The 56,300-nt window shown below is 45.9% G+C and overlaps 1 protein-coding gene, 1 long non-coding RNA gene and 2 pseudogenes across 6 annotated transcripts; 2 read left to right on the top strand and 2 right to left on the bottom strand.

The window, feature by feature from the left end:
• The first annotated feature begins 23,461 nt into the window (after positions 1 to 23,461).
• Positions 23,462 to 26,583, top strand: LOC309665197 (putative serine protease 47 pseudogene; annotated as a pseudogene). Its single transcript has 3 exons — positions 23,462 to 23,666; positions 24,668 to 24,851; positions 26,292 to 26,583. The product of its transcript is annotated as a putative serine protease 47 pseudogene (transcript).
• A 2,967-nt stretch (positions 26,584 to 29,550) lies between these two features.
• Positions 29,551 to 40,979, top strand: LOC309664485. Of its 3 annotated transcripts, none has more exons than XR_014265809.1 (4): positions 29,551 to 29,679; positions 34,987 to 35,106; positions 35,250 to 35,355; positions 39,393 to 40,979. It is a non-coding gene; the product is annotated as an uncharacterized lncRNA (long non-coding RNA). The 3 variants fall into 3 exon arrangements; XR_014265810.1 differs by having other exon boundaries at positions 35,188 to 35,355; XR_014265811.1 differs by lacking the exon at positions 35,250 to 35,355 and having other exon boundaries at positions 39,393 to 39,429.
• Positions 35,540 to 40,978, bottom strand: LOC309664478 (putative serine protease 47). The gene is made up of 3 exons (XM_082469994.1): positions 40,947 to 40,978; positions 36,617 to 36,700; positions 35,540 to 35,907 (listed from the first exon to the last, which is right to left on the bottom strand). Exons 2-3 carry the CDS (start codon positions 36,638 to 36,640, stop codon positions 35,590 to 35,592), a joined length of 342 nt encoding a protein of 113 aa, XP_082326120.1. The 5' UTR covers positions 36,641 to 36,700; positions 40,947 to 40,978; the 3' UTR covers positions 35,540 to 35,589.
• Positions 40,980 to 44,737: 3,758 nt separating the features above from the next.
• LOC309665196 (putative serine protease 47 pseudogene) lies at positions 44,738 to 47,859 on the bottom strand (annotated as a pseudogene). The gene is made up of 3 exons: positions 47,655 to 47,859; positions 46,470 to 46,653; positions 44,738 to 45,029 (listed from the first exon to the last, which is right to left on the bottom strand). The product of its transcript is annotated as a putative serine protease 47 pseudogene (transcript).
• Positions 47,860 to 56,300: the final 8,441 nt, after the last annotated feature.

Genomic DNA, 56,300 nt, shown 5'->3' with positions numbered 1-56,300 from the left:
GCAAGAGGGTTCCCTTTTCTCCACACCCCCTCCAGCATTTATTGTTTCTAGATTTTTTGATGATGGCCATTCTGACTGGTGTGAAATGATATCTCCTTGTAGTTTTGATATGCATTTCTCTAATGATTAATGATGTTGAGCATTCTTTCATGTGTCTGTTGGCAATCTGTATATCTTCTTTGGAGAAATGTCTCTTTAGGTCTTCTGCCCATTTTTGGATTGGGTTGTTTGTTTTTTTGTTATTGAGCTGCATGAGCTGCTTGTAAATTTTGCAGATTAATCCTTTGTCAGTTGCTTCATTTGCAAATATTTTCTCCCATTCTGAGGGTTGTCTTTTGGTCTTGTTTATGGTTTCCTTTGCTGTGCAAAAGCTTTTAACTTTCATTAGGTCCCATTTGTTTATTTGTGTTTTTATTTCCATTTCTCTAGGGGCTGGGTCAAAAAAGGATCTTGTTGTGATTTATGTCATAGAGTGTTCTGCCTATGTTTTCCTCTAAGAGTTTGATAGTGTCTGGCCTTACATTTAGGTCTTTAATCCATTTTGAGTTTCTTTTTGTGTATGGTGTTAGGGAGTGTTGGAATTTCATACTTTTACATGTACCTGTCCAGTTTTCCCAGCACCACTTATTGAAGAGGCTGTCTTTTCTCCACTGTATATGCTTGCCTCCTTTATCAAAGATAAGGTGACCATATGTGCATGGGTTTATCTCTGGGCTTTCTATCCTGTTCCATTGATCTATGTTTCTGTTTTTGTTCCAGTACCATACTGTCTTGATTACTGTAGCTTTGTAGTATAGTCTGAAGTCAGGGAGCCTGATTCCTCCAGCTTCGTTTTTCGTTCTCAAGATTGCTTTGGCTATTCGGGGTCTTTTGTGTTTCCATACAAATTGTGAAATTTTTTGGTCTAGTTCTGTGAAAAATGCCAGTGGTAGTTTGATAGGGATTGCACTGAATCTGTAGATTGCTTTGGGTAGTAGAGTCATTTTCACAATGTTGATTCTTCCAATCCAAGAACATGGTATATCTCTCCATCTATTTGTATCATCTTTAATTTCTTTCAGCAGTGTCTTATAATTTTCTGCATACAGGTCTTTTGTCTCCTTAGGTAGGTTTATTCCTAGATACTTTATTCTTTTTGTTGCGATGGTAAATGGGAGTGTTTTCTTAATTTCACTTTCAGATTTTTCATCACTAGTGTATAAGAATGCCAGAGATTTCTGTGCATTAATTTTGTATCCTGCTACTTTACCAAATTCATTGATTAGCTCTAGTAGTTTTCTGGTAGCATCTTTAGGATTCTCTCTGTATATTATCATGTCATCTGCAAACAGTGACAACTTTACTTCTTCTTTTCTGTTTTGGATTTCTTTTTCTTCTCTGATTGCTGTGGCTAAAACTTCCAAAGCTATGTTGAATAATAGTGGTGAGAGTGGGCAACCTTGTCTTGTTCCTGATCTTAGTGGAAATGGTTTCAGTTTTTCACCATTGAGGACGATGTTGGCTGTGGGTTTGTCATATATGGCCTTTATTATGTTGAGAAAAGTTCCCTCTATGGCTACTTTCTGCAGGGTTTTTATCATAAATGGGTGTTGAATTTTGTCAAAAGCTTTCTCTGCATCTATTGAGATGATCATATGATTTTTCTCCTTCAATTTGTTAGTATGGTGTATCACGTCGATTGATTTGTGTATATTGAGGAATCCTTGCATTCCTGAAATAAACCCCACTTGATCATGGTGTATGATCCTTTTAATGTGCTGTTGGATTCTGTTTGCTAGTATTTTGCTGAGGATTTTGCATCTATGTTCATCACTGATATTGGCCTGTAGTTTTCTTTCTTTGTGACATCTTTGTCTGGTTTTGGTATTAGGGTGATGGTGGCCTCGTAGAATGAGTTTGGCAATGTTCCTCCCTATGCTATATTTTGGAAGAATTTGAGAAGGATAGGTGTGAACTCTTCTCTAAATGTTTGATAGAATTTGCCTGTGAAGCCATCTGGTCGTGGGCTTTTGTTTGTTGGAAGATTTTTAATCACAGTTTCAATTTCAGTGCCTGTGATTGGTCTGTTCATATTTTCTATTTCTTCCTGGTTCAGTCTCGGTAGGGTGTGCATTTCTAAGAATTTGTCCATTTCTTCCAGGTTGTCCATTTTATTGGCATAGAGTTGCTTGTAGTAATCTCTCATGATCCTTTGTATTTCTGCAGTGTCAGTTGTTACTTCTCCTTTTTCATTTCTAATTCTATTGATTTGAGTCTTCTCCCTTTTTCTCTTGATGCGTCTGGCTAATGGTTTATCAATTTTGTTTATCTTCTCAAAGAACCAGCTTTTTGTTTTATTGATCTTTGCTATCGTTTCCTTCATTTCTTTTTCATTTATTTCTGATCTGATCTTTATGATTTCTTTCCTTCTGCTAACTTGGGTTTTTTTTTTGTTGTTGTTCTTCTTTCTCTAATTGCTTTAGGTGCAAGGTTAGGTTGTTCATTTGGGACGTTTCCTGTTTCTTAAGGTACGATTGTATTGGTATAAACTTCCCATTAGAACTGCTTTTGCTGCATCCCATAGGTTTTGGGTCGTCGTGTCTCCATTGTCATTTGTTTCTAGGTATTTTTTGATTTCCTCTTTGATTTCTTCAGTGATCACTTCGTTATTAAGTAGTGTATTGTTTATCCTCCATTTGTTTGTATTTTTTCCAGATCTTTTCCTGTAAGTGATATCTAGTCTCATAGCGTTGTGGTCAGAAAAGATACTTGATACGATTTCAATTTTCTTAAATTTACCAAGGCTTGATTTGTGACCCAAGATATGATCTATCCTGGAGAATGTTCCATGAGCACTTGTGAAAAATGTGTATTTTGTTGTTTTTGGATGGAATGTCCTATAAATATCCATCAAGTCCATCTTGTTTAATGTATGATTTAAAGCTTGTGTTTCCTTATTTATTTTCATTTTGGATGACCTTTCCATTGGTGAAAGTGAGGTGTAAAAGTCCCCTACTATGATTTTGTTACTGTCGATTTCCCCTTTCATGGCTGTTAGTATTTGTCTTATGTATTGAGGTGCTCCTATGTTGGGTGCATAAATATTTACAATTATTATATCTTCTTCTTGGATCAATCCCTTGATCATTATGTAGTGTCCTTATTTGTCTCTTGTAATAATCTTTATTTTAAAGTCTATTTTGTCTGATATGAGAATTGCTACTCCAGCTTTCTTCTGATTTCCATTTGCATGGGATATCTTTTTCCATCCCCTCACTTTCAGTCTGTATGTGTCCCTAGGTCTGAAGTGGGTCTCTTGTAGACAGCATATATATGGGTTTTGTTTTTGTATCCATTCAGCCAGTCTGTGCCTTTTGGTGGGAGCATTTAATCCATTTACATTTAAGATAATTATCGATATGTATGTTCCTATTCCCATTTTCTTAAGTGTTTTGGGTTTGTTATTGTAGGTGTTTTCCTTCTCTTGTGTTTCTTGCCTAGAGAGGTTCCTTTAACATTTGTTGTAAAGCTGGTTTGGTGGTGCTGAACTCTCTCAGCTTTTGCTTGTCTGTAAAGGTTTTAATTTCTCCATCAAATCTGAAGGAGATACTTGCTGGGTAATCTTGGTTGTAGGTTTTTCTCCTTCATCACTTTAAATATGTCCTGCCACTCCCTTCTGACTTGCAGAGTTTCTGCTGAAAAATCAGCTGTTAACCTTATGGGGATTCCCTTGTGTGTTATTTGTTGTTTTTCCCTTGCTGCTTTTAATATGTTTTCTTTGTATTTAATTTTTGATAGTTTGATTAATATGTGTCTTGGCGTGTTTCTCCTTGGATTTATCCTGTTTGGGACTCTCTGTGCTTCCTGGACGTGATTAACTATTTCCTTTCCCATATTAGGGAAGTTTTCAAATATAATCTCTTCAAATATTTTCTCAGTGCCTTTCTTTTTCTCTTCTTCTTCTGGGACCCCTATAATTCGAATGTTGGTGCGTTTAATGTTGTCCCAGTGGTCTCTGAGACTGTCCTCAGTTCTTTTCATTCTTTTTTCTTTATTCTGCTCTGCAGTAGTTATTTCCACTATTTTATCTTCCAGGTCACTTATTTGTTCTTCTGCCTCAGCTATTCTGCTATTGATCCCTTCTAGAGTATTTTTAATTTCATTTATTGTGTTGTTCATCATTGCTTGTTTCCTCTTTAGTTCTTCTAGGTCCTTGTTAAATGTTTCTTACATTTTCTGTATTCTATTTCCAAGATTCTGGATCATCTTTACTATCATTATTCTGAATTCCTTTTCAGGTAGCCTGCCTATGTCCTCTTCATTTGTTAAGTCTGGTGTGTTTTTACCTTGCTCCTTCATTTGCTGTGTGTTTTTCTGTCTTTTCATTTTGCTGATCTTACTGTGTTTGGGGTCTCCTTTTCACAGGTTGCAGGTTCCTAGTTCCCGTTGTTTTTGGTGTCTGTCCCCAGTGGCTAAGGTTGATTCAGTGGGTTGTGTAGGTTTCCTGGTGGAGGGGAGTAGTGCCTGTGTTCTGGTGGATGAGGCTGGATCTTGTCTTTCTGGTGGGCAGGTCCACATCTGGTGGTGTTTTGGGGTGTCTGTGGCCTTATTATGGTTTTAGACAGCCTCTCTGCTAATGGATGGGGCTGTGTTCCTGTCTTGCTAGTATTTTGGCATAGGGTGTCCAGCACTGTAGCTTGCTGGTCGTTGAGTGAAGCTGGGTCTTGGTGTTGAGATGGAGATCTCTGGGAGATTTTCGTCGTTTGTTATTATGTGGAGCTGGAAGGTCTCTTGTGGATCAGTGTCCTGAAGTTGGCTTTCCCACCTCAGTGGCACAGCCCTGATGCCTGGCTGGAGCACCAAGAGCCTGTCCTCCACACGGCTCAGAATAAAAGGGAGAAAAAATAGAAAGAAAGAAAGAAAGATGGTAAAATAAAAGAAAGTTATTAAAATAAAAAAAATTATTAAAAAAATTTTTAAAAAGTAAAAAAAAAAAAAAAACAAAAAACAAAAAACAAAACCGGATGGACAGAACCCTAGGACAAATGGTTAAAGCAAAGCTATACAGACAAAATCTAACACAGAAGCATACACATACACACTCACATAAAGAGGAAAAGGGGAGAAAATAATGTATCTTGTTCCCAAAGTCCACCACCTCAATTTGGGATGATTCGTTGTCTATTCAGGTATTCCACAGATGCAGGGTACATCAAGTTGACTGTGGAGATTTCATCCGCTTCTCCTGAGGCTGCTGGGAGAAATTTCCCTTTCTCTTCTTTGTTCGCACAGCTCCTGGGATTCAGCTTTGGATTTGAACCCGCCTCTGTGTGTAGGTCGCCTGAGGACGTCTGTTCTTCGCTCAGACCGGACAAGGTTAAAGGAGCAGCTGATTTGGTGGCTCTGGCTCACTCAGGGCCAGGGGGAGGGAGGGGTACAGATGCGGGCGAACCTGCGGCAGCAGAGGCTGGCGTGACGTTGCTCCAGCCTGAGGCGCGCCGTGCGTTCTCCCGGGGAAGTTGTTGCTGGATAACGGGACCCTGGCAGTGGCGGGCTGCACAGGCTCCCGGGAGGGGAGGTGGGGATAGTGACCTGTGCTCACACACAGCCTTCTTGGTGGCGGCAGCAGCAGCCTTGGCGTCTCATGCCCATCTCTGGGGTCCGCGCTGATAGCCGCAGCTCGCGCCCGTCTCTGGAGCTCCTTTAAGCAGCGCTCTTAATCCCCTCTCCTCGCACACCAGGAAACAAAGGGGCAAGTAAAAGTCTCTTGTCTCTTCGGCATCTCCAGACTTTTCCCGGACTCCCTCCAGGCTAGCTGTGGTGCGCTAACCCCTTCAGGCTGTGTTCACGCTACCAACCCCAGTCCTCTCCCTGGGATCCGACTGAAGCCCGAGCCTCAGCTCCCAGCCCCCGCCCGCCCCGGCGGGTGAGCAGACAAGCCTCTCCTCCAGGAGAGTGCTGGTCGGCACCGATCCTCTGTGCGGGAATCTCTCTGCTTTGCCCTCCGCACCCCTGTTGCTGCGCTCTCCTCCGTGGCTCTAAAGCTTCCCCCCTCCGCCATCCGCAGTCTTCGCCTGCGAAGGGGCTTCTAGTGTGTGGAAACCTTTCCTCCTTCACAGCTCCCTCCCACTGGTGCAGGTCCCGTCCCTATTCTTTTGTCTCTGTTTTTTCTTTTTTTCTTTTGCCCTACCCAAGTACGTGGGGAGTTTCTTGCCTTTGGGGAGGTCTGAGGTCTTCTGCCAGCGTTCAGTGGGTGTTCAATAGGAGCACTTCCACGTGTGGATGTATTTCTGATGTATCTGTGGGGAGGAAGGTGATATCCGCATCTTACTCTTCCGCCATCTTCTCAAAAATCTCCAGTCTTTTGTTGATGGGCACTTGAGTTGCTTCTATGTCTTGGTTATTGTAAATAGTGCTGCTATGAACATTGGGGTGCATGTGTCTTTTTGAATTAGAATTTTCATTTTTTCTGGATATATACCTAGGAGTTGAATTGCTGGATCGTTTGTAGTTCTATTTTTAGTTTTTAAGGACACTCCATACTCTTTTCTATAGTGGCTGCCCCAATTTACATTCCCATCTACAGTGTACAATTCCCTTTTCTCCCCATCCTCTCTAGCATTTATTATTTATAGACTTTTTGATGATATCCATTATCTTTGGCCACTTCTTAAAAAGGCATCAGGTAATATATCCTTATGCTTCTTGGAGTAATGAGATTACTCAGCCAATTTCCTGCACATAGGTGGTTGGGGCACAAGGATTGTTTTATGTCTCAAAATAAATGCTTTTTTTTTTTTTAGCACAGGTTGATGACCTCTTTTAATAATTTGACTCTGACAAAAATCTTACTCACTTTAACTTTCTTTCCAACTTGATTCCAGTCAGCTCCATGTGTCAACAGACATGCCCATGGTAACTAGAAATAAATTTCCTCCCATACACTTACCTTTCTCTCATCTTATGTCATTCGGAATATAATCAGGAGACAAAACCACACCATTAATTTAAACATATATATATATGTTGTTGTTATGTAAGAAAAAGAGAGTTAAATACTGAAAGGGTAAAAGAGTGCTAGAGCAAGGAGTGTGGTGCACAAAAATAGGACTGTGCTGTAGTGATCAGATGGTGTCCTCCCCAGAGCATCTTACTTTCAATGAACTTATTCAGACAAATAATTGGTTATGGTTGCAGTGCTTTCTTTTTGTGTTGGCGGAGGTAAACTGGCCAGATCATGCCCACACAAGTTACATTTAAAGGATGGAAATTAATTGGAATTCCGTACAGAAGACTAATTATTCCAGGAAGTAAAAAGCACTGTATTTGGGTATTTAAACATATTCACTCTTGATAGTTTTTTATACTGTTTATTGGAAAGAAATATTGGTGATATTTCTAGAATAATGGCATGAGGAGCTTATCAAATCCTCTTCCTGAAAAGCAATGATAAAACTGGACAAAATTATCAAAAGCAACAATTCCAGGACTCTAAAAACTGACTATGGTATCAGTAAATTGAGAAGTACTTATTGAAGTAAAAACAAAAATAACAAAAAAACCCCTATTAAACCTTGAGCAATAACAGTGGGAGGCTGTGGCATTATTGCCTATGTCAGTTCTTACCAACACCCCCTTCCCTGGTTCCATGAGCAACAGTAGTTCTGCCAGGGTGGGGCAAGCTGTGAAAATCAGAAGTTTACTGCTGAAGAGGTCTGACTTGATTTGGAACAGAACTCTAGATACCCAATACCTTTGGTCATTGTCAGAAAGCAATTTTGGTGGAAACCAAGGAGGAATGGCAACATTGCAGGTAGTATGAAGTCATGATGTTAGTTGAGGTTAACAGCAGACTGGCAGACTAACCAAAAATTTCACAGAAAAATCCCCAAAATGAGACCACTAGAGTGGGCCATAATAAACTCCCACATGTCCTTGGTGGTCTGGATGTGTGAACACATGTGTAAGGCTGCATACATGCTGGGAAAAAATTGGAGACAACCTTAGCTATCTACACATTCCTGACTGAATGTAAGCTTATGTGCAGGCATGGGGGAGACAGGGTGGTGTCCAATAGAAAATAAAAGCTAGAAAGACTAGCAAAAGCTAGCAAACTTGAATTCTTAATACATTCCCCAACCCACATACAGATACATTGGGAAAGGGTGGAAACCTTACTGACGGAAAGTGTTTTAGTGTAAACATTTTCAATTGACTACTAAGCTATGCTGACACAGGGTTAACCCCTAAAAAGATAGGGTTACATAAAAATAAGAATTTTAAAAACTAAAAATCCGAACAGAGACATCAGCAGGGAGACAGATATCATATAATTGATTTAGGCATATTTTTGAAAAGAAGAGACAGCCACAAATCTGAGAGGTAGGAGGAGGCATATCAGAATACAGAATTGCTGTAATATTGTTTCTAAAATGCTTAATTTTCAACAAAAAACATTAAGAGACAAGAAATTGAAACCCATAAAATAGAAACTGCATGGGCTCTAGATATTGGATTTAGTAGACTAAAACTTGAAAACATCTATTATAAATATGTCTAAAAAAAAAGAGAAGGGAACCATGTTTAAAGAATTTAAGAAAAGTATGATGGTAATGACCCACTGAATAGAAAATATTAATAAAGGGATAGAAATTAGTTTTAAAAAGAACCAAGTAGAAAGTCTGTAGTTGAAGGCTTCCAAAATGAAAATTTGTAAATTCAGTAATTTCAACAGAAGATTCAAGATGACAGAAGGAAGAATAAATGAACTTGAAGATAGATTAATAGGAATTATCCAATCTGAAAAATAGAAAGAGAAATAAATGAAGAAAAATGAACAGACTCTCAGAGAGTCATCAGACATATTAATATATGCATAATGGGAATCCCAGAAGGAAAGCAGAGGAAGAAATGGGTAAAAAAAATTTTAAGAAACAACAGCCAAATTTTTTTCAAATTTGATGAAAAATAATAATATAACAAAACCACAATGAGGCATCACCTCACACTGGTCAGAATGGCCATCATCAAAAAATCTACAAACAATAAATGCTGGAGAGGGTGTGGAGAAAAGGGAACCCTCTTGCACTGTTGGTGGGAATGTAAATTGATACAGCCACTATGGACAACAGTATGGAGATTCCTTAAAAAACTAAAAATAGAACTACCACATGACCCAGCAATCCCACTACTGGGCACATACCCTGAGAAAACTGTAATTCAAAAAGAGACATGTACTACAGTGTTCATTGTAGCACTATTTACAATAGCCAGGACATGGAAGCAACCTAATTGTCCATCGACAGATGAATGCATAAAGAAGATGTGGCACATATACACAATGGGATATTACTCAGCTATAAAAAAGAAATGAAATTGAGTTATTTCTGAGAGGTGAATGGACCTAGAGTCTGTCATACAGAGTGAAGTAAGTCAGAAAGAGAAAAACAAATATTGTATGCTAACACATATATATGGAATCCAAAAAAAAAAATGGTTCTGATGAACTTATGAGCAGGACAGGAATAATGAAACAGACATAGAGTGTGGACTTGAGGACACGGGGTGGGAAGGGTACGCTGGGATGAAGTGAGAGAGTAGCACGGACATATATACACTACCAAATGTAAAATAGATAGCTAGTGGGAAGCAGCTGCATAGCACAGGGAGATCAGCTAGGTGCTTTGTGACCACCTGGAGGGGTGAGATAGGGAGAGTGAGAAGGAGGCACAAGAGGGAGGGGATATGGGGATATATGTATACATATAGCTGATTCAATTTTTTATATAGCAGAAACTAACAAAACATTGTAAAGCAATTATACTCCAATAAAGATGTTAAAAAATTTAATCTAAAATTCAAGAGACCCAACATACACCAAGTAGGATCAAAGAAATCTGTATCTGGACATATCAAATCAAAGATAAAGACCAAGAGAGAATCTTGAAAGCAGCAGGAGAAAAAAGACTTATCTTACATAAAGGAACAACATTCCAATTAATAGCTGGCTTCTCATTAGAAAAAAAAAACAAAAACTGGAGGACAGTGAGATAAAATACTCAAAGTGCTAAAAGGAAAAATCTGTCAACCAAGAATTCCATACCCAGTCAAACTATCCTTCAAAATGAAGTTGAAATAAGGGTATTTTCAGATTAACAAAGACTGAGATAATTCATTGCTAGCAATCTTGCCTTATAAGAAATACTAAAGAAAGTCTTTCCATATGAAAGAAAAGGATATAGGATGTTAAATCAAATTTACAGGAGGAAATAAAGAGCAAGGAAATGCTAAATATAAGGGTAACTGTAAAAGACTGCATAAATATATTTCCCTATCCTCTACTAACTGAATTAAAAAGGTTAAAGAATGTATAAAGTTTAAATTAAAATATTGTATTGATGATATATCATAGAGATGTAATAAAAATGACAATAACAGCACAAAGGAGGGAAAGTTAATGGAACTATATTGGATGAGTTTCTCTATTACCAAACTTAATAATCTAAAGTAGATTCGGGTAAATTAAGATGCACAGTGTAATGATTATAGCAACTATGATGGTTAATCTTTGTGTCAATTTTACTGCACTACAGGGTGCCCAGATTAAACATTATTTCTGGGTGTGTCTGTGAGGGTGTTTCTGGATGAAATCAGAATTTGAATCGGTGGACTCAGTAGACTGCCCTCCCCAGGGTGGGTGAGCATCATCCAACCTGTTGAGGGCCTGAATAGAACAAAAGGCAGAAGAAGGAAGAATTTGCCTTTTTTTCTTTCTTATTTGCCTGGTTGAGTTGGGACATTGGTCTTCTTCTGCCCCTAGACTGGGATTTACACCATTGCCTCCCCTGGTTCTTAGACCTTCAGACTCAGGCTGAAATTATACCACCGGTTTTCCTGGGTCTCCAGCTTGCAGATGGCAGATCATGGGACTTCTCAGTCTCCATAATCATGTGAGTCAACCCCTCATAATAAAAATCACTCTCTCTCTCTCCCTCTTCTCTCCCTCTCTCCTGATTCCTATTGGTTCGGTTTCTCTGGAGAACCCCAACTAATACAGCAACCACTATGTAAGTAACTGAAAATACAGCTACAAAATCAACAAAGGAATTAGTAGGGCACAATAAAAAAATGTATATAGTGGAAAAGAAAGAAGTAGAGAAGTGAAAGTGTTACCGACCAGGGTTCTTGCCCTCCTTAATCAATAGAAAACGATAAGAGGCCAGACAAGAAATTCAAGCAAGGCTTTATTGGAGCCCCTGCTGCAGCAAGGGGGGAGCCAGAACAAACAACAGTTTCCCTTGTTAACCTGCTCCCTGAGGCGGGGGGGGGGGTGAGCTGGTTCCTTATATGGGGGTGAGGGTAAGGGTGTGTCCAGGGGTTGGGCCAGAGGGGTGGCTTAGGTGGTTTGCCCACCCCTTTGTGATGTTGTGTGCAGGGGGCATGCACAGTACCCTGTTTTTGCTCCCAACCCCCTGTTTTTTCTCCTGGCTCTTCAGAAGTGGCATTTGGGCTTTTTTGGTCTTTTTGTATTTTTTGTCCATAATTTGTCCCAACTGAGCATGCACGCAGTTATTTTTAGTCCCTTATAGTTTCTTTGTATTTTTTGGCTTGAGGAAATGTTTGTCCAGATGCAAGCATTGCGGCACTGCTGCAAAGGGTCCCAGGTCCCAGCCTGTCTCATTTCCCCCTGAGAGACTCTACACCCTTATTCTTAAGGGGTGAGGGGCCAAAAGTCTCTTCTTTTGAAACTTCTTCTTGCTGGACAGGGTCTGCAGACCCTAGCCTACCCTAGAGGTATAGAAATCCCTTGCTGACTGTTCCAACGACCTGTAGGGAGCTGGGCCACTCTCCACTGGAATGGGCTGAATTCCTTGAGCCCTCATGAGTCTTACTTCAAACTGTTAGAGCCTAGAAGACACAAACTTAACCAAAAAGTTAAACAAACAAGGGCTAGAAAGAACAACAATAGCCACTAAAGGGTCTGGAAAGGGAAGGAACCAGGTTAACTTTGGGAGGGCTTCTTTTTTTCTTCTTCTTCTGTTTTAACTGTTGACCAGACAGTGGAGGCAATATCGCCCCTGTTGAAATTGTGAAGCCACTCTGCCTGGGTGTATATTTCCTTAATATTAACCGTTACCTGTCCTGTCACATTGATCCATGTGTAGCAGGAAGTATTAGTTAACCAAGTGCAGCAGGAAGTATTAGTTATCGCACAAGCTGCATCTTGTTCTGCAAGACAAAAGCCAGACAATTGTCAAGAACCGCATCAGCCAAGGAAAAAAGAGAGGTTCCAAGTCTTGTTAAGGCTTCAAATAGGAGTCCAACCCACTACATCATTTTACTTACCTGTCGATGGTGCCTATCTTTTGAATAGGTATCGCAGATTTTCCACTGACTCAGAGGTGTATTGTTCTTCGGTTGTGACCTGTGGGGTTTCTGGAGGTAAAACTTTAGTCTGGACAAATATACGCAACTAGATATATATCCCTTGAAGTTTGACAGCAGTAGGGGTGGCTAAAATTACTTTAGAAGGGCCCTTTCATCTTGGCAATTGTTGGTCTTTGGGGCACCCCTCTTTCCATGTTTTAAGAAGAACTTAGTCCCCAGGGTTTATTTGTGAAGGAACTGCTCCTTCCTCTATATCTTTAGTGGGAGCTGACAGTGCCTTGTGAGCATAATCCTGGATTGCCTTCTGAACTTGCTCTAGATTAATAATATATCTCAGGGTCTGGTTCACTTCCTCATCTGATAGAACATCAGTAGTAAGAAAAGGCCTCCCATAGGTCATTTCAAATGGGCTAAGCTTCAGACCACTCCTGGGGGCTACACAGACCCTGAAGAGTACAATAGGAAGCAAGTTGGTCCAGGGTTCATGAGTTTCTTGGCAGACCTTTGCTAAGGTTTTCTTTATTTTTTAAAAAATATTTATTTATTTACTTATTTGTTTATTTATTTATTTGGCTGTGCTGGGTCTTAGTTGCTGCCTACGGGATCTTTGCTGTGGCATGCAGGATCTTTAGTTTTGCAGCATGCGGGAATCTCTTAGATGTGGCATGCGGGATCTAGTTCCCCAACCAGGGATTGAACCCAGGCCTGCTGCATTGGGAGCAAGGAGTCTCAACCACTGGACCACCAGGGAAATGCCACTAAAGTTTTCTTTAAAGTATTCTTCATTTTCTGTACCTTCCCTGAAGACTGAGGGTGCCAAGAAGTGGCTTGTAGTCTTTCCCTAGGGCCGTTGTGAGCCCCTGTGTGATTTTGGCTATAAAAGAGGGCCCGTTATCACTCTGGAGGGACTTTGGAAATCCAAACTGAGGAATTATTTCTTCTAAAAGGGACTTACACACTTCCATGGCCTTTTCAGGTCGGGTGGGGAGGGCTTCAACCCATCCTGTGAAAGTATCAACAGACACCAGAAGATATTTATATCCTGATCGTGAGGGCATTTGCGTGAAATCTAACTGCCAGTCTTCCCTCAGGCATGTCCCCCGGCATTGAATTGGCCTGAGTAACGAAGTGGGGAGTAGATAGGTCTGTGGGTTATTAGGGGCACATAAATTCCAGGCAAGCATTACTTGTTTTATTGTTCTTTTAAGCTCCTTCCCTGAAAAAGCCTTTTGCATCAAGTCCCATAGTGCACCCCTCCCATAGTGGGTGGCATCATGTAAGCTCTTAGTGAGTTTCCATTGTTGGGCCTCAGGGATTAGCACCCTATCCTCCTTTCTATACCAGCCTGTGCTGCCTTGCTCATAGCTCCATTTCTCAGAATTTTCTCGTTCCTGTGGGGAATAGTGGGGGAGCTAGGGAGTTCAGGGGGCCAATCACTAGGGCCATAACTTGTTCAGGCTCCTGCAATCGAGCTGTCTGTTTTGCAATTTGATCAGCTTTGCTCTTCCCTTGGCTAACAAAAGGCCCCTCCCTGTGATGGCCCCTACAGTGGACTACTGCTACCTAGGTCAGGAGCTGTGCTGTTTCTAAAAGAGTCAAAATCAAATCTTTATGTTTTAGGGGGGAACTTCTAGCGATTACCATTCCTCTTTCTTTCCAAATGGCAGCATAAGCATGGAGAACATGGAACCCATACTTAAAGTCAGTAAAAATATTTAATTTCTTATCCTTCCCTAATTGCAAACTCTCGTTAAGGCAATTAGTTCAGCCTTTTGGGCTGATGTCTGGGGTGGCAGGGCCTTGGCTTCTATGACTTCATCTAGGCTAACTATGGCATACACCACCTTTCAGTTTACCATTTCTACAAAACTGCTCCCATCAGTAAACCATTCGACCTCAGGGCTGTCTAGAGGCTCATCTAGAAGATCAGACCTACTGGAGTAAGTTTGTTCTATGGTCTCTATACACTGATGCAATAAGTCTCCACTCTTGACCACTGGAAGCAGAGTTTATGGGTTTGGGGTTTGACACACCTTTAAGGTAATGTTGGGGGCGTCCATTAGGAGGGCCTGTTATTTTGTTAACCTTCCTCCAGTCAATCAATGTCCTTTGACTTCCAGCACAGATTGTACCTGATGAGAGGTTAACACATCTAAATGTTGTCCCAGGGTGAGCTTGGAAGACCCATTAACTAACAGGGCTGTGGCTGCTACTGCCCGCAGGCAGCTTGGCCATCCCAGGGCCACTGAGTCCAGTTGTTTTGAAAAGTAAGCCCCCTGTTCTCTGATCTGGTCCCAGCTTTTGGGTCAGGACTCCTAGTGCTATCCCTGACTTCTCGTGAATGTATAGGGTAAAGGGTTGCTCCAAATTTGGAAGCTCCAGTGCTGGTGCTCTACTTAATTCAGTCCTTAGAGTCTCAAAGGCCCACTGGTGGTCCTTATTCCATTAAAGGGGTTCTCTTTCTTCTCCCTTTAGAGCCTCATATAGGGGTTTTGCTATAAGGCCATAATTTGGAATCCAGACACAACAGAACACAGCCATCCTGAGAAAGCCTCGAAGTTGCCTCTTTGCGGTTGGAGATGGTAATGCACTAATTGCTGTTTTTTGATCTATGGCCAGGGCTTGTGCCCCTGGGGTCAAAACAAATCCTAAATATTGAACCCACTGCTGTGAGATCTGAGCCTTTGTTGGAGAGACTTTATATCGCCTTTCTGCCAGAAAATTTAGGACCCTAGTGGTATTTTGATCTGAATCTTGTTCGGTCTCACTACTTATCAATAAATCATCAACATAATGCAGCAGAGTTCCCTTCTCAAGGCTCAGTTCCCTCAGTTCCCTTGCTAACGTGTTTCCAAAAGATGGGGGTGTCCCAAATCGCTGAGGAAGCACTGTTCACGTATATTGGGTGGCCTCCAGGGGGTCAGGGTCCCTCCGTTCAAAGGCGAAAAGGTATTGAGACTCAGGATGTAGAGGAATACAGAGAAGTGCATCTCTGAGGTCCAAAACAGAGAAGTACTGGGTGCTCCCTGGCACTTGGGTGAGGAAGGTGTGTGTGTTTGGCACCAATGGGTGAATAGGGATGAGTGCCTCATTCACTGCTTGTAAGTCTTGCACAAACCAAAACTCCCCATTAGGCTTCTGAATGGGGAGGATCGGGGTGTTGCAAGGGGATTGGCAGGGCCTAATGAGTCTGTGTTTTAGGAACTTGCTGAGCAGCAGTTGGATTCCCCTCATGGCCTCAGGCTTTAAAAGATCTTTTCCAGGGGTATTTTTCCCCAGGCTTTAACTTTATGTTTATTGGGGGAACAGGTTTTGCCCTTCCTGGCGCTGAGGTATCCCAAACTGCAGGATCTACTTGTTCCCTAATTTCTTGGGGAATGTCTTGGGGAATATTTTGATGACCAGCAGGTGGGTCATCTGGGGCTACTAACAGATGCATTCTCTGCTTGAATTCTCTACCTCCTAAGAATATACTAGCTCTTAACTTATTTAGCAAATCTCTTCTGAGGAGGAGGACAGGGCATTCTGGCATATACAAAAAGGAGTGAATAATAGTAATGGACCTGACTCTGTGGGCAAGGGGAGATGTAAATCACCTTACCTTTGGCTGTCTATCAACTCCTGTCACAGTACAGTCTCTGTTGGAGAGGGGGGCAGCTGGCCAAGTCAGAACAGAGCAGGTGGCTCCAGTGTCTACAAGAAATTCAGTTCTCCTACCTGCCACATCGAGGTTGACCCGAGGCTCTGCTGGAGTGATGAGGATGGATCGAGTGGGATCTGGAGCTGGGAAGGCACTCAGGCCCCATCAGTTGGTGTGCAAGAATCTCTCATTGGAGAGAATTGTAAGGACCTGGGGCCAGTCAAGTTTGCCCCTTGGGAGTCTCACAGGAAAGTGCTCAGGACATTCCCCCTTCCAGTGCCCCGCCTTCCAACAAAAGGCATACTTGGGGGCTTCCCTGGTGGCGCAGTGGTTGGGAGTCTGCCTGCCGGTGCAGGGGACACGGGTTCGAGCCCTGGTCTGGGAAGATCCCACATGCCGCGGAGCGGCTGGGCCCGTGAGCCACAATTACTGAGCCTGTGCGTCTGGAGCCTGTGCTCCGCAACAAGAGAGGCCGCGATGGAGAGAGGCCCGCGCACCGCGATGAAGAGTGGTACCCACTTGCCGCAACTAGAGAAAGCCCTCGCACAGAAACGAAGACTCAACACAGTCATAAATAAATAAATAAAAGAACGTGAATTTCTTTAAAAAAAAAAAAAAAAAAAAAAGGCATACTTGTTCGAGCCCAGGCAGCTTCTTGGCAGTCTGTCCAGGCTTCTTGGCCCTCCAGCGTCCCTTCGAGATGGTGGGTGGATCAGAGGAGCCAAAAGTTGTGTTTTCTTTTTTAGCCTCTTATCCTTATTGGACTCCTCCATTAAGTCGCGGTTGTTATAGACCTTGAAAGCCTCCTCTACCAAGGTTGACAGTGGGGTTTGGGGCCCAGACTCAAGCTTTTGTAATTTTCTCCTGATAATCAGGAGTAGCCTGGGTGATAAAATTCATGGCCAATAGTGTCCTCCCTTCTGCGGACTCAGGGTCTGTACTGGTGCACTTCCTGAATGCCTCTGTCACTCGGCTCAGGAAGACGGTTGGGTTTTCATCTTTTTCCTTTGCAACTTCTCGGACCTTATCATAATTTACAGGCTTCACCATACACCTTTTCAGTCCTTCTGATAGACAAGTAATGTAATGTCTCATCCTAGCCTGGCCTACATGATCTTCATAGTCCCAGTGTGGGTCATGTTCTGGGACTGGATCCCCACCCACCTGAAAAATTTGGCGGTGTGGATTGGTGGCCAATAGGCCATCTGAGTGTTACCTGGCCTTTCTCAGTATACGCTCCCTTTCATCTGGGGTGCAACAGTAGGCCAGAATAACCATGATGTCCTGCCAGGTGAGAGAGAATGTCAACCCCAGCCTGATAAATTCATCCCTAAACTTGTCAGGGTTCTCTGAGAACCTGTCAAAATTCTCCTTACAAATTCCTAAGTCTCTCATTGAGAAGGAGACATGCACTCCAGTAGTGCTTCAGTTTCCATCAGCTGATTCCTGAAGGGGTAAAGGCCTTGTGGGGCAGAGGTGAGGGCTAACTTTGAACCTGATCCTGGGCGACAGGAAGTTCCACTACGAGTTACCCTGGAGGGACTAGTCTCTCCCTCCTGGGGCGACGGAGGATATAAAGGGACATAAGGAGGCAGAGATTGGGATTGGTCAGAGGGACCCGGAGAAATAGGTGGCTCCGGAGGAGTAGGTGGTTCCGGGGAAGCAGGTGAAGCTTGGTTTCCCCCCTGAGAGTCGGAGAAAGCTAGAAGGGGATCATTTAAAATGTCGGGAGTGTTTCTGATTCCCCAGGCTTTTGATTACAGGAGACCCATAGAGCGGGGTTTTGGTAAAGGACCATGAAGGTTTATTTTGGGGGGTGGGGGCAGCCCCATGTGGTTTGTGGGATTTTAGTTCCCCGACCAGGGATCGAACACATGCCCTCAGCAGTGACAGCTCAGAATTCTAACCACTGGACCGCCAGGGAATTCCCAGGACCATGAAGGCTTGAACATAGGGAGCCTCAGTCCATTTTCCTGTCCTGCAACAGCAGAGATCCAATTGCAACACGGTATTATAGAGACCCATTTTCAGACCATTTTTCTCCATTCCCCGACTTATACAAGGGCCAGGCAATGTTACAATAGAGTTTAAACGTTTCCCTTTTCAGCCCGTCTATTTTGAAAGTTTCCAATTTTTAAGGATACTCTCCAGAGGTGTTTCTTCTGGCTTAGAAGAGGATCATCCCATGTTGAATAACATGCAACCGAGAAAAAGTGCTCCTAGAAATGAAGTCCAGTGTCCCAGAGACATTTACCAGGAGGCTTTTGTCCAATAACGTTTCCCTATGCTGGGGGTATTCCTCGAGTTTGAGCATCTATAAAACCTAGGATGTGGGCTGCTTGGAAGTGGCCACCCAATAGGTGATCTGTAACAAGGTATGGGCTGCCAAGGCCTTGAGTGAAAGGGGTCCTAGAGGTGCAAAAAAGGAACTCCTGGAGGAATTGGACTTGGGTGCAATGGAAAATGCCATTGGGGTCAGGACCTAAGGGCCTACGTTGGGAGTATTCCCACAGGGGATTTTTTTTGGACATAGAATAAGGTGAGAGACTAGACAGCAGAAAAACCTAAAACCCTTTCCCCTCTCTGTTTGACAGCTATGATAAAACTGGGGAGAGCCTGATGATTCCATCTGACACAGGCAACAATGAGTTTAGACAATGTTTCCCATATAATTTAACACACCAAATGAACCCAGTTAGTTTAGGATCTCTCTTTGGGAGGCTCCAGGGGCCCCATGAAGCATCCCAAAGTTAACTGGAAGTCAAAAGAATTTCAATTAGAATTTGATATTTGGGAAATCTGTCAAAAATTTCCAAAAGTTTTAAAACATCCAGTCAAATAGAATCATAGGCTGCTGTGAAACAATTATTCCTTGAGCTAAGGTGAAAAAAAAAAAAAAAGGGATTCGAAAAGTAAATGCAGATCACTTAAAGGCACAGAAACTCACACAATCTGTTATCAAAAGGAGCATTCGAGGAAATCTTTGTTCTCTTATGAGAGAAAGAAACCAAATCCAGTCTTATATCAGCCTACTCTTGATAAAATCCGGTTACCTAATTAAATTTAATCCAACCTTAGAAAATTCCAACCACATAAAACATTCTCTTCTCAGTGTTCCTTTTCTGCAAATCTTCTGTAACTTTCTGTAGCCATATTTTGTCCCTTCTTTTTTCCATTCAGAAATAACCAGCTGTAGGACAAAAGCACATTTTTCCATTTAACGAAATACATTTCCATTCCACATACCTTCTTTTCTGAAAGCACACATCTTACCTTCCTTCTGTCACAATGAAATGTCTTTTACATTAGCATTCCCTGATTGGAATAGCCCATAAACGCTTGGGAAGATCCCATGTATCTTCCCAAAGCACAATTTCTTTCCTTAATGTGATGTAAGATATGTGTCTAATAAACCCAAACATCCTTACTTTCCCTCTCACAAGAAAACAAAAGTAGGTAAATTTAGACCTGTTTAGCAATTGATGTTCCAATATTTCATCTTATTTGAAATGGCCTGGATACTCAATGGATTCCTATCATTTAACGTAATTTAGTTTCAAGTTACCAAAATTTGGAGGGACTGTTCTAGATGGACATTTGGAAAACATGATTATTCCCATTGAGTTTACTAAAAAGCTCTTATCCAGTCATATTTACTTAAAAGTTTAATCATATCAGGTTATTTTCCTTGCTAACAGATTTTATCACAGAAACAATATGCACTTATTGACTTCCAGTAACCCTAGGTAGGATAGAAGTATTATACTTAATGTTGATAATACAGACTGGTCTGTATTAATTAAACCCACAAGCTTAAGCCACACAAGTTAATTTTTACAAAATCAGGGATCTCTTAGTTTTCCTGCTTGAATTTAAAAAGGTCTCTTTTTTTCCCTCAGTCTGGGGGACTACAGATGGATCACGGAGTCCCTGAGAGTCCAGGCAGAACAGTTACATTGCAAAGGCAGAGGAGAGAGGTGCAAGCCCCTCTCTTCTTTTTTTGTTCTTTAAAATCCCACTAAGTAACCCAAGGCTGGAGTCGAGTCTGAGACAATGTGGGATCCGTTTGTATTTCAGGGTTTAAGAGCTTCACCATGCCCACAATGTTAGCAGAGACTTGTAGGAGCAGTTGGACAGACAAAACTCATAAAACAAAGATACCAATGACAAAAACTTAGACACAAACAAGAAGTTTTCAGGATAAAGGGGATGGGAGTGCAGGTATAAGGACCAAGGGAGAGGTAAAGGGAGGAGGGACAGAAAAGACTGTAAAAGAGAAAGAGAAAGAGAAAGAGAGAGATTGCCGTTTCAACCTGACCCTGCAGTTGTCTCTTCAGGCACCAACCTGCAAGCTTTCAGAAAGGGCCACTGAAGGAGGGTGCACCCTGTCCACTGCCCACCGGGGTGATCGAGCCTGGAAACCAGACAGTTGTATTTCATCTGTAGGAACCTAACCCACAGGTGGGACTCTCACCCATGCATACACCAGTTTATAGAAATCTGCTGTAGCACTGCAGCAAAGGGTCCCAGGTCCCAGCCTGTCTCAAAAGTGGGGGGAAAGATAAGAGACATACAGAAAACAAATACCAAAGTGGAAAATGTAATTCCAACCATATCAATAATCACATTGAATGTGAATAGATGAAACAAAGTTAAAGACAAAGATTGATAGACCATATTTGAAAAGCAAGGTCCTTAAAATATAGTCTCTAAGAAGTGGAGGAAAGAAAGGTGGGAAGGAAGGAAGGAAGGAAAGAAGGGAAAAAGAAATAAAAGAAGGTAGGAGAGAAAGAAGAAATTAAAGGCATCCAACTTTAAATGGCAGAATTAGAACTTTTATTACAGAGGACATGATCCTATGTGTTAGAAAACACCAATGATCCCACCAAAACAAAATACAACAAAACAAAACAGACTAGAATGAATAAACAAGTTTAAGAAGGTCACAGGAAACATTTCTTATAAAAATAAATTTCATTTCTATATACTAAGTACAAAAATATGAAAAGGAAATTAAAAAAATGATTTCATTCACAGTAGCATGGAAAAGAATAAAATACTTAGAAATAAATTTAATAAAGAGCTGCAAGATCTGTACACTGAAAACTACAAAACATTGCTGAGAGAAATTAAAGATCTATATAAACAGAAACATTTCTTGTTCATAGATCAGGAGACTTCATATTATCAAGAAAGCAATTCTCGGACTTCCCTGGTGGTGCAGTGGTTAAGAATCCTCCTGCCAATGCAGGGGACACAGGTTCGAGCTCTGGTCCAGGAAGATCCCACATGTCGCGGAGCAACTAAGCCCATGAGGCACAACTACAAGCCAGCACTCTAAAGACGGTGAGCCACAGCTACTGAGCCGTGTGCCACAACTACTAAAGCCCACGTGCCTAGAGCCCACGCTCCACAACAAGAGAAGCCACCACAATGAGAAGCCTGCACGTTGCAACCAAGAGTAGCCCCCACTCACCACAACTAGAGAAAGCCCACACGCAGCAACGAAGACACAAAGCAACCAAAAATGGATAAATAAATAAATAAATAAATTTTTAAGTAAAAAAAAGAAAGCAATTCTCCTCAAATTGATCTATAAATTCAATGCAGTGCCTATGAATATTCTAGCAGGCTCTTTTTGTGTAGAATTTGACAGCTGATCCTAAAATTCATATGGAAATGCAAAAGATGCAGAATAGCCTAAACAGTTTGGCAAAAGAATAAAGCTGGAGAACTTTCACCACCTGACGTCAAATTCTACTACAATACGTATTAATCTAGACAGTGGGTTTCAGGCACAAGGAAAGGAATACAGTTCAATGGCACAGAATTAAGAGTCCAGAAATAAAACAATTTTTATTATGAATTGATTTTCAACAGAGGTCCCAAGACAATTCAATACAAGAAAGACTAACCTTTCTTTTTTTAACCAAGGAAAGGTGCAGGGATAAATGGATATCCACAGGAAAAACCCAAAGCAAACAAACAGAAACTTACATCACACTAGACAAAAATGAACTAAAACTTGATCACAGATCCACATGTAAGAAACAACGTCTAAGATTTCTCAAAGAAAACATAGAAGAAACTCTTCATGATCTATTAGATATAACATCAAAAACATGATCCATACAAGAAAAGATTAGTAAATTAGACTTCATCAAAATTAAAAACTTTTGCTCTTTGAGCACCACTGTTGAAAGAATGAATAAACAAGCTACAGACCTGGAGAAAATCTTGCAAATCACATATCTGATAAAGAACGGGATCTTGCCGTTTGCAACAACATGGATGGACCATGAGGGTATTATGTTAAGTGAAGTAAGTCAGACAAAGGCAAGTACTGTATGATTACACTTATATATGCAATCTAACAAATAAAACAAATGAAGAAACCTAACAAAACAGAGACAGAGTTATAGATACAGAGAACAAACAGGTGCTTGCCAGACGGGAGAGTGTTGGGGGAAAGAAAGCAATAGGTGAGGGAGATGAAGAGGTACAAAATTTCAGTTGCAAAATAAAGGAGTATGAAATGTACACTGTGGGGAATATAGTCAATAATTATGTGATATATTTGTGTGGTGACATATCATAACTATACTTATCATTTTGAAATGTACAGAAATAACCAATCACTATGTTGTGTAACAGGAACTAACATAGCATTTCATTGTACATCAATTATACTTCAAAAACAAACAAATTCATAGGAAAGGAGATCGGATTTGTGGTTACCAGAGGCCGGAGATTGGGGGAGGGAGAACTGGTTAGCTGCAGTCAAAGGTACAAACTCCCAGTTATGCAATAAATAAGTACTAGGGATGTAATGGACAACATGATAAATATAATGAACACTGCCGTATGTTATACATGACAGTTGATAGAGTAAATCCTAAGAGTTCTCATCACAAGGAAAAATTTTTTTTTCCATTTCTTTAATTTTGTATCTATGTGGGATGATGGATGTTCACTAAATTTATTCTGATGATCATTTCATGATGCATGGAAGTCAAATCATTATGCTATACACCTTAAGCTTAAAAAAATTTAAAAAAAGAAAGAATGGACCTCAGTTAATATTAATGTCTCAATATTGGCTCACTAGTTGTGATAAGTGTGCCATAGTAATATAAGATCTTAATATTAGGGGAAAGTGGGTGAGGGGGATCTTGGAACTCCTTGTACTGTCGTTGCAACTTTTTCATAAATCTAAAACAAAAAGTTTATTTAAATATAAATAAATAAATAAATTTTTTAAAATGTACAGAAAATCATTGAATTGTCCCTTGTATAATAATAAGTGAACTTCATGGTATATAAATTATATCTTAGTAGAGTTGTTTAAAAGGTTCTGAAGAAGGTCAGGGTGGGCTGAGGGCTGGGCTGAGGCGGGGTCAGGGCAAGGTCAGGCAGGGCCAGGCTGGGGTCAGGCGGGAGTCAGCAACCAGGGCAATGGGCACGGAGGCGTGGATCGCCCAAGGCCGAGGCCAGCCTGTGGCCCTTCTCTGGCTCCTGCTGCTGCCCGTGGCCACCCTGGAGCTGCGAGGGTCCCCGGCCACGGCCACGGCCGCCCCCGGCTGGGCTCCAGGCGCGGGCGGAGCGGTGGAGGGCAGCGCTCCGACTCCGGAAGCGCAGCGGCTGGCCCCGGGAGCCACAGGTGCGTTGGGGCCTCTGTTGAGGGCTGAAACGGCCTAAACTGCAGGGCCTGAGGGGGCCGGCTGTGACCAGGGCCTGGGTGCCCTGAGTCACTGAATTTCATCTTTTCTCTGCCCTGGCCAACAACCGGGCAGCCCAGAGACCCCCTCAACACAGGTGGGTCACCGACTCCCCACTGTGGAGCCTCTGGGTGGGAAGTGCCTCTGTGGGACTGTGGGACCTCTGTGGGACTGTGGAAGTGGGGACATAGCAGGGTCTGACCCTGAGGCTGGGTGGCTGGGTGGAGGAAAGCACCAGGACTGATGAACGAGTGGCCCTGAGTCCAGGGCCGCGGGTCTCATTCCCCTCCGTGAGGCCCTGGGAGCGCAGGCCCTAGACCAAGATGCCCGCTCTCAGGGGGCCTGGGCACACCCCCTGCCCTCCCAGGTGTGAGTCCTAGAGCCAGGGCTGTCTTCATTAGCCCACTCCCTCTTCTTTTAGAAATGTAGAATCCTGAGTCAGAGAGGGGGAATGACTTTCCCCAGCTCACACAGCACCACAGACTGCAAATCTCCCTCCCTAAGACACCGGGGTGACATGGAGGAGGCACAGGCCCTTAGAAGCCATGATCTTGAGCAAGTAATGTTGGCAACTTCTGAGACCTTTAGCTCTTTGATCTACAAGAGTAGGCATTGAGGTGTGCTAGTTGAGGGAAATAAGGTCTGTGACGCGCCCAGCCCTTGGCAGCCTCACTCGGGGATGTCCTTCTCCCTGCAGATGCTGCTGTGAGCTGCTGTGGCTACCCTGGGTCCCCCCTTGCCCCATCCCACCAGACCTCTGGGTCCTCATCCCCACAGGGCTTGCTCTGTCCAATTCTCAGGGGCAGCCAGTGAAAGTAGAGTCCAGGTAGCGCTGTCATTTTGGCTAGGCCACTGGACGCTTGGCCTTGGTTTTCCCATCTATGAAGTGGACAGGGCCTTCCTGGTAGTGGCATTTGGGGTACTACTAGTGTCTCTATCGTAGGTGGCAGGGGAGTCTCCACAGTGTGCGGGAAACCCAAGGTGATGGGGAAGATCTACGGTGGCCAGGACGTGGTGGCTGGCCAGTGGCCATGGCAGGCCAGCTTGCAGTACCAGGGCTCACACGTCTGTGGAGCTGTCCTCATTAACTCTCGCTGGGTCGTTTCCACTGCCCACTGCTTTCTGAAGTAAGTCCTCCTTCCAGGGTGCCAGCACAGGCACTGGCAGGGGAGGGGGATATGGGGGAAGAGGAGAAGAGGGGTGATGGGCATCCCACGTCAGCTCCTCTGGGCTTTTCTCTGGGGCAGTCTGTGGCCTTCAGATGCATGTCATTCCTGCCTTTGGCCTGTGTACCCTCCACCTGGACTGTCCTCCCTGCTCACCTGCTCAGATCCGCCTCATGCTCTGCCATCAGCCCCTGTGCCTGTGCTTCAACACAGATGTGCCTCAGGAGAGTGGCAGTGTCCGTCCTGGCTGCCATGCAGTGTGGACCAATCTCAGATCACAGCTTCTTCTTAACGTCCCCACATTTCCAGGTGTCAGATTCCAGGCAGGGACCTGGGACCGCATGTCTGGCCAGCAGCTGGGCAATTCTTCTTATTACTCCTGCACAACTGTGTGCCCAGGAGTAGTCATGGCCGCTGGTGTGCGTTGTGGGGAGCCATGGTGCCAGGCTGCATAGGTGGGAACTGGGGCTCCCTGGGAGAGTGACATGGCTGCTCAGGAGTCTAATTCCCCTGGCCGTCCTCGGCCTGGCTCAGTGCCTGGGTCTGAACACATGAGGAGGGGTCCCCAGGGAGTTGGGGCATCACAGCCCAGGTCTGGGAGCTGGAACTTTCGGAGCTTAGAGTCCTATTGGCGCCTACTCCATACGACGATCCACGCAAGCCCCTTTGTGACATCAGGGGTGGCAAGTCCCCACCTCACCCTGTCTCCATCCTGTCACACGAGAAGGCCCAACATGGGTGAGAAGGGCAGATGCCTGGGCTGGGGGTTCCGGAGAAGGGCTATGCAGAGCGAGGGGCTTGCTGGAGGGGAAGGGTTTGGGCAAGGGGAGCATGAGTGGGTCTCCAGGTGGACGAGCCGTGCAAACAGTCAGGGAGGTGGGAAGTTTCAGCACCTGTGTTCAGGGAACAAGGCAAGGTTCTGTTTCCTGCACTCATTTGCTCATTTATTTAACAAGTCTTTTGTGAGTCCTTATAACTGAGTGGAGAAGCAGCCCTTGGGCAGGAAGGTGTTTAAAGAAAGGAGAGGTCAGGAAGAGTGTGGGGCCAGAAGGTGGACTGTAGGGAGTCTTGGGAAGGGTAAAGTTAGAGCTGGGATTGAGCCAGAACTCCTCCTGTGTACAATCAAAGACCTTCATTTGATACGCCACCAAGGATCTTTCCAGCACAAGGATTCAGTGCTCCTCTGATTCTAGTGTGTGATGGAGAAGCCGTGTGTCTGAGGTTGTAAGTAGAATAGCAATTAGCCCCAAGAAAGAAGGACTCCTGAACGCTAGAAATGGGGAGATAAAAGCTGTCTAGCATCATGTGGGGTAGAGGCCTGTGGGCAGTTAGATGAGGATGCAGGGAAAGAGCTAGCCCACACGCAGAGATGATGGTGACAATGTGCCCTTCTTCCTCCAGAAAATCTCACGCCCCGGAGAACTACCGGGTTCTGTCAGGAAGCACCCAGCTGCACCAGCACACCCAGCACACCCGAGAGATGTCACTGAGCCGGATTATCATGCACCCAGACTTTGAGAAGTTACATCCCTTCGGGAGTGACATAGCCATGTTGCAGCTGCTCTTTCCTGTGAATTTCACCTCCTACATCATCCCCGCCTGCCTCCCAGTCCCTGGCATGCAGCTACCCAGTAACTCATCCTGCTGGATAACTGGCTGGGGGATGCTCAACGAGGAAAGTGAGAGGGTGTAGGAGAGTCGGGTTGGGGGCAGATGAGGGTGGGGAGGAGGAAGGGGAGAAGGACAAAGGAGGGAAGAAGGGAGGTGTGGCTCCTCCTGAGGGGTCCCCAAGCAAAGAGGCACTGGACCTTGGCCCACTAAGCGTCATTTCTAGAGGAGTGGACCATTCTAGTTCTAGTTCTGAAAGTGTGTGACTGTAAAGCTTCAGTGTTCCCTAAGTGCAAAGGTTTACACTGAAAGTCTGGGAATCTTTGACTTTTGGAATCAAGATTCTGGGTTCTTGAAGTCTTTCTGGTTCTGGATTCCAAGGTTTTAATCAACCATGGATCTGAGATGACTTGATTCAACTCAAAGGTCATGCTTGGGGCCTGGTCCATTGCAGGCCACTGACAAACAAACACCCTGATTTCCCATTGCCATAAGAGGAGCTTGGGAAAAGTGGAAGGAAAACACACGTACGACTTCTGACCTCTGAGCCTGCCTGATGAAGTTAGAATGATTATGACTTAAGAGTGTTTCACTCTCTGAACCTCACTTTGCTCTTCTCCCAACGCAGCTCAGCTATCTACTTTGAAAGCTTGTTAGGTGCACTGCATAACGCAGGAAAAAAATTATGTTTTTTAAGATTGGAAGAGGAGAAATGTAGGCAAAGACTTATGAGCCAGAGTCTTTATTAAAGAAAGGAGTATTTATGGTTGGGGGAAATGCTTATGGTGCAAAATTAAGGGGAAAAAGAATATATATTTTAATTATTTGTAGGGTCATAATTTGGTACCGTGTTTCTCAACAGAGGTGCTACAGGCATTTTGAACAGACCCTGTCTTCATTGGGTGGGAAGTGCCAGCATCCCTGGCCCTTGCCTACTAGTATGTCATGAACACTCCCTAATCATAGGACAAACAACCAGGTTCCCAGCATTCTCACACCACATACACAACACATACACACCACACATACACCACATTTCTCACACACACACACACACACACACACACACACACACACACACACACACACAGACTGTTCCTCCTTGAGGACAGAAACCCTGTCTTTCTTGTTTTAATATCCCAGCCTGTGGCCCGGGCAGGGCCAGGCACCTTGTAGGTACCCCACTGCTGCCACCCTGGTCCTATAGACCATAATTGCTTGCCTGTACCTCCAGACTGGTCTCTGAGATCCCACCCTGTGTGCTATACTTTAGTCTCCACATAGCTGTCTGAGTGTTTTCTTTAAAGCAGGAGTCATGCCAGTTCCCTGCTCATTATCCTCAGTGCCTTCTCATTTATACCTAGAAAAAAGTCGTAACTCCCTGCCTTGGCTCTCAGGCCCTGTGTAATGTTGGCCCCAGTTCCTCTCTGCTCATCTCCTACTACATCCCTCACCCACACCATCCCAGCCAGCAGGCCTCCTTCCTGCTTGAAAACGCCAAGGCCATCGCCACCTCAGGGCCTTCACCTTGGCTGCCTCCCTGGCCTCACTTGCTCTCCCTGCTAACCTTGGCATGACTCACTTCTTTACATGTACAACTCAGCTGCTCCTCTGAGGAGTTTTACTTGATCATATGAGCTAAAACAGGCAACCTCTAATAGCATATGTCCCTGTTTTATTTCCTTTACACCACTTATTAGATCTAAAACAATTCTACTTATTTACTTCATTTACTCTGTTGATACAAAAAGCTCAGCTTCTCTGTGCACCAGTGCTAAATAGAATCTTGGAGATAGAGTTTTGGGTGAAGTAGAAAAGGATAGCTTTATTACTTTGCCAGGCAAACGGGGACACAGTGGGCTCCTGCCTCGAAAAACTGTGTCTCTACTTGGAGAGGATAGTGAGAAGTTTCACAGTAATGGTTCAAAGAGGGCGTGATCAGCTCTTGGACGTCCTGCTGATGAGGTGGGGGTGAGGTAGGTAAGAGTCAGCATCATCAACCTTCAGGTTCCAACTGGTCTGGGCTCTACATGCTTGTGGGCAGCATACCATTGTTAACCATTAACTTCTCCCACCTGGAGGGGGTTTCAGTATCTGCAAAACAGCTCTAAGAAATTGTTTTGTATATCCATTGTTGGGGAGCCAGGACCTTGCCCCAAGGCTACACTGTGTTTCTCTTGACTGTTTCTCACTGGTCTCGCATCCCCTCCCTTCCCTGATTAACAACTGCTTGAATCTGCCCTTTGGAACTCAGAGAAGGTCATGGAGGCTGAATGAAGTCTATTTCCTGTAATCAAAGAAATGGGGGACACAGAAAGCCTTTGTGCCCAGGAGCCCCTCAGGGCCCTGCTCGGTATCCCTGTCTCCCCCAACTAAGAATGTTCCTGTGTATCATTAGTGTCTAAAAGATACTGAACACAAGGACAGAGGAAAAAATGAGTGATTGGATGAGAGGGTGGATGGGTGAAGGGTAGGTGGGAGGATGAGTGGGTGGAAGGAAAGATGGGTGGGTGGGTGAAAGGATGGTAGGCAGAGATAGTTGGAGTGAGTGGAGATGGATCAAAAGATGGGTAAATGGGCAAATGGATGGAAGCGTGAGGGGATGAATGGGACATGAGGAAAGACGAAAGATAGGTAGATGGATAGAGGAATTGGTGGATGGATGGAAAGGTTAATGATAGACAAATGGAGAGCGGATGGGATGGTCTGTGAAAGGGTAGGTAGGTTGGTGAATGGTTGCTAAGCACCACTGAGTGGCATGTGTTGGTGGGATTTGCCTTTTTCCTTTGTAGACTAGGAGAGGTGTGGTCTATTGCTATGAGGGAGGTGGAGGGAATAGGATGAGTTTGGAAAAGTTTGAGAAAAGGGGGAGGGCTTACTAGGCATAGGTAGAAGACTGAAACAGTGCTGAAGGCTCAACTGTGCTGAGAAAAGTCCATGTTGAAGTGGTGAACAGTAAGGCAGAGTAGCCTGTAGCTAAGCCACAGCACCCTTCGCTGATTTCCTCCTTATCCTCGCAGCACCTCTGCCCGAACCCTTCCATCTCCAGGAGGGTAAGGCGGGCTTCACTGAGAACAAGTTTTGTAATATATTTTACGGACTTAGAAAAGGCAAGAACTTCTCCGTGCATGAGGACGTGCTGTGTGCTGGGGACTTCTCGACAGGAAAGGCCATCTGCCAAGTGAGTAAGGTCATTTCTGTTCTTCCCTTGCCTGTTCTCAGGGCCTCAGTTTCCCTAGGGGAGGGGCTGTGTTGCCTCTACTGTCTTTGTGGAGACCCCTGGGACTTCCCATTTCCTCCCTCCACATGTCTTCCTGGGCTCAATTCCTTGGCAGTGTCCCCCAGGATAGCCCCTTCCTAAGCCCCTTGCACATAAGGGCATCTACTGGCAGCACCCTCAAACAGCATCTTTTTATGAGGCATACCTTAAAGTTTTAATTTAAGTATAACATACATACAAAAGAATCTATTCATGCTGTTTTCATAAGTTGGATGAACTTTCACATAGTTACGCAACAGATGACCAATACCCCAGAGGTCCCACTCACACCTCCTTCCTATCACCAACACCCAACAGAAACCGCCATCTTCACTTTTGACAACTTAGATTAGATTCTGAATATTCCATAAATAGAATTTATTTCCAGTTGTCAATCTTTCGTGTCTTTATATTTGTGAGATTCATCCAAACTGTTAAATGTAGTTATAGTTTGTTGAGTCTCATTGCTCTACAGGACTCTATTATGTGAATTGAATTCTATGATCAGTTCTACTCTTGATGGGCATTTTAGAGGTTTCCAAGTTTTTCATTTCGTTTCACTTCCAAATATTTTATCTTCTGTTTCACAGAAACCCTTGAGTAGAATTGTTGAATTAAAAGGTATGTGTATATTCAGCTTTGGCAGATATTTCCTAACAACATCTCCAAAGTGGTTGCACTTCATTCCAGCAGTGGATGTGAGTTTAATATTTATTTATTTTATTTATTTATTTTCCTTATTTTTTTTTTGGCTGTGTCGTGTCTTAGTTGCACCACAAGTGATCTTTGCTGAGGCATGCGAGATCTTTCGTTATGGTGAGCAGTCTCCTCCGGTTTCTCTCTGGTTGTGGTTCTCAGGCTTCTCTCTAGTTGTCGTGTGTGGGTTTTCTCTCTCTAGCTGTTGTGCGTGGGGCTCCGGAGTGCATGGGCTCTGTAGTTGTGGCATGCAGGTTCTCTTGAGGCGCACGAGCTCATTAGTTGCGGCACGCTGGCTTAGTTGCCCCGCGGCATTTGGGATCTTAGTTCCTCAACCAGGGATTGAACCCGCGTCCCCTGCATTGGAAGGCAGATTTTTTACCACTGGATCACCAGGGAAGTCCTGGATGAGAGTTTATATCCTCGCCAACACTTTGCACTTTCCATCTTTTCTCATTTTGATAGCTTATGGTGGTTTGCATGTCCCTGATGACAAGTTAAATGTACTTTCATATGTTTATTGTCATTGGATATCTTCTCTAAAGTTTCCCTTCCAGATTTTCCCCCCTCTCACTTTTCTGTTGGGTTGTCTTCTTTTCCTTTAGGGGCTCCTTGTGTATTTTTACATATTACAGGTATGAGTCCACTGTTGGATATTTGAATTGTAAACATTTCTTTCCTCTCTCTTTAATGCCCAATTTTAGAGGTGGGCAAACAGGTCCGGAGAGGGAAAGTAGCTACCCTAAAATAAGGCAGCACAACCTGGTCCCCCGTATTCTGACTCCAAGCCTAACCTGACCTCCACCATATCCGCCTCAGGGCCCAGCCTCCCAAGCTGGCATCATGTGCGGAGCTCTTACATAGATGGCATTGTGGAGTGGAGGGGAGAGTATTAGGGTTCTGGAGTTAGAGACACTGCTCTGCCCTGAAGGTCTTTTCACTTTCTGAGCCCATGTCCTCATTTATACTGTAGGATTCTGAGGCCTCCTTCATGGGATTGTCGAAAGGATGGTGTAGTGGGTTGGATAGTGTCCCCCTACATTTGTAACCATCTGGAATCTCAGAAAGTGACCTGATTTGGAAATAGGTCTTTGCAGATGTGATTAGCTAAGAATCTCGAGATGAAACCATTTTGAGTTTAGAGTGGGCTGAGGGATAGACAGAGAGGTACTTGATTTCAGACTTCTGGTTTCCAGAACTGTGAGAAGAGAAATTTCTGTTGTTTTTATAGTGACCCAGTTTGTGGTAATATGCTTTGGCACCCCAGGAAATGCACACAGGAGGGATGGGATGCGCCTGGTCCTTGAGAAGGCCTCACGGACAGCTGTTTTCACGGCAGCCCAGTGGAGCTGCTGAGCCAGAGGGAAGAAGCTCGGCCAGCTGCCCTCCTGGTAGGAGGTAGACCCAGCTTTCTTGGTTCCCAGTGCACAACCCATGGCTATCTGGCTTGGGCCGTTGTTCTCACAGAGTCAGCTGCACCTGCAGGTGAAATAAAGGGCTGAGTCCCCCGAGTCCCCATCTGGCTGTCACCGTAGACCTCCCTTCCAGCCTGCAGAGGTCATGGCCATGGAGTTCAGGGCCGGAGCCCTTTGTCTGCTTGCCTGCTGGACATCCATTCTGCCTCTTGACCCCACCCCCTCTCGTTTCTCCCCAGGCTGAGGACACCATTGAGCTGGACACCCAGGAGCCCCAGCACATGGCCCCTCCTGCCCCCCCTTAGCCTTTCAGTCACCACAGCCTGTCTGAGAGGTTCCATCTAGATTCATCTTCTGTCACATGCCTGCTCTGGTCCCAACCTCCAACCGGGACTCTCTTCTCTCACTGAAGTGCCCTCCCCCAGCACAGGACACCCAGAAACAAGTCTGAGGAGAGACAGACCCCAGGAGCACTCAGTGCTCAGACTGTGGGGCAGGACAGAGCTGGGTCCAGTCTTCAGTCTGTAATTTAGTGATTACGACCTTAGATAACCCGTGAAATGGGGTTGCTAACGGCCTCCACTTAATAAGGTCCTTATAGAAGATTCAGTACTGTGCCTGGCATTCAGTAGGTGCTTAACACCTGCTGGCTTTCAATCTCCTGGCCTGGTCTGCCTCCCTCTATCTGGATTGTACCTGTTCTCCTGGGCCTGTCTTAGACCTGTCCTCTCACCCAAGGTAGAATTCATTGCTCTGGCCCTGCCCAACACACACACACACACACACACACACACACACACACACACACTGTTTGCTGCGTGTCTTCAGTAGTGCAAAGTGCAGCTCACTTTGCGTGGGATACATTAGTGTTGGGCCTTCCTCTGCCTTCTGAGAACTCCCCAGGGGCTAGGAGGCTATTGGAGCCCTTCCCATCTCCCTCGGACTGGCCCAGAATCCATCATAATATAGACAACCACATGGCTCATCTGCACGAATCCCTGAGGCCTGGAGTGGACAGGGACCAGGCCTTCCCCTGGCCTTGAACAGCTTGGGGTGGGTACACTGTGGGGAAGGCTAAGGGCACCCCAGCTAGGGAGCACAGAGGGGAAGAGCTGAGGTGATGATGGCACATTCCCAATCTCCAAGAAGACCCCGTGTATGACTTTCTTGGGTCTGCGGTGACAAATCACCTCAAAGTGGGTGGCTAAAACAACAGAACTTTATTCTCTTACCTTTCTGGAGGTCAAAAGTCTAAAGTCAAGGTGTTGGCCGGGCTGGTTCCTTCTGGAGACTCTAGGGGAGAATGTTTTCTTGCTTTTGCTAGCTTTTTCGAGGCCGCCAGCATTCCTTGGCTCATGGCCCCTTCCTCTGTCCCCAAAGCACATTGCTCCTACCTCTGCTTCTGTCATCACATCTCCTCCTCTGACTCTGGCCTCCTGCCGCCCTCTTTCCTCATGAGAATCTTTCTGATTACATTGGGTCCACCCAGATAATCCAGGATAGTCTTCCTATTTCAAGATGCTCAACTCCATCACAGCTGCAGAGTCCCTTTTGCCACGTAAGGTAACATAGCCAAAGGGTCCAGTGATGAGGATGGGCATCTTTGAGGGTTATTTTTGGCCAGCTACACCATGTACCCTTCTCTCTCCTTCAAGCCACCACTTCCCCCACCCCCTCCTCAGCTGGAGATCTTCTCATTTCACTGAGAACGCCAAAGCAATCAATCAGCCTAGAGCCCATTCATCTTGCCAGCCCCACCCTAGCATCTTCCATCTCTCCTGAGCCTCATGGCCCATCCCAGCCAGTCTGTCCTGGAGCTCTGGGTGCCCAAAGGCTCTCCTGCTAGGTGTGGTGGTACCTCAGTGGTAGAGCTCCAGCCAGAGGGATGGCCAGAGGCAGGGAGTGCGGCAATGCCTAGACAGGTGTGGACGCTGGGAAGACACTTTCTTGAGGCCTCCCAAGATCATCTTGGGAAGGGAGCTCCTGTGCAGGGTCCTGGGTCCAGCCAGTGGCATCCCAGTGTTCATGTGCATACGAGTCCATCTGTGCTCACCTGCCAGTGAGGGTTCAGGATATTTGGGCAATGCCAGGATTGGAAAGAACTTCCACTGAACCCTTTGAATGGCATCTAGTCCATATTGGATATGTGCTAAATGGGAAATTTACCACATTACCATGGGTTAGGAAGGCTGGGGCGGGTGCATTGCGAGGCCTCCTGGGATCCCGATGGCTGCACAAGGACTCTGCGTCAGGCATATTGGTAGGAAGGATGACTAGAACATTGATTCAAGGCTTATTGCCAGGCCACTAAGTCCTGAGTCAGCTAAGCAGAAAGGAGACACCAGGCTCCAACTGCTGGAGGTCTGTGGACATCTTGGGCCAGGCTGGCCTGGGCCCCTACACAGAAGAGAGCAGTGTCATGTGGGTTTGGGGGGCAGTGAGTTGGGCCCCTTCAGACTGTGGAGAGCAGGAGCATGGGGGTGGGTGAGGAGGGTGCTGGAAGTCGACTCTAGGAGCAGAGGTCTGAGGACTGCCAGCCTGCACCTCAGCCTGGCATCAGGCCTCCTCTCTCTGTTTCCCACTTACTCTGCTAGACCCGCCACATTCAACAGCCCTCTATGCTGCAGGCTGGAAGCCCCTTCCTCATGGCCTGGGTCATGTACTCCAGTCCAACTCAATTGTCCCGCACTCTGGGAACTTCCGTCTACCTCCGTGGGGAGCTGGTCCTTGTTCCTCCAAATCCCACGAGTGACGGTTCTTTACTTTGGGAAAGATCCTTACTCCCTTGTACTACAGACACCTGGCAAAATGTCTTACTTCCTATTAAAGGCTGAATTATGCCCCCCCCCAAAATACATATGTTGAAGTCCTAACCCCAGTACCTCAGAATGTGACATTTTTTTTTTTGGTTGCACCATGTGGCATGTGGGATCTTAGTTCCTCTACCAGGGATGGAACCCGTGCCCAATTCAATAGAAACGTGGAGTCTTAAACCCCGGATCTCCAGAGAAGTCCCCAGAATGTGACTTTATTTGGAGTAGAGCCTTTAAAGAGATAATTGAGTTAACATGAGGTCGCAAGGGTAGCCCCTAATCCAATATGATTGGTGCCGTTATAGGAAGGGAGAATTTGGACACAGAAACACACAGAGGGAAGACAATGTGAGGACACAGGGAGAAGATGACCATCTATCAGCCAAGGAGAGAGACTTTAGACTTCTGGGCTCCAGAACTGTGAGGTGATAAATTCCTCTTGTTTAAGCCACATTGCCTGTGGTATTTGTTATGGCAGGTGGAGCTGGCATATCCTTCCTCTGAAGGCCTGTGCACCCCCATGGCAGGAGTGGTGTCTGCAAGTGAAGACACCTTTCTCTCTCCCCAGCTGGACTCCTTCAGTGTCCTCACTCCTGCTTTCCTCCTGGGATAGTCTCCCTGCCCGGTCCTGTTTCCTTGACCACGGAGTCAGACAACAGACCTCAAGGGAAAGGGTGAGTGCTGAGGATCACAGCGGGCAATAGGGCCCCAAGACAGGAGCAAGATGACTCTTTCATTAGTTTGTATTTGTTTTTTTCATGCTTGGTTCGTGGAGTGGCAGCAGTTGGACAGGAAAGCGAAGAACGGACCACTGAAAGGTGATGGGGCTGCGGGAGGGGAGAGGCAGAAGGTTCCAGCGAGGAGACTGGACCCTGAGGCAGAGAGCAAGAGCAGAGGGGCTTGGGGGATCACTGCAGGACTTTCCATACGGCCCCAAGCATGAACAACAGCAGGGGCCAGCTCTGTGGAGGCACAAAGGCTGTGCCAGGCCCAGGCGAGCCCGCAGCCTGCAGAGTCTGGTATGGAAACAGGGCCTGAGGAGGAGCGGACGTGGGCTCAGGGAGAGGTGTGAGTCTCTGGATCTCGACGATCCAGTCGGTGAAGTAGGTGACGTTGGTGAAGATGCTGGGGTAAATGGGATGACGGCAGTCAAAGCCCCAGCTGGACAGCCCCATCAGAACCCAGGCACTGGCGAAGTCACAGACGAGGGGCCCCCCGGAATCGCCCTAGGAAAGAGATGGGAGTTCATGTGGGTGACTGAGCCAGGTCTGAGAAGACCAGGTAGCAAGGTGGGGCTTATGAGTCTCTGCCATCCAGGCTCACTCAGGTGCACCTCTGTGGAAGTCCCAACACCAGCGTCCCACTGCCGAGCAGCCCTATTAGGCCATGCAGGCAGGCAGTGGAATCGTGCTATAGGAAGTTCCTGATTGACCCTCAGGACAATCATTGATCTAAACCTATCAACATATGGACCTCTGTGCCCAGCGAGGCCCTGGTGGTCCAGGACGGGCACTATCCAAGGCCGAGAAGGGACAGCTGCACCGTAGGGCCCAAGAGAGCTGCTCTGTGAGTAAAGCCTGGCCAGCTAAAGCTGTGTCAGTCCCCAGCTCTTGCAATACCCTGAACTGCAGCAGCATGTGCCCACGTGGGTCCTCCTCCTTTTTCATTCCTTTAGTTAGGCCTTTCATTTTTCTCTCAACTTCTTGGTTGAACATTTTCAGAAAATGCCCATACCCAGGCGTGGTGGAGGCAGCCTGTTTTGCTCGGGGAGAAGATGGGGGTCCCCAGAAAGCTGCTGAAGTCCTAAAATGCTGTCAGGGCAGGACAATCTGCTTGGAAATCCCCTCACTCATCAGCCAAAGCGAAGGTCCCATCCTTGGGGGGTGGGGGTGGGGGAGCAGGGGCCATAGCCATGCTTGCTGCTCCTCCACTCACCTGTCCAACACGCACATCCAGCATCCAGGGCAGCCTCCGCCTTTGGGCACAGCGGTGAAATGACAAGGCTCCTCTTTTGCGGTGCTTTTTTAAATAAGCCAATTAGCCTGCCATTGTCAGATGTGACATGTGGAAACAAGCCATGGAAGGGACAGGACAGGAAGGGAAGGGCACTTCATAGGGTGGAGGCACAAAGCTTTCCTGTGCTGAGACTCCAGGCAAGAAACAACCTAACTTTCTGATGCAGGAGAAGGGGGAGCAGTAAGTGCAGACGAGGAGAGGAGGGTTGAGCCAGGTGGGGGGGAGGAAGAGCAGTGATGTGTGCGGAGCAAGGGGGATAGATGGGACATGGGGTCACAGGGCCTTATGGTGGGGGGTTAGAATTGACCCCCATGGAGAACTGTCTAGGTTATGTCTAGCACCTGGATCACTCTGGTGCTGTGTGGAGAATGAACCAGTTGGGAGGTAGCTACAGGAGGGAAGGTGAGAGATTACTGATGGAGAGGGGCCAGGGCAGTAAGAAACAGTCAGATTTGGGGCAATATGTTGAAGGAGGCAACAGGACCTTTCAAATCTGAGCCTTTCTCACCAACCAGGGAGGAACTGCAGAGGGGAAGCAGCAGGCTGAGCACGGAGCCCTGGGCTCTCCAGCATTTAGAGGTGGGAGGGGAGGGGACCAGGTGCACAGCAGAGTAGCTGGCTAGTCCTGGTGCCCAGGAAATGGGAGTGAGACTTGCTGAAGTGCTGAGTGAGAGGAGGACTCAGGTCCACAGGTGGCTCTGGCAAGACAGGCTCTTGGGGATGTTGGTCATGTGGCTCTGGTGGCACATTGGCGACACTCCTGGGTGGAGTGGGTTAGATTCAGTGCTGCTGTGAGTCTTTTGGGGAAGGAAGGCAGAGAAACTGGGCAATTGCAGGAGGGAGAGTGCTGTTGCACGTTTACACAGGAGCCAGGAAAGAGGGAGACAGAAGACGTGGAGCAGGAGAGCCTTTGGGCACCCAGAGCTCCAGGACAGACTGGCTGGGATGGGCCATGAGGCTCAGGAGAGATGGAAGATGCTAGGGTGGGGCTGGCAAGATGAATGGGCTCTAGGCTGATTGATTGCTTTGGCGTTCTCAGTGAAATGAGAAGATCTCCAGCTGAGGAGGGGGTGGGGGAAGTGGTGGCTTGAAGGAGAGAGAAGGGTACATGGTGTAGCTGGCCAAAAATAACCCTCAAAGATGCCCATCCTCATCACTGGACCCTTTGGCTATGTTACCTTACGTGGCAAAAGGGACTCTGCAGCTGTGATGGAGTTGAGCATCTTGAAATAGGAAGACTATCCTGGATTATCTGGGTGGACCCAATGTAATCAGAAAGATTCTCATGAGGAAAGAGGGCGGCAGGAGGCCAGAGTCAGAGGAGGAGATGTGATGACAGAAGCAGAGGTAGGAGCAATGTGCTTTGGGGACAGAGGAAGGGGCCATGAGCCAAGGAATGCTGGCGGCCTCGAAAAAGCTAGCAAAAGCAAGAAAACATTCTCCCCTAGAGTCTCCAGAAGGAACCAGCCCGGCCAACACCTTGACTTTAGACTTTTGACCTCCAGAAAGGTAAGAGAATAAAGTTCTGTTGTTTTAGCCACCCACTTTGAGGTGATTTGTCACCGCAGACCCAAGAAAGTCATACACGGGGTCTTCTTGGAGATTGGGAATGTGCCATCATCACCTCAGCTCTTCCCCTCTGTGCTCCCTAGCTGGGGTGCCCTTAGCCTTCCCCACAGTGTACCCACCCCAAGCTGTTCAAGGCCAGGGGAAGGCCTGGTCCCTGTCCACTCCAGACCTCAGGGATTCGTGCAGATGAGCCATGTGGTTGTCTATATTATGATGGATTCTGGGCCAGTCCGAGGGAGATGGGAAGGGCTCCAATAGCCTCCTAGCCCCTGGGGAGTTCTCAGAAGGCAGAGGAAGGCCCAACACTAATGTATCCCACGCAAAGTGAGCTGCACTTTGCACTACTGAAGACACGCAGCAAACAGTGTGTGTGTGTGTATGTGTGTGTGTGTGTGTGTGTGTGTGTGTGTGTGTGTGTGTGTGTTGGGCAGGGCCAGAGCAATGAATTCTACCTTGGGTGAGAGGACAGGTCTAAGACAGGCCCAGGAGAACAGGTACAATCCAGATAGAGGGAGGCAGACCAGGCCAGGAGATTGAAAGCCAGCAGGTGTTAAGCACCTACTGAATGCCAGGCACAGTACTGAATCTTCTATAAGGACCTTATTAAGTGGAGGCCGTTAGCAACCCCATTTCACGGGTTATCTAAGGTCGTAATCACTAAATTACAGACTGAAGACTGGACCCAGCTCTGTCCTGCCCCACAGTCTGAGCACTGAGTGCTCCTGGGGTCTGTCTCTCCTCAGACTTGTTTCTGGGTGTCCTGTGCTGGGGGAGGGCACTTCAGTGAGAGAAGAGAGTCCCGGTTGGAGGTTGGGACCAGAGCAGGCATGTGACAGAAGATGAATCTAGATGGAACCTCTCAGACAGGCTGTGGTGACTGAAAGGCTAAGGGGGGGCAGGAGGGGCCATGTGCTGGGGCTCCTGGGTGTCCAGCTCAATGGTGTCCTCAGCCTGGGGAGAAACGAGAGGGGGTGGGGTCAAGAGGCAGAATGGATGTCCAGCAGGCAAGCAGACAAAGGGCTCCGGCCCTGAACTCCATGGCCATGACCTCTGCAGGCTGGAAGGGAGGTCTACGGTGACAGCCAGATGGGGACTCGGGGGACTCAGCCCTTTATTTCACCTGCAGGTGCAGCTGACTCTGTGAGAACAACGGCCCAAGCCAGATAGCCATGGGTTGTGCACTGGGAACCAAGAAAGCTGGGTCTACCTCCTACCAGGAGGGCAGCTGGCCGAGCTTCTTCCCTCTGGCTCAGCAGCTCCACTGGGCTGCCGTGAAAACAGCTGTCCGTGAGGCCTTCTCAAGGACCAGGCGCATCCCATCCCTCCTGTGTGCATTTCCTGGGGTGCCAAAGCATATTACCACAAACTGGGTCACTATAAAAACAACAGAAATTTCTCTTCTCACAGTTCTGGAAACCAGAAGTCTGAAATCAAGTACCTCTCTGTCTATCCCTCAGCCCACTCTAAACTCAAAATGGTTTCATCTCGAGATTCTTAGCTAATCACATCTGCAAAGACCTATTTCCAAATCAGGTCACTTTCTGAGATTCCAGATGGTTACAAATGTAGGGGGACACTATCCAACCCACTACACCATCCTTTCGACAATCCCATGAAGGAGGCCTCAGAATCCTACAGTATAAATGAGGACATGGGCTCAGAAAGTGAAAAGACCTTCAGGGCAGAGCAGTGTCTCTAACTCCAGAACCCTAATACTCTCCCCTCCACTCCACAATGCCATCTATGTAAGAGCTCCGCACATGATGCCAGCTTGGGAGGCTGGGCCCTGAGGCGGATATGGTGGAGGTCAGGTTAGGCTTGGAGTCAGAATACGGGGGACCAGGTTGTGCTGCCTTATTTTAGGGTAGCTACTTTCCCTCTCCGGACCTGTTTGCCCACCTCTAAAATTGGGCATTAAAGAGAGAGGAAAGAAATGTTTACAATTCAAATATCCAACAGTGGACTCATACCTGTAATATGTAAAAATACACAAGGAGCCCCTAAAGGAAAAGAAGACAACCCAACAGAAAAGTGAGAGGGGGGAAAATCTGGAAGGGAAACTTTAGAGAAGATATCCAATGACAATAAACATATGAAAGTACATTTAACTTGTCATCAGGGACATGCAAACCACCATAAGCTATCAAAATGAGAAAAGATGGAAAGTGCAAAGTGTTGGCGAGGATATAAACTCTCATCCAGGACTTCCCTGGTGATCCAGTGGTAAAAAATCTGCCTTCCAATGCAGGGGACGCGGGTTCAATCCCTGGTTGAGGAACTAAGATCCCAAATGCCGCGGGGCAACTAAGCCAGCGTGCCGCAACTAATGAGCTCGTGCGCCTCAAGAGAACCTGCATGCCACAACTACAGAGCCCATGCACTCCGGAGCCCCACGCACAACAGCTAGAGAGAGAAAACCCACACACGACAACTAGAGAGAAGCCTGAGAACCACAACCAGAGAGAAACCGGAGGAGACTGCTCACCATAACGAAAGATCTCGCATGCCTCAGCAAAGATCACTTGTGGTGCAACTAAGACACGACACAGCCAAAAAAAAAATAAGGAAAATAAATAAATAAAATAAATAAATATTAAACTCACATCCACTGCTGGAATGAAGTGCAACCACTTTGGAGATGTTGTTAGGAAATATCTGCCAAAGCTGAATATACACATACCTTTTAATTCAACAATTCTACTCAAGGGTTTCTGTGAAACAGAAGATAAAATATTTGGAAGTGAAACGAAATGAAAAACTTGGAAACCTCTAAAATGCCCATCAAGAGTAGAACTGATCATAGAATTCAATTCACATAATAGAGTCCTGTAGAGCAATGAGACTCAACAAACTATAACTACATTTAACAGTTTGGATGAATCTCACAAATATAAAGACACGAAAGATTGACAACTGGAAATAAATTCTATTTATGGAATATTCAGAATCTAATCTAAGTTGTCAAAAGTGAAGATGGCGGTTTCTGTTGGGTGTTGGTGATAGGAAGGAGGTGTGAGTGGGACCTCTGGGGTATTGGTCATCTGTTGCGTAACTATGTGAAAGTTCATCCAACTTATGAAAACAGCATGAATAGATTCTTTTGTATGTATGTTATACTTAAATTAAAACTTTAAGGTATGCCTCATAAAAAGATGCTGTTTGAGGGTGCTGCCAGTAGATGCCCTTATGTGCAAGGGGCTTAGGAAGGGGCTATCCTGGGGGACACTGCCAAGGAATTGAGCCCAGGAAGACATGTGGAGGGAGGAAATGGGAAGTCCCAGGGGTCTCCACAAAGACAGTAGAGGCAACACAGCCCCTCCCCTAGGGAAACTGAGGCCCTGAGAACAGGCAAGGGAAGAACAGAAATGACCTTACTCACTTGGCAGATGGCCTTTCCTGTCGAGAAGTCCCCAGCACACAGCACGTCCTCATGCACGGAGAAGTTCTTGCCTTTTCTAAGTCCGTAAAATATATTACAAAACTTGTTCTCAGTGAAGCCCGCCTTACCCTCCTGGAGATGGAAGGGTTCGGGCAGAGGTGCTGCGAGGATAAGGAGGAAATCAGCGAAGGGTGCTGTGGCTTAGCTACAGGCTACTCTGCCTTACTGTTCACCACTTCAACATGGACTTTTCTCAGCACAGTTGAGCCTTCAGCACTGTTTCAGTCTTCTACCTATGCCTAGTAAGCCCTCCCCCTTTTCTCAAACTTTTCCAAACTCATCCTATTCCCTCCACCTCCCTCATAGCAATAGACCACACCTCTCCTAGTCTACAAAGGAAAAAGGCAAATCCCACCAACACATGCCACTCAGTGGTGCTTAGCAACCATTCACCAACCTACCTACCCTTTCACAGACCATCCCATCCGCTCTCCATTTGTCTATCATTAACCTTTCCATCCATCCACCAATTCCTCTATCCATCTACCTATCTTTCGTCTTTCCTCATGTCCCATTCATCCCCTCACGCTTCCATCCATTTGCCCATTTACCCATCTTTTGATCCATCTCCACTCACTCCAACTATCTCTGCCTACCATCCTTTCACCCACCCACCCATCTTTCCTTCCACCCACTCATCCTCCCACCTACCCTTCACCCATCCACCCTCTCATCCAATCACTCATTTTTTCCTCTGTCCTTGTGTTCAGTATCTTTTAGACACTAATGATACACAGGAACATTCTTAGTTGGGGGAGACAGGGATACCGAGCAGGGCCCTGAGGGGCTCCTGGGCACAAAGGCTTTCTGTGTCCCCCATTTCTTTGATTACAGGAAATAGACTTCATTCAGCCTCCATGACCTTCTCTGAGTTCCAAAGGGCAGATTCAAGCAGTTGTTAATCAGGGAAGGGAGGGGATGCGAGACCAGTGAGAAACAGTCAAGAGAAACACAGTGTAGCCTTGGGGCAAGGTCCTGGCTCCCCAACAATGGATATACAAAACAATTTCTTAGAGCTGTTTTGCAGATACTGAAACCCCCTCCAGGTGGGAGAAGTTAATGGTTAACAATGGTATGCTGCCCACAAGCATGTAGAGCCCAGACCAGTTGGAACCTGAAGGTTGATGATGCTGACTCTTACCTACCTCACCCCCACCTCATCAGCAGGACGTCCAAGAGCTGATCACGCCCTCTTTGAACCATTACTGTGAAACTTCTCACTATCCTCTCCAAGTAGAGACACAGTTTTTCGAGGCAGGAGCCCACTGTGTCCCCGTTTGCCTGGCAAAGTAATAAAGCTATCCTTTTCTACTTCACCCAAAACTCTATCTCCAAGATTCTATTTAGCACTGGTGCACAGAGAAGCTGAGCTTTTTGTATCAACAGAGTAAATGAAGTAAATAAGTAGAATTGTTTTAGATCTAATAAGTGGTGTAAAGGAAATAAAACAGGGACATATGCTATTAGAGGTTGCCTGTTTTAGCTCATATGATCAAGTAAAACTCCTCAGAGGAGCAGCTGAGTTGTACATGTAAAGAAGTGAGTCATGCCAAGGTTAGCAGGGAGAGCAAGTGAGGCCAGGGAGGCAGCCAAGGTGAAGGCCCTGAGGTGGCGATGGCCTTGGCGTTTTCAAGCAGGAAGGAGGCCTGCTGGCTGGGATGGTGTGGGTGAGGGATGTAGTAGGAGATGAGCAGAGAGGAACTGGGGCCAACATTACACAGGGCCTGAGAGCCAAGGCAGGGAGTTACGACTTTTTTCTAGGTATAAATGAGAAGGCACTGAGGATAATGAGCAGGGAACTGGCATGACTCCTGCTTTAAAGAAAACACTCAGACAGCTATGTGGAGACTAAAGTATAGCACACAGGGTGGGATCTCAGAGACCAGTCTGGAGGTACAGGCAAGCAATTATGGTCTATAGGACCAGGGTGGCAGCAGTGGGGTACCTACAAGGTGCCTGGCCCTGCCCGGGCCACAGGCTGGGATATTAAAACAAGAAAGACAGGGTTTCTGTCCTCAAGGAGGAACAGTCTGTGTGTGTGTGTGTGTGTGTGTGTGTGTGTGTGTGTGTGTGTGTGAGAAATGTGGTGTATGTGTGGTGTGTATGTGTTGTGTATGTGGTGTGAGAATGCTGGGAACCTGGTTGTTTGTCCTATGATTAGGGAGTGTTCATGACATACTAGTAGGCAAGGGCCAGGGATGCTGGCACTTCCCACCCAATGAAGACAGGGTCTGTTCAAAATGCCTGTAGCACCTCTGTTGAGAAACACGGTACCAAATTATGACCCTACAAATAATTAAAATATATATTCTTTTTCCCCTTAATTTTGCACCATAAGCATTTCCCCCAACCATAAATACTCCTTTCTTTAATAAAGACTCTGGCTCATAAGTCTTTGCCTACATTTCTCCTCTTCCAATCTTAAAAAACATAATTTTTTTCCTGCGTTATGCAGTGCACCTAACAAGCTTTCAAAGTAGATAGCTGAGCTGCGTTGGGAGAAGAGCAAAGTGAGGTTCAGAGAGTGAAACACTCTTAAGTCATAATCATTCTAACTTCATCAGGCAGGCTCAGAGGTCAGAAGTCGTACGTGTGTTTTCCTTCCACTTTTCCCAAGCTCCTCTTATGGCAATGGGAAATCAGGGTGTTTGTTTGTCAGTGGCCTGCAATGGACCAGGCCCCAAGCATGACCTTTGAGTTGAATCAAGTCATCTCAGATCCATGGTTGATTAAAACCTTGGAATCCAGAACCAGAAAGACTTCAAGAACCCAGAATCTTGATTCCAAAAGTCAAAGATTCCCAGACTTTCAGTGTAAACCTTTGCACTTAGGGAACACTGAAGCTTTACAGTCACACACTTTCAGAACTAGAACTAGAATGGTCCACTCCTCTAGAAATGACGCTTAGTGGGCCAAGGTCCAGTGCCTCTTTGCTTGGGGACCCCTCAGGAGGAGCCACACCTCCCTTCTTCCCTCCTTTGTCCTTCTCCCCTTCCTCCTCCCCACCCTCATCTGCCCCCAACCCGACTCTCCTACACCCTCTCACTTTCCTCGTTGAGCATCCCCCAGCCAGTTATCCAGCAGGATGAGTTACTGGGTAGCTGCATGCCAGGGACTGGGAGGCAGGCGGGGATGATGTAGGAGGTGAAATTCACAGGAAAGAGCAGCTGCAACATGGCTATGTCACTCCCGAAGGGATGTAACTTCTCAAAGTCTGGGTGCATGATAATCCGGCTCAGTGACATCTCTCGGGTGTGCTGGGTGTGCTGGTGCAGCTGGGTGCTTCCTGACAGAACCCGGTAGTTCTCCGGGGCGTGAGATTTTCTGGAGGAAGAAGGGCACATTGTCACCATCATCTCTGCGTGTGGGCTAGCTCTTTCCCTGCATCCTCATCTAACTGCCCACAGGCCTCTACCCCACATGATGCTAGACAGCTTTTATCTCCCCATTTCTAGCGTTCAGGAGTCCTTCTTTCTTGGGGCTAATTGCTATTCTACTTACAACCTCAGACACACGGCTTCTCCATCACACACTAGAATCAGAGGAGCACTGAATCCTTGTGCTGGAAAGATCCTTGGTGGCGTATCAAATGAAGGTCTTTGATTGTACACAGGAGGAGTTCTGGCTCAATCCCAGCTCTAACTTTACCCTTCCCAAGACTCCCTACAGTCCACCTTCTGGCCCCACACTCTTCCTGACCTCTCCTTTCTTTAAACACCTTCCTGCCCAAGGGCTGCTTCTCCACTCAGTTATAAGGACTCACAAAAGACTTGTTAAATAAATGAGCAAATGAGTGCAGGAAACAGAACCTTGCCTTGTTCCCTGAACACAGGTGCTGAAACTTCCCACCTCCCTGACTGTTTGCACGGCTCGTCCACCTGGAGACCCACTCATGCTCCCCTTGCCCAAACCCTTCCCCTCCAGCAAGCCCCTCGCTCTGCATAGCCCTTCTCCGGAACCCCCAGCCCAGGCATCTGCCCTTCTCACCCATGTTGGGCCTTCTCGTGTGACAGGATGGAGACAGGGTGAGGTGGGGACTTGCCACCCCTGATGTCACAAAGGGGCTTGCGTGGATCGTCGTATGGAGTAGGCGCCAATAGGACTCTAAGCTCCGAAAGTTCCAGCTCCCAGACCTGGGCTGTGATGCCCCAACTCCCTGGGGACCCCTCCTCATGTGTTCAGACCCAGGCACTGAGCCAGGCCGAGGACGGCCAGGGGAATTAGACTCCTGAGCAGCCATGTCACTCTCCCAGGGAGCCCCAGTTCCCACCTATGCAGCCTGGCACCATGGCTCCCCACAACGCACACCAGCGGCCATGACTACTCCTGGGCACACAGTTGTGCAGGAGTAATAAGAAGAATTGCCCAGCTGCTGGCCAGACATGCGGTCCCAGGTCCCTGCCTGGAATCTGACACCTGGAAATGTGGGGACGTTAAGAAGAAGCTGTGATCTGAGATTGGTCCACACTGCATGGCAGCCAGGACGGACACTGCCACTCTCCTGAGGCACATCTGTGTTGAAGCACAGGCACAGGGGCTGATGGCAGAGCATGAGGCGGATCTGAGCAGGTGAGCAGGGAGGACAGTCCAGGTGGAGGGTACACAGGCCAAAGGCAGGAATGACATGCATCTGAAGGCCACAGACTGCCCCAGAGAAAAGCCCAGAGGAGCTGACGTGGGATGCCCATCACCCCTCTTCTCCTCTTCCCCCATATCCCCCTCCCCTGCCAGTGCCTGTGCTGGCACCCTGGAAGGAGGACTTACTTCAGAAAGCAGTGGGCAGTGGAAACGACCCAGCGAGAGTTAATGAGGACAGCTCCACAGACGTGTGAGCCCTGGTACTGCAAGCTGGCCTGCCATGGCCACTGGCCAGCCACCACGTCCTGGCCACCGTAGATCTTCCCCATCACCTTGGGTTTCCCGCACACTGTGGAGACTCCCCTGCCACCTACGATAGAGACACTAGTAGTACCCCAAATGCCACTACCAGGAAGGCCCTGTCCACTTCATAGATGGGAAAACCAAGGCCAAGCGTCCAGTGGCCTAGCCAAAATGACAGCGCTACCTGGACTCTACTTTCACTGGCTGCCCCTGAGAATTGGACAGAGCAAGCCCTGTGGGGATGAGGACCCAGAGGTCTGGTGGGATGGGGCAAGGGGGGACCCAGGGTAGCCACAGCAGCTCACAGCAGCATCTGCAGGGAGAAGGACATCCCCGAGTGAGGCTGCCAAGGGCTGGGCGCGTCACAGACCTTATTTCCCTCAACTAGCACACCTCAATGCCTACTCTTGTAGATCAAAGAGCTAAAGGTCTCAGAAGTTGCCAACATTACTTGCTCAAGATCATGGCTTCTAAGGGCCTGTGCCTCCTCCATGTCACCCCGGTGTCTTAGGGAGGGAGATTTGCAGTCTGTGGTGCTGTGTGAGCTGGGGAAAGTCATTCCCCCTCTCTGACTCAGGATTCTACATTTCTAAAAGAAGAGGGAGTGGGCTAATGAAGACAGCCCTGGCTCTAGGACTCACACCTGGGAGGGCAGGGGGTGTGCCCAGGCCCCCTGAGAGCGGGCATCTTGGTCTAGGGCCTGCGCTCCCAGGGCCTCACGGAGGGGAATGAGACCCGCGGCCCTGGACTCAGGGCCACTCGTTCATCAGTCCTGGTGCTTTCCTCCACCCAGCCACCCAGCCTCAGGGTCAGACCCTGCTATGTCCCCACTTCCACAGTCCCACAGAGGTCCCACAGTCCCACAGAGGCACTTCCCACCCAGAGGCTCCACAGTGGGGAGTCGGTGACCCACCTGTGTTGAGGGGGTCTCTGGGCTGCCCGGTTGTTGGCCAGGGCAGAGAAAAGATGAAATTCAGTGACTCAGGGCACCCAGGCCCTGGTCACAGCCGGCCCCCTCAGGCCCTGCAGTTTAGGCCGTTTCAGCCCTCAACAGAGGCCCCAACGCACCTGTGGCTCCCGGGGCCAGCCGCTGCGCTTCCGGAGTCGGAGCGCTGCCCTCCACCGCTCCGCCCGCGCCTGGAGCCCAGCCGGGGGCGGCCGTGGCCGTGGCCGGGGACCCTCGCAGCTCCAGGGTGGCCACGGGCAGCAGCAGGAGCCAGAGAAGGGCCACAGGCTGGCCTCGGCCTTGGGCGATCCACGCCTCCGTGCCCATTGCCCTGGTTGCTGACTCCCGCCTGACCCCAGCCTGGCCCTGCCTGACCTTGCCCTGACCCCGCCTCAGCCCAGCCCTCAGCCCACCCTGACCTTCTTCAGAACCTTTTAAACAACTCTACTAAGATATAATTTATATACCATGAAGTTCACTTATTATTATACAAGGGACAATTCAATGATTTTCTGTACATTTTAAAAAATTTATTTATTTATTTATATTTAAATAAACTTTTTGTTTTAGATTTATGAAAAAGTTGCAACGACAGTACAAGGAGTTCCAAGATCCCCCTCACCCACTTTCCCCTAATATTAAGATCTTATATTACTATGGCACACTTATCACAACTAGTGAGCCAATATTGAGACATTAATATTAACTGAGGTCCATTCTTTCTTTTTTTAAATTTTTTTAAGCTTAAGGTGTATAGCATAATGATTTGACTTCCATGCATCATGAAATGATCATCAGAATAAATTTAGTGAACATCCATCATCCCACATAGATACAAAATTAAAGAAATGGAAAAAAAAATTTTTCCTTGTGATGAGAACTCTTAGGATTTACTCTATCAACTGTCATGTATAACATACGGCAGTGTTCATTATATTTATCATGTTGTCCATTACATCCCTAGTACTTATTTATTGCATAACTGGGAGTTTGTACCTTTGACTGCAGCTAACCAGTTCTCCCTCCCCCAATCTCCGGCCTCTGGTAACCACAAATCCGATCTCCTTTCCTATGAATTTGTTTGTTTTTGAAGTATAATTGATGTACAATGAAATGCTATGTTAGTTCCTGTTACACAACATAGTGATTGGTTATTTCTGTACATTTCAAAATGATAAGTATAGTTATGATATGTCACCACACAAATATATCACATAATTATTGACTATATTCCCCACAGTGTACATTTCATACTCCTTTATTTTGCAACTGAAATTTTGTACCTCTTCATCTCCCTCACCTATTGCTTTCTTTCCCCCAACACTCTCCCGTCTGGCAAGCACCTGTTTGTTCTCTGTATCTATAACTCTGTCTCTGTTTTGTTAGGTTTCTTCATTTGTTTTATTTGTTAGATTGCATATATAAGTGTAATCATACAGTACTTGCCTTTGTCTGACTTACTTCACTTAACATAATACCCTCATGGTCCATCCATGTTGTTGCAAACGGCAAGATCCCGTTCTTTATCAGATATGTGATTTGCAAGATTTTCTCCAGGTCTGTAGCTTGTTTATTCATTCTTTCAACAGTGGTGCTCAAAGAGCAAAAGTTTTTAATTTTGATGAAGTCTAATTTACTAATCTTTTCTTGTATGGATCATGTTTTTGATGTTATATCTAATAGATCATGAAGAGTTTCTTCTATGTTTTCTTTGAGAAATCTTAGACGTTGTTTCTTACATGTGGATCTGTGATCAAGTTTTAGTTCATTTTTGTCTAGTGTGATGTAAGTTTCTGTTTGTTTGCTTTGGGTTTTTCCTGTGGATATCCATTTATCCCTGCACCTTTCCTTGGTTAAAAAAAGAAAGGTTAGTCTTTCTTGTATTGAATTGTCTTGGGACCTCTGTTGAAAATCAATTCATAATAAAAATTGTTTTATTTCTGGACTCTTAATTCTGTGCCATTGAACTGTATTCCTTTCCTTGTGCCTGAAACCCACTGTCTAGATTAATACGTATTGTAGTAGAATTTGACGTCAGGTGGTGAAAGTTCTCCAGCTTTATTCTTTTGCCAAACTGTTTAGGCTATTCTGCATCTTTTGCATTTCCATATGAATTTTAGGATCAGCTGTCAAATTCTACACAAAAAGAGCCTGCTAGAATATTCATAGGCACTGCATTGAATTTATAGATCAATTTGAGGAGAATTGCTTTCTTTTTTTTACTTAAAAATTTATTTATTTATTTATTTATCCATTTTTGGTTGCTTTGTGTCTTCGTTGCTGCGTGTGGGCTTTCTCTAGTTGTGGTGAGTGGGGGCTACTCTTGGTTGCAACGTGCAGGCTTCTCATTGTGGTGGCTTCTCTTGTTGTGGAGCGTGGGCTCTAGGCACGTGGGCTTTAGTAGTTGTGGCACACGGCTCAGTAGCTGTGGCTCACCGTCTTTAGAGTGCTGGCTTGTAGTTGTGCCTCATGGGCTTAGTTGCTCCGCGACATGTGGGATCTTCCTGGACCAGAGCTCGAACCTGTGTCCCCTGCATTGGCAGGAGGATTCTTAACCACTGCACCACCAGGGAAGTCCGAGAATTGCTTTCTTGATAATATGAAGTCTCCTGATCTATGAACAAGAAATGTTTCTGTTTATATAGATCTTTAATTTCTCTCAGCAATGTTTTGTAGTTTTCAGTGTACAGATCTTGCAGCTCTTTATTAAATTTATTTCTAAGTATTTTATTCTTTTCCATGCTACTGTGAATGAAATCATTTTTTTAATTTCCTTTTCATATTTTTGTACTTAGTATATAGAAATGAAATTTATTTTTATAAGAAATGTTTCCTGTGACCTTCTTAAACTTGTTTATTCATTCTAGTCTGTTTTGTTTTGTTGTATTTTGTTTTGGTGGGATCATTGGTGTTTTCTAACACATAGGATCATGTCCTCTGTAATAAAAGTTCTAATTCTGCCATTTAAAGTTGGATGCCTTTAATTTCTTCTTTCTCTCCTACCTTCTTTTATTTCTTTTTCCCTTCTTTCCTTCCTTCCTTCCTTCCCACCTTTCTTTCCTCCACTTCTTAGAGACTATATTTTAAGGACCTTGCTTTTCAAATATGGTCTATCAATCTTTGTCTTTAACTTTGTTTCATCTATTCACATTCAATGTGATTATTGATATGGTTGGAATTACATTTTCCACTTTGGTATTTGTTTTCTGTATGTCTCTTATCTTTCCCCCCACTTTTGAGACAGGCTGGGACCTGGGACCCTTTGCTGCAGTGCTACAGCAGATTTCTATAAACTGGTGTATGCATGGGTGAGAGTCCCACCTGTGGGTTAGGTTCCTACAGATGAAATACAACTGTCTGGTTTCCAGGCTCGATCACCCCGGTGGGCAGTGGACAGGGTGCACCCTCCTTCAGTGGCCCTTTCTGAAAGCTTGCAGGTTGGTGCCTGAAGAGACAACTGCAGGGTCAGGTTGAAACGGCAATCTCTCTCTTTCTCTTTCTCTTTCTCTTTTACAGTCTTTTCTGTCCCTCCTCCCTTTACCTCTCCCTTGGTCCTTATACCTGCACTCCCATCCCCTTTATCCTGAAAACTTCTTGTTTGTGTCTAAGTTTTTGTCATTGGTATCTTTGTTTTATGAGTTTTGTCTGTCCAACTGCTCCTACAAGTCTCTGCTAACATTGTGGGCATGGTGAAGCTCTTAAACCCTGAAATACAAACGGATCCCACATTGTCTCAGACTCGACTCCAGCCTTGGGTTACTTAGTGGGATTTTAAAGAACAAAAAAAGAAGAGAGGGGCTTGCACCTCTCTCCTCTGCCTTTGCAATGTAACTGTTCTGCCTGGACTCTCAGGGACTCCGTGATCCATCTGTAGTCCCCCAGACTGAGGGAAAAAAAGAGACCTTTTTAAATTCAAGCAGGAAAACTAAGAGATCCCTGATTTTGTAAAAATTAACTTGTGTGGCTTAAGCTTGTGGGTTTAATTAATACAGACCAGTCTGTATTATCAACATTAAGTATAATACTTCTATCCTACCTAGGGTTACTGGAAGTCAATAAGTGCATATTGTTTCTGTGATAAAATCTGTTAGCAAGGAAAATAACCTGATATGATTAAACTTTTAAGTAAATATGACTGGATAAGAGCTTTTTAGTAAACTCAATGGGAATAATCATGTTTTCCAAATGTCCATCTAGAACAGTCCCTCCAAATTTTGGTAACTTGAAACTAAATTACGTTAAATGATAGGAATCCATTGAGTATCCAGGCCATTTCAAATAAGATGAAATATTGGAACATCAATTGCTAAACAGGTCTAAATTTACCTACTTTTGTTTTCTTGTGAGAGGGAAAGTAAGGATGTTTGGGTTTATTAGACACATATCTTACATCACATTAAGGAAAGAAATTGTGCTTTGGGAAGATACATGGGATCTTCCCAAGCGTTTATGGGCTATTCCAATCAGGGAATGCTAATGTAAAAGACATTTCATTGTGACAGAAGGAAGGTAAGATGTGTGCTTTCAGAAAAGAAGGTATGTGGAATGGAAATGTATTTCGTTAAATGGAAAAATGTGCTTTTGTCCTACAGCTGGTTATTTCTGAATGGAAAAAAGAAGGGACAAAATATGGCTACAGAAAGTTACAGAAGATTTGCAGAAAAGGAACACTGAGAAGAGAATGTTTTATGTGGTTGGAATTTTCTAAGGTTGGATTAAATTTAATTAGGTAACCGGATTTTATCAAGAGTAGGCTGATATAAGACTGGATTTGGTTTCTTTCTCTCATAAGAGAACAAAGATTTCCTCGAATGCTCCTTTTGATAACAGATTGTGTGAGTTTCTGTGCCTTTAAGTGATCTGCATTTACTTTTCGAATCCCTTTTTTTTTTTTTTTCACCTTAGCTCAAGGAATAATTGTTTCACAGCAGCCTATGATTCTATTTGACTGGATGTTTTAAAACTTTTGGAAATTTTTGACAGATTTCCCAAATATCAAATTCTAATTGAAATTCTTTTGACTTCCAGTTAACTTTGGGATGCTTCATGGGGCCCCTGGAGCCTCCCAAAGAGAGATCCTAAACTAACTGGGTTCATTTGGTGTGTTAAATTATATGGGAAACATTGTCTAAACTCATTGTTGCCTGTGTCAGATGGAATCATCAGGCTCTCCCCAGTTTTATCATAGCTGTCAAACAGAGAGGGGAAAGGGTTTTAGGTTTTTCTGCTGTCTAGTCTCTCACCTTATTCTATGTCCAAAAAAAATCCCCTGTGGGAATACTCCCAACGTAGGCCCTTAGGTCCTGACCCCAATGGCATTTTCCATTGCACCCAAGTCCAATTCCTCCAGGAGTTCCTTTTTTGCACCTCTAGGACCCCTTTCACTCAAGGCCTTGGCAGCCCATACCTTGTTACAGATCACCTATTGGGTGGCCACTTCCAAGCAGCCCACATCCTAGGTTTTATAGATGCTCAAACTCGAGGAATACCCCCAGCATAGGGAAACGTTATTGGACAAAAGCCTCCTGGTAAATGTCTCTGGGACACTGGACTTCATTTCTAGGAGCACTTTTTCTCGGTTGCATGTTATTCAACATGGGATGATCCTCTTCTAAGCCAGAAGAAACACCTCTGGAGAGTATCCTTAAAAATTGGAAACTTTCAAAATAGACGGGCTGAAAAGGGAAACGTTTAAACTCTATTGTAACATTGCCTGGCCCTTGTATAAGTCGGGGAATGGAGAAAAATGGTCTGAAAATGGGTCTCTATAATACCGTGTTGCAATTGGATCTCTGCTGTTGCAGGACAGGAAAATGGACTGAGGCTCCCTATGTTCAAGCCTTCATGGTCCTGGGAATTCCCTGGCGGTCCAGTGGTTAGAATTCTGAGCTGTCACTGCTGAGGGCATGTGTTCGATCCCTGGTCGGGGAACTAAAATCCCACAAACCACATGGGGCTGCCCCCACCCCCCAAAATAAACCTTCATGGTCCTTTACCAAAACCCCGCTCTATGGGTCTCCTGTAATCAAAAGCCTGGGGAATCAGAAACACTCCCGACATTTTAAATGATCCCCTTCTAGCTTTCTCCGACTCTCAGGGGGGAAACCAAGCTTCACCTGCTTCCCCGGAACCACCTACTCCTCCGGAGCCACCTATTTCTCCGGGTCCCTCTGACCAATCCCAATCTCTGCCTCCTTATGTCCCTTTATATCCTCCGTCGCCCCAGGAGGGAGAGACTAGTCCCTCCAGGGTAACTCGTAGTGGAACTTCCTGTCGCCCAGGATCAGGTTCAAAGTTAGCCCTCACCTCTGCCCCACAAGGCCTTTACCCCTTCAGGAATCAGCTGATGGAAACTGAAGCACTACTGGAGTGCATGTCTCCTTCTCAATGAGAGACTTAGGAATTTGTAAGGAGAATTTTGACAGGTTCTCAGAGAACCCTGACAAGTTTAGGGATGAATTTATCAGGCTGGGGTTGACATTCTCTCTCACCTGGCAGGACATCATGGTTATTCTGGCCTACTGTTGCACCCCAGATGAAAGGGAGCGTATACTGAGAAAGGCCAGGTAACACTCAGATGGCCTATTGGCCACCAATCCACACCGCCAAATTTTTCAGGTGGGTGGGGATCCAGTCCCAGAACATGACCCACACTGGGACTATGAAGATCATGTAGGCCAGGCTAGGATGAGACATTACATTACTTGTCTATCAGAAGGACTGAAAAGGTGTATGGTGAAGCCTGTAAATTATGATAAGGTCCGAGAAGTTGCAAAGGAAAAAGATGAAAACCCAACCGTCTTCCTGAGCCGAGTGACAGAGGCATTCAGGAAGTGCACCAGTACAGACCCTGAGTCCGCAGAAGGGAGGACACTATTGGCCATGAATTTTATCACCCAGGCTACCCCTGATTATCAGGAGAAAATTACAAAAGCTTGAGTCTGGGCCCCAAACCCCACTGTCAACCTTGGTAGAGGAGGCTTTCAAGGTCTATAACAACCGCGACTTAATGGAGGAGTCCAATAAGGATAAGAGGCTAAAAAAGAAAACACAACTTTTGGCTCCTCTGATCCACCCACCATCTCGAAGGGACGCTGGAGGGCCAAGAAGCCTGGACAGACTGCCAAGAAGCTGCCTGGGCTCGAACAAGTATGCCTTTTTTTTTTTTTTTTTTTTTTAAAGAAATTCACGTTCTTTTATTTATTTATTTATGACTGTGTTGAGTCTTCGTTTCTGTGCGAGGGCTTTCTCTAGTTGCGGCAAGTGGGTACCACTCTTCATCGCGGTGCGCGGGCCTCTCTCCATCGCGGCCTCTCTTGTTGCGGAGCACAGGCTCCAGACGCACAGGCTCAGTAATTGTGGCTCACGGGCCCAGCCGCTCCGCGGCATGTGGGATCTTCCCAGACCAGGGCTCGAACCCGTGTCCCCTGCACCGGCAGGCAGACTCCCAACCACTGCGCCACCAGGGAAGCCCCCAAGTATGCCTTTTGTTGGAAGGCGGGGCACTGGAAGGGGGAATGTCCTGAGCACTTTCCTGTGAGACTCCCAAGGGGCAAACTTGACTGGCCCCAGGTCCTTACAATTCTCTCCAATGAGAGATTCTTGCACACCAACTGATGGGGCCTGAGTGCCTTCCCAGCTCCAGATCCCACTCGATCCATCCTCATCACTCCAGCAGAGCCTCGGGTCAACCTCGATGTGGCAGGTAGGAGAACTGAATTTCTTGTAGACACTGGAGCCACCTGCTCTGTTCTGACTTGGCCAGCTGCCCCCCTCTCCAACAGAGACTGTACTGTGACAGGAGTTGATAGACAGCCAAAGGTAAGGTGATTTACATCTCCCCTTGCCCACAGAGTCAGGTCCATTACTAGTATTCACTCCTTTTTGTATATGCCAGAATGCCCTGTCCTCCTCCTCAGAAGAGATTTGCTAAATAAGTTAAGAGCTAGTATATTCTTAGGAGGTAGAGAATTCAAGCAGAGAATGCATCTGTTAGTAGCCCCAGATGACCCACCTGCTGGTCATCAAAATATTCCCCAAGACATTCCCCAAGAAATTAGGGAACAAGTAGATCCTGCAGTTTGGGATACCTCAGCGCCAGGAAGGGCAAAACCTGTTCCCCCAATAAACATAAAGTTAAAGCCTGGGGAAAAATACCCCTGGAAAAGATCTTTTAAAGCCTGAGGCCATGAGGGGAATCCAACTGCTGCTCAGCAAGTTCCTAAAACACAGACTCATTAGGCCCTGCCAATCCCCTGGCAACACCCCGATCCTCCCCATTCAGAAGCCTAATGGGGAGTTTTGGTTTGTGCAAGACTTACAAGCAGTGAATGAGGCACTCATCCCTATTCACCCATTGGTGCCAAACACACACACCTTCCTCACCCAAGTGCCAGGGAGCACCCAGTACTTCTCTGTTTTGGACCTCAGAGATGCACTTCTCTGTATTCCTCTACATCCTGAGTCTCAATACCTTTTCGCCTTTGAATGGAGGGACCCTGACCCCCTGGAGGCCACCCAATATACGTGAACAGTGCTTCCTCAGCGATTTGGGACACCCCCATCTTTTGGAAACACGTTAGCAAGGGAACTGAGGGAACTGAGCCTTGAGAAGGGAACTCTGCTGCAATGTGTTGATGATTTATTGATAAGTAGTGAGACCGAACAAGATTCAGATCAAAATACCACTAGGGTCCTAAATTTTCTGGCAGAAAGGCGATATAAAGTCTCTCCAACAAAGGCTCAGATCTCACAGCAGTGGGTTCAAT

This window comes from Balaenoptera physalus, assembly GCF_965194825.1.
Source record: "Balaenoptera physalus genome assembly, chromosome: 7".
Classification (NCBI taxonomy): Eukaryota; Metazoa; Chordata; class Mammalia; order Artiodactyla; family Balaenopteridae; genus Balaenoptera; species Balaenoptera physalus.
The sequence above is the reverse complement of the archived record's forward strand: the minus strand, read 5'-3'. Positions and strand labels throughout refer to the sequence as shown.

Bases quoted from the DNA above. Each gene is read 5' to 3' on its own strand.
- LOC309664478 (XM_082469994.1), bottom strand. From the start codon at position 36,640: ATGCTGGATGTGCGTGTTGGACAG. The intron at 35,908-36,616 runs GTGAGTGGAGGA...TCTCTTTCCTAG, and splicing joins TGGATGTGCGTGTTGGACAG to GGCGATTCCGGGGGGCCCCT.